A 72,089-nucleotide genomic window follows, 5' to 3' on the forward strand; every position below is an offset into this window, starting at 1 on the left:
TGTGTGCGTTGTGTGATTACTGAATATTTTGTACAGCACTACAGCCTAGCTGATGGCCGCTCCGATTCTTTTGTAAAAATGATGGCCGCTCTGATTCTTTTGTAAAGAGACAAGATTTTTTTGCTTTGTAGGCGTACTCACTCAATATTTTGTAATGTAATTTGTGAATGATGCTTACTGAATATTTTTTGTAGGCGTACTCACTGAATTTTTTTTTTAGGCGTACTCACTGAATATTTTTTGTAGGTGTACTCACTAAATATTTTGTTTGATTCTTTGTGTATTCATGTGATATATAGTTTGGATAGAATTATTTCCTTTGTAGCGATACTCACTGAATATTTTGTAAAAATGATGTTCACTGAATATGTAATTTGTGAATGATGCTTACTGAATATTTTTTGCTTTGTAGTGATACAACTAGCAACAGCGTAGCTAATAGCCGCTCTGATTCTGTTAATGATACAATGATGAATGAAGGGGGGAACCATTCTGAAGAAAATATTATCGATTTAGATGATGATAATGGAGAGGAGGCGGAGAAAGAGCTTAGTGCTGCTGCTAAACACAGGCTCACTTCTAAAGTTTGGAAGGAAATGGAGAAGTTGCTGGTTCGTGGAGAGTGGAAGGCAAAGTGTAACTATTGTCACACTTTACTTACTTCAGGGCCAAGGGTCGGAACTAATCATCTTGCCATACATCTTAAGTCATGTACACTTCGGAAGATAAAGACTAGGACTGGCAAAACATTGAACCAATCATCATTGATGTTGCGTGCTCAAGATAACGGAACAGTTGGAGTGGACAACTACACTTTTGATCAAGCTTATGCTAGAGAACAACTTGCTAACATGTTCGTGTTGCATGACTATCCATTGTCTATGGTGGACCATGTTGGTTTTACGAGATTTGTTCAAGCACTTCAGCCCCTATTCAAGCTCCATACGAGAAATACATATAGGTAAATATGCTATTTCTTTTATTCCATAAAGTTTTGTTTTATTCCCTATTTGCTAGTACTATGCAATTCGAAAATAACATATGTCCTCTTATTTTATTTGGTAGGAATGACATTAAGGAAAGATTCAATGAAGAAAGACAGAAGGCTATCGAGTACATGTTGATGTCCCAATCAAGAGTCGCGGTTACCACTGATATGTGGACTGCCGACAACCAAAAGAAGGGCTATATGCTGTTACAGCACATTTCATTGATGAATCTTGGAGACTTAGGAGCATTCTGATCAGGTGTATTGCTCACAAGTCCCTATATCATGTTTGAAGTTGTTTATTATGTTTTTATGCTCTCTAATTGTTTAACTTTGTGTAAATTGTAGGTTTATTTATGTCCCGCACCACATAATGCAGATGTTATAGCTGAACAACTATATGAGTCCTTGGTTGCTTGGAATCTTGATGAAAAGCTGATGACTATGACTGTTGACAACTGCACAACAAATGACAAGGCAATTGGGTTGGTTGTGGACAAGATAGGGAAGAAAAAGCTCCTCTGTGAAGGTAATAAAGTCCATATGCGTTGTTGTGCACATATCCTAAATCTTATAGTGAAGGATGGGTTGGATGTATTGAAGTCAGCTATTGATAACGTTCGTGAAAGTGTGGCATACTAGATTGCCACAGCTAAGAGGTGGGAGAAGTTTGAGGAGATGGCAAAATTTAAAAAAGTAAAAATAACAAGAAGGTCGAAACTTGATTGCAAGACTAGGTGTAACTCCACTTCCATAATGTTGGATATTGCTTTACCTTATAGAGTTGTGTTTGAACGTGCAAAATCAGTTGACAAGCAATATGTGCCTCTATCTAGTGATGAAGAATGGAAGTTTGCTATGGATGTTGTAGATAGACTTAGATTGTTCTATGAAATAAGAGAGCTATTCTCGGGAATTGATTATGTGACTGCCAATATTTACTTTCATAAGATATGTGAAATTAAAATGAAAATGAGGCAGTGGGAAACTTCTAGCAACCCAATTATCAAGAAAATGGCAGAACAAATGACCAAAAAAATTGACAAGTATTGGAAGGACATTCAAGGTCTAATGGGCATAGCTATACTTCTTGATCCTCGGTACAAGAAGCATATATTGGTAGCTTATTTTGCGATGCTTAATGGAGTTGAGCCATCTTCATATGAGTTTATAGAAAAGGTTGATGACATGGTTGCTAGTCTGCATGCATTGATAGAGGAGTATGAATTGGAAGATGATGCATATCACCCCGCTGAAGGTAATGCGGTTACTACGACGAAAACTCCTGAAATCATGAATGTCTTGCACAATATTGTAGCTCAACAAGCACCTACAACAGCTAGACTTCAAGGTGAAATTGAGAAGTACTTGAGCGATGCCTTATTGCCTTATGTTGAAAAGTTCAATGTGTTGGACTGGTGGAAGGTTGTTGGCACAAGATATCCAACTTTGAGGAAGGTAGCAAGAGATGTATTTGCTATTCCTGTCACAACTGTTGCTTCAGAATCAACTTATAGTACAAGTGTTCGAATAATTAATGAGCATAGGAGCCGTCTCACATCTCATATGTTGGAGGTATTAATGTGCTCACAGGATTGGCTTAGAAATAAGTTTAAAGGTAATCAAATAGTGCATTTTATTTACAACCCCTCTTTTTTTCTCGCTGCTCATATAGTCATACTCCTCCACTTTATTTATATATGCTCATAACGGAGAAGCTAGCTTCTGGACATGTCTTCAAAACATCCAAGAGGGGATGGAGGTTTGTACTTATGGTTTACCAACATATCATTGTGTAATTTAAATATTCGAACTGCTGTCATGTTCTCATGTTCCGCAATTTTGTTTTTTGAACTAGGATTTGGCACTTTGACTTGGAAAAACTTGGAGACTTGTGTTGGTTTGCTTGCTCGAGGCGTGGAGAATTGAAGCAATTTATTAATGTGTGATAAACTTAGTTATATCTTATATTCCCTGTGTGGACTTCTGAAGTTGATTCTGGCATGCCATGTGATTGTTTTTCACATGTATTTGCCAAAGTTAGAATTATATATTTTTGTTATGCTTCTATGCACCTTATGTTGGGTTGCAGCCTCTGCATTAATGTTATTTTCGAATTACATAGTGTTGTTATTTTCATATACATCATAGTATATCATGTTGAGTTGTTTTGCTGCGTTTACCCGTGGGTTTCTAATACCCACGTGGGTGCAGGTATGGTATAAAATTTATATCCAGACGCGGGTGCGGGTGTGGTTAAAATTTGACGACATGGGTGCGGGTTTGGTTGAGCTCTACTCTCACCCGTGCCATCGGGCCTTGCCGATAACAAGATTGAACTAGGTATAGAGATACCGACGATCGAATCTCGGGCAAGTAACATACCGAAGGACAAAGGGAACAACATACGGGATTAACTGAATCCTTGACATAGAGGTTCAACCGATAGAGATCTTCTTAGAATATGTAGGAGCCAATATGGACATCGAGGTCCTGCTATTGGTTATTGACCGGGGAGTGTCTCAGGTCATGTGTGCATAGTTCTCGAACCCGCAGGGTCTGCACACTTAAGGTTCGGGGACGTTTCGATATACTTGAGTTATAGGTGTTGGTAACCGAAAGTTGTTAGGAGTTCCGGATGATATCTGGACGTCACAAGGAGCTCCGGAATGGTCTGGAGGTATAGATTGATATATAGGAAGTCCTCTTTTGGTCACCGGAAAAGTTTCGGGCTCATCGTTAGTGTACCGGGAGTGCCGGAAGGGTACCGGGGACCATCGGGAGGGGTGTCACACCCCGAGCGGCCTTATGGGCTGTGGGAGGATACAAACCAGCCCCTAGTGGGCTGACATAAGCTCCCACTAAGGCCCATGAGGTTTGAGAGGCAAAAAAACCAAAGGTGGAAAAGGTGGAAAGGGTTTCCAAGTGGAAAGGAGGAATCCTACTCCTAGTAGGATAGGAGTAGGACTCCTCCACCTCCAATTCCGGCCAAACCTTGAGGGTTTGAGGCTGCCTCCTCCCCTCCCTCCCTCCTATATATACTATAGGTATTGAGGGGTTTTGAGACACAGAAAAACATCCATGTGCTCCCTCTACTTCTCTCTAGATTTGTTCTTCCTCTAGATCGGTTTTTCAGCAGCGCTTAGGCAAAGCCCTGCTGGAATAGATCCACCACCACCATCACCATGCCGCCGTGCTAGAGAACACATCTACCTCTCCGCCCCTCTTGCTGGATCAAGAAGGCGGGGATCGTCATCGAGCTGTACGTGTGCTGAACGCGGAGGTGTCGTTCGTTCGGCACTAGATCAGGATGAATCGTGATGGGATCGCGGGACGGATCGTGATGAGATCGCGGGACGGGCTGCGATTTGGATCGCGAAGATGTTCCACTACATGAACCGCGTTATATACGCTTCCGCTTAGCGATCTACAAGGGTATGTAGATTCACTCTCCCCTCACGTAGATGATCATCACCATGGATAGGTATTGTGTATGCGTAGGAAATTTTTTGTTTCCCATGCAACGTTCCCCTTCAATGGCATCATGAGCTAGGTTCATGCGTAGATGATATCTCGAGTAGAACACAAAAGAGTTTGTGGGCATTGATGTTCAATTTGCTGCCCTCCTTAGTCTTTTCTTGATTCGGCGGTATTGTTGGATTGAAACTGCCCGTACCAACTTTACTCGCACGCTTACGAGAGACCGGTTTCATCGACTGACATGCAACTTGTTGCATAAAGATAACTGGCGGGTGTCTGTTTCTTCAACTTTAGTTGAATCGGATTTGACCGAGGCGGTCGTTGGATAAGGTTAAATAGCAATTTGCATATCACCCTTGTGGCTTTGCATAAGTAAGATGCGATCATACTAGATACCCATAGCAACCACGTAAAACATGCAACAACAAATTAGAGGACGTCTAACTTGTTTTGGTAGGGTATGCATGTGATGTGGCCAAAGACATGATATGATATATTGGATGTATGAGATGATCATGTTGTAATAGTTAAATATCGACTTGCATGTCGATGCTACGGCAACCGGCAGGAGCCCTAGGGTTGTCTTTAAACTAAGTTTGTGCTTGCAGATGCTTTTACTATATCGCTAGGTGGTAGCTTTAGTAGTAATAGCATAGATAGCGTGACAACCTCGATGGCGGCACGATGATGGAGATCATGATGATGAAGATCATGGTGCGGCGCCGGTGACGATGGAGATCATGTCGGTGCTTTGGTGATGGAGATCAAGAAGCACAAGTTCATGGCCATATCATGTCACTTATGATTTGCATCTGATGTTAATCCTTTTATGCACCTTATTTTGCTTAGAACGATGGTAGCATTATAAGGTGGTCCCTCACTAAAATTTCAAGATAAAATTGTGTTCTCCCCGACTATGCACCGTTGCGACAATTCGTCGTTTGGAGACACCACGTGATGATCGGGTGTGATAGACTCAACGTTCACATACAACGGGTGCAAAATAGTTGCACACATGGAACACTCGGGTTAAACTTGATGAGCCTAGCATGTACAGACATGGCCTTGGAACACAAGAGACCGAAGGTCGAGCATGAATCATATAGTTGATATGATCAACATGGAGATGTTCACCATTCAAACTATACTCAACTCACGTGATGATCGGACTTGAGTTAGTGGATTTGGATCATGCGCTACTTGAATGAATAGAGGGGTGTATATTAGAGTGGGAGTTATTAATATGGTTAGCTAAACTCAATTATCATGAACATAGTCAAAAGGTCTTTGCAAATTATGTTGTATCTTGCGTTGTAGCTCTACTGTTTTTGATATGTTCCTAGAGAAAATTTAGTCGAAATGTGATAATAGCAATTATGCGGATTGGGTCCTAAACTGAGGATTGTCCTCATTTCTGCGTAGAAGGCTTATGTCCTTAATGCACCGCTCGGTATGTTGAACCTCGAGCGTCGTCTATGGATGTTGCGAACATCTGACATACATGTATTTGATGACTACGTGATAGTTCAATGTGTAATGCTTAACGGCTTAGACTTGAGGCGCCAAAGATGTTTTCAACGTCACGGAACATATGATATGTTCCAAGAGATGAAATTGGGATTTAATGTTTGTGCCCTTGTTGAGAGGTATGAGGCGTCCGACAAGATTCTTTGTCTGCAAAGTAAGGGAGAAAAGCTCAATCGTTGAGTATGTGCTCAGATTGTCTGAGTGCTACAATCGCTTGAATCGAATGGGAGTTAATCTTCCAGATGAGATGGTGATAGTTCTCCAAAGTCACTACCACCAAGCTACTAGAGCTTCATGATGAACTATAACAGATCAGGGATAGATATGATGATCCTTGAGCTATTCGCGATGTTTGACATCGTGAAAGTAGAGATTGAAAAGGAGCATCAATTGTTGATAGTTAGTAAAACCACTAGTTTCAAGAAGGGCAAGGGCAAGAAGGGATACTTCATGAAATGACAAACCAGTTGCTGCTCTACTGAAGAGACCCAAGGTTGAACCCAAACCCGAGACTAAGTGCTTCTATAATGAGGGGAACAATCACTGAAGAGGAACTACCCTAGATACTTGGTAGATGAGAAGGCTGGCAAAGTCGACGAAAGTATATTGGATATACATGATATTGATGTGTACTTTACTAGTACTCCTAGTAGCACGAGGGTATTAGATACCAGTTTGGTTGCTAAGTGTTAGTAACTCGACATAAAAGCTACGAAATAAACGGAGACTAGCTAAAAGCGAGGTGATGATATGTGTTGGAATTGTTTCCAAGGTTGATCTGATCAAACATCGCACGCTGCCTCTACCATCGGGATTAGTGTTAAACCTAAATAATTGTTATTTGGTGTTTGTGTTGAGCATGAACATGATTAGATTGTGTTAATTGCAATACGATTATTCATTTTAAGAGAATAATGGTTATTCTATTTGCTTGAATAAATACCTTCAATGGTTTATTGAATCTCAATCGTAGTGATACACATGTTCATAATATTGATGCCAAAAGATACAAAGTAGTAATGATAGTACCACTTACTTGTGGCACTGCCGCTTGAGTTATATTGGTATAAAATGCATGAAGGAGCTCCATGTTGATGGATCTTTGTACTCACTCATTTTTGAAACGTTTGAGACATGCAAACCATGCTTATTGGTACAAACCAATGAAGAAACTCCATGCAGATGGATCGTTTGGACTCGGTTTATTTTGAATAACTTGAGGCATGCAATCATACCACATGGGCAAGATGACTGAAGGCCTCGTTTTTCCAGTGAGATGGAACAAGAAAGTAACTTGTTGGAAGTAATACATTTTGATGTGTGCAGTACAATGAGTGCTGAGGCACGCAGTGGATATCGTTATGTTCTTACTTCACTGACGATTTGAGTAGATACATGAGTATTTGCTTGATGAATCACAAAGTCTGAATTATTGAAAAGTTCAAGCTATTTCAGAGTGAAGATCGTCGTGACAAGAGGATAAAATGTAGAGGATATGATCATAGAGATGAATATCTGAGTTGCAAGTTTGGTACACAGTTAAGACAATGTGGAAATTGTTTCGCAACTCATGCCACCTGGAGAACCATAGTGTGATGGTGTGTCTGAACATCATAGCCGCGCCCTATTGGATATGGTGCATACAATGATGTCTCTTATCGAATTATCACTATCATTTTTGGGCTAGGCATTAGAGACAACCGCATTCACTTTAAATAGGGAACCACGTAATTCCATTGAGATGACACCGTATGAACTATGGTTTGGAGAAACCTAAGCTGTCGTTTCTTAAAAGTTTGGGGCTATGACGCTTATGTGATAAAGTTTGAGTCTGATAGGATTGAACCCAAAGCGGATAAATACATCTTCATAGGATATCCAAAACAGTTGGGTACATCTCCTATCTCAGATCCGGAAGCAAAGTGTTTGTTTCTAGAAACGGGTCCTTTCTCGAGGAAAAGTTTCTCTCGAAAGAATTGAGTGGGAGGATGGTGGTAACTTGATGAGCTTAATGAACCGTCACTTCAACCAGTATGTAGCAGGGCGCAGGAAGTTGTTCCTGTGGCGCCTACACCAATTGAAGTGGAAGCTGATGATAGTGATCATGAAGCTTCGGATCAAGTTACTACAAACCTCGTAGGTCGACAAGGTCACGTACTGCTCCAGAGTGGTACGGTAACCCTGTCTTGGAGGTCATGTTGTTGAACAACAATGAACATACTGTTGGAAATATGCCCTAGAGGCAATAATAAAATAGTTATTATTATATTTCCTGTTTCAAGATAATCGTTTATTATCCATGCTATAATTGTATTGAATGAAAACATAAATGCATGAGTGGATATATAGACAAAACTATGTCCCTAGTAAGCCTCTAGTTGACTAGCCAGTTGATCAAGGATGGTTAAGGTTTTCTGACCATATACAAGTGTTGTCACTTGATGACTCGATCACATCATTGGGAGAAAGATGTGATGGACAAGACCCAAACTATAAACGTAGCATGTGATCGTGTCATTTTGTTGCTATTGCTTTCTGTGTGTCAAGTATTCATCCCTATGACCATGAGATCATGTAACTCACTGACACATGAGGAATACCTTGTGTGTATCAAACGTCGCAACGTTACTGGGTGACTATAAAGGTGCTCTACAGGTATCTCCGAAGGTGTCCATTGAGTTAGCATGGATCAAGACTGGGATTTATCACTCCGTGTGACAGAGAGGTATCTCGGGGCCCACTCGGTAATACAACATCACATATAAGACTTGCAAGCAATGTGACTAAAGTGTTAGTCACGGGATCTTGTATTATGGAACGACTAAAGAGACTTGCCGGTCACGAGATTGAAATAGGTATAGGGATACCGACGATCAAATCTCGGGCAAGTAACATACCCAAGTACAAAGGGAATGGTATACGGGATTATATGAATCCTTGGCACAGAGGTTCAACCGATAAGATCTTCATAGAATATGTAGGATCCAATATGGACATCCAGGATCCGCTATTGGATATTGACAGGGGAGTGTCTCAGGTCTTGTCTGCATAATTGTCGAACCTGCAGGCTCTGCACACTTAAGGTTCGGTGACGTTTCGGTATAGTTGAGTTATAGGTGCTCATGACCGAAGTTTTGTTCGGAGTCCCGGATGAGATCACAGACGTCACGAGGGTTTTCGGAATGGTCCGGAAACGAATATTGATATATAGGATTGTTTCATTTGGCTTCCGGAAAGATTTCGGGCATTACCGGGAGTGTACCGGGAGTGACGAATGGGTTCTGGATTTTTACCGGGAGGGGCCACCCACCCGGGAGAGAACCAAATAGGCCCATGGGTGGCGCACTAGTCCTTGGTGGGCTGGTGAGGCCATCCCAATAGGACTATTTCGTCCAAGAGGAAAAAATCAAAGGAGAAAAAAAAAGAGGAGGTGGGAAGGAAGGAAGGGACTCCTCCTTCCAAACCGAATTAGAGTAGGTGTCCCTCCTCCCTCTCTTGGTCGGCGCCCTCCTAGGAGGCAAGCCCCACCCCTTGGATCCTCCTATATGTACTAGAGGTTTAGGGCTTTTTGAGACACAACTTTGCCACGTGCAACCCAAAACCTCTACTTCGTAGTTCTTTCTCTAGATCGGATTTCTGCGGAGCTCGGGCGGAGCCCTGCAGGAATAAGATCATCACCATCATCGGCTTGTCTTCAAGCTACCGGAGAACCCATCTACTTCCCTGTCTCTCTTGCTGGATCAAGAAGGCGGAGATCGTCATCGAGTTGTACGTGTGCTGAACGCGGAGGTGTCGTCCGTTCGGTGCTAGATCGGGACGGATCGTGGGACGGCGGTGATTTGAATCACGAAGCAGTTCCACTACATCAACCGTGTTTCTTAACACTTCCCGCTTAGCGATCTACAAGGGTATGTGGATCCGATCTCCCTCTCGTAGATGAACATCACCATGATAGGTCTTCGTGTGCGTAGGAAAAAAAAATCCCATGCAACGTTCTCCAACACCTACGAGCTATGGAGAAGCGATGATGGGCCCGGATTCCGGCAAATGGCTGGAGGCCATGAAATCCGAGAGAGGATCCATTTATGAAAACAAAGTGTAGACTTTGGAAGAATTACTTGATGCTCGTAAGACTATTAAGTATAGATGGATCTTTAAAAGGAAGACAGACGATGATGGTGAAAAGTCACCATTAAGAAAGCTCGACTTGTCGCAAAGATGTTTCCGACAAGTTCAAAGAGTTGACTATGATGAGACTTTCTCACTCGTAGCGATGCTAAAAGTCTGTTGGAATTATGTTAGCAGTTACTTCATTATTTATGAAATATTGCACATAGGATGTCAAAACATTGTTTCATCGACGGTTTCCTTGAGGAAAGGTTGTATGTGATACAACCAGAAGGTTTAGTCGATCCTAAGGATGCTAACAAGTATGCAAGCTCCAGCGATCCTTCTATGGACTAGAGCAAGCATCTCGGAGTTGGAATATACGCTTTGATGAGATGATCAAAGTTTTTGGTTTTATAAAAGTTTATGAGAAACTTGTATTTCCAAAGAAGTGAGTGGGAGCACTATAGAATTTCTGATTAGTATATGTGGTTGACATATTGTTGATCGGGAATAATGTAGAATTTCTGGAAAGCATAAAGGGTGTTTGAAAGGAGTTTTTCAAAGGAACACCTGGATTGAGCTACTTGAACATTGAGCACCGAGATCTATGGAGATAGATCAAGACGCTTGATAAAACTTTCAATAAATACATACCTTGACAAGATTTTTCAAGGAGTTCAAAATGGATCGGTTAAAGAATGAGTTCTTGACTGTATTGTAAGGTTTGATTTTGAGTAAGCCTCAAAAAGCCTAACCACGACAGAAGAAAGAGAAAGGACGAAGGTCGTCCCCTATGCCTTAGCCGTAGGCTCTAAAGTATGCCATGCCGTGTAACGCACCTGATGTGTACCTTGCCATGTGTATGTAAAGGGGTACAAAGAGTGATCCAAGATTGAATCGCTGAACAGCGGTCAAAGTTATCCTTAGTAACTAGTGGACTAAGGAATTTTTCTCGATTATGGAGGTGATTAAAGAGTTCATCGTAAAGAGTTACGTCGATGCAAGCTTTGACACTAATCCGAATAACTATGAGTAGTAAACCGGATTCGTATAGTGGAGCAGTCATTTGGAATAGTTTCAAATGGCGCGTGGTAGCAGCATCTATAGGATGACATAGAGATTTGTAAATCACACACGGATCTAAAAGGTTCAGACCAGTTTACTAAAAACCTCTCTCACAAGCAAGACATGATCGAACCCCATAACTGTATGGGTGTTAGATTCATTGCAATCACATAGTGATGTTAACTAGATTATGACTCTAGTGCAAGTGGGAGACTGTTGGAAATATGCCCTAGAGGCAATAATAAATTGGTTAATATTATATTTCCTTGTTCATGATAATCGTTTATTATCCATGCTAGAATTGTATTGATTGGAAACTCAAATACATGTGTGGATACATAGACAACACACTGTCCCTAGTGAGCCTCTAGTTGACTAGCTCATTGATCAAAGATGGTCAAGGTTTCCTTGCCATAGACAAGTGTTGTCACTTGATGACGGGATCACATCATTAGGAGAATGATGTGATGGACAAGACCCAAACTATGAACATAGCATATGATCGTGTTAGTTTATTGCTATTGTTTTCTGCATGTCAATGTATCTGTTCCTATGACCATGAGATCATGCAACTCCCACACACCGGAGGAATACCTTGTGTGTAATCAAACGTCGCAACGTAACTGGATGACTATAAAGGTTCTCTACATGTATCTCCAAAGGTGTCTGTTGGGTTGGCATGGATCAAGACTTGGATTTGTCACTCCGTGTGACGGAGAGGTATCTAGGGACCCACTCGGTAATACAACATCACAATAAGCCTTGCAAGCAATGTGACTAAGGACTTAGTCACGGGATCTTGTATTACAGAACGAGTAAAGAGACTTGCCGGTAACGAGATTGAACTAGGTATAGAGATACCGACGATCGAATCTCGGGCAAGTAACATACCGAAGGATGAAGGGAACAGCGTACGGGATTAATTGAATCCTTGACATAGAGGTTAGACCGATAGAGATCTTCGTAGAATATGTAGGACCCAATATGGACATCCAGGTCCCGCTATTAGTTATTGACCAGGGAGTGTCTCAGGTCATGTCTGCATAGTTCTCGAACCCGCAGGGTCTGCACACTTAAGGTTTGGTGACGTTTCGGTATAGTTGAGTTATAGGTGTTGGTAACCGAAAGTTGTTCGGAGTCCCGAATGAGATCTCGGACGTCACGAGGAGCTCTGGAATGGTCCGGAGGCAAAGATTGATATATATAGGAAGTCCAGTTTTGAATACCGGAAAAGTTTCAAGCTCATCGGTAGTGTACCGGGAGTGCCGGGAGGGTACCAGGGACCATCGAGAGGGGTGTCACGCCCCGAGGGGCCTTATGGGATGTGGGAGGATACAAACCAGCCCCTAGTGGGCTGACATAGGCTCCCACTAAGCCCATGAGGTTTGAGAGGCAAAAAACCCAAAGGTGGAAAAGGTGGAAAGGGTTTCCAAGTGGAAAGGAGGAATCCTACTCCTAGTAGGATTGGAGTAGGACTCCTCCACCTCCAATTTCGGCCAAACCTTGAGGGTTTGAGCCTTCCTTCTCCCCTCCCTCCCTCCTATATATACTAGAGGTATTGAGGGTTTTTGAGACACAGAAAAACAGCCACGTGCTCCCTCTACTTCTCTCTAGATCTGTTCTTCCTCTAGATCGGTTTTTCAGCAGCGCTTAGGCGAAGCCCTGCTGAAATAGATCCACCACCACCACCACCATGTCGCTGTGCTGGAGAACATATCTACCTCTCTGCCCCTCTTGCTGGATCAAGAAGGCGGGGATCGTCATCGAGTTGTACGTGTGTCGAACGCGGAGGTGTCGTCCGTTCGACACTAGATCGAGATGGGTCATGATGGGATTGCGGGACGGATCGTGATGAGATCGCGGGACAGCTGCGATTTGGATCGCGAAGATGTTCCACTACATCAACCGCGTTATATACGCTTCCGCTTAGCGATCTACAAGGGTATGTAGATTCACTCTCCCCTCTCGTAGATGATCATCACCATGGATAGGTATTGCGTGTGCGTACGAAATGTTTTGTTTCCCATGCAACGTTCCCCTTTAGTAACTAAGTACATTTCCTCCCTACTCATGGTGCAGGTGAAAAAACAGAGTTTCAAAGGCCTGATAAGAGTCACAGGAATGTGGCCCATCAAATTGGAGTTAAAACACCACATATATAATAAGATTTGGAAGTGAATTTTATTCCCTCTGAAGAGGCGGCACTGTTGAATAGACGGAGGCCAGTAGTTCATTATACGCGAAGATTTGTTGTGCGGCGTACACAGGTTCATCATGCATCTTCTCCAAGTATGAAGTGCACATCACCGAGTAGACAGGTTAACTCAATTTTTGCTCGATTGTGCAGATTTAAAAAAATCGATTTGTAGATGATTTAGAATAACCTTGTGAATATTTTTTTTCCTTCCTTGGTGAATTTGTCGACAAAACCAAGTCTCCCCCTTACGGGCTTCTGTGTTTCCGTGTATAAAGCATTCTCCAAATCTTGCAGTTTGATATTATGAGGGTAGGACTCCCAAGATTGACCAGCGGTTTGCTTCAAACGAAGCTTTATGGCCATATGTGCTCCAGTACATATTCGACTTCTTGTGCTACCAGTGGAAACACCGTCATCTCATATGCTTGTCGGTTCATTTGGGAGGTTTCACAATTACTTGATTGAGCGTTGTAACCTGAGATTTCAATACTGGACGCTGCTCAAGGAGTCGAGCTCATATCAAATTCATCACAGCTTATGTCAGATGATGGGATAATCTGAGCTGCCAATCTTTATGTTATTACTTCCCTGCCTCCTGTGTAGCCATGACAGAGAGGGAGCCATGGATCTTGCCGGTCATCTAGCTTAATTAGCTTCAAGGAAACAATTGATACCACAAGATGGAAATAACACGTTGATTCAGAAATTACAACATTGTGGAGCAGAGTCGAAAGGGAAAACATGATTTACAGCCGATGAGACCATGGACACGAGTACACTCATCGGACCAGCTTTGGACGTGCGACGATGATGGGATGGAACAAGTGTCATCAGGGATGTAAATTTCAATCTTTGGCAATGAGCAGAGTTGGATACTTTCAAAATTCACAAAGGCAGTTTTCTGAAATGAGGCACAACAATTACTTTCGTATATATATTGAAATGTTGCTCCAACATGCGAGTCCTCACTTATAGTAGTGTGTATATAACTATATATTCAGTGAGGACCTGGGTCCACTTAACACAAAGGAGGTTTAGCTAATTCCGCATATCTCACTCTAGATAATACCATAAACTAGACTTGGTGGGATTTTAATATTTCCTACCTCTATCTCTTTCGTTTGATTTTCCATCGGGAAGTTTAAAGTCCAGCCCCATCTAGCTTCCCTTTCTATTTCTCTTGCTTTGTTAGCATAGCTGGAAAGAAACAAGTTAGCTAGCTGATGGAGCTTTATCATTAGCCATCCCAAATTATTCCAGAAAATTTACATCTATAGCCATAAGAAGTACACTTCTCACTAATCTGGTCTGAAAGATATATATTTGGGTGGATAGGTTTCAGAGATTGAAAATATTGCATTGCTATATTGGTGAATAAACTCTACATGATGAAGTTTTAAGTACTATCTCTTGAAGCAAGTATTAAGTGTTCTAGAGGCCATCCATACATCTGCAAAAAGAATTACATTTGGATGAACTTTTGGGTGAGGTACAGTTCATGGATAAATAAAACTGCAACACCGGGGAAAAATTGCTGTAAATTTTAGTTTTTTTACTATACGAGGTATTATGTTGTCGGTAAAATTAGTAGTGAAATGAGGTATGTAGCAAAGGTATTCAGTCAATATAGAATGATTTTTTGTTGAGGATGGTCATGAATTCTCTTGGGTTCATGTCCAGATATATTTAGCAGCTGCATAATATTATATCCAATATTTATTGAAAGATGTTATCTTCATTATTACTGTTGGAGCTGAAAATTATATTCCGCAACTACCAAAATAAATATGTTTTGTCATCTAAGCAATATATGCTCTAACTGCTTTCTATCCTCCGATGTTGCTGAAATGGAGCCAGGCAAGGCCCAGTTCAGGATGAACCGGCCCTTCCACTCGGCACCGTCGGATCACTAAGGCCGACTTTCGTCTCTGCTCGACGGGTGAGTCTTGCAGTCAAGCTCCCTTCTGCCTTTGATAGAATGCAATCGAAATAGAGACAACTAGGCGAAAAAAAGACCGAAAACAATAAGAAACTTCTACTCCCTAGGTGGTTATTTGCCGCATAAGACAGCGGTGGAAGCTGAAGGAAAGAGTGGGCTAAATAAAGAAATATCTCCTCGCGATGGTAGAATATCTTCTTTAAAAAGTAGTTTAGTCCCATCTGCTATAGCTTGAAGCAGGCCCAGGGGGCCAGAAAAAGAGAAGAAGTGGTACAAGGACAAGAGAAGAAGCAGCAGAAACAAGCAGGAAGGTTGTAGCTGCCGATGTATTTTAGAGCTAAGGATTGAGAGTTTTTTTTTAAATGTATGTAGACTCGCTTTGAATTAGAAACTATGTGGTTCAACTGTCTCAGGTATGAACTCACCTGAAGTCGTTTAACATTTGGATCTAGAACATTATGCCCATTGCTTCTTCTTTACTAATGTTGATGTACTGCTTTGATTATTTGGTAATTACGTTTTGACCTAGCCAAATTACCTTTTTGTAATCATATAAGGTTGTATAATGTTTCCTATACAAAAGGCTTACATATAGAAGGCACACACTTTTTGTTGTCTGTAAATAGAATCCAAACAATGCTCTCCAAAATACTTCTCCCTCCGTAAACTAATATAAAAGCGTTTACATCATTAAAGTACTTATCTAAATGTTTTTATATTAGTTTACAGAGGGGAGTACTACACAAGACTCCGGTTAGTACTTACACAACTACTTTTTCTCTTAATGCAACATTTTGTAAGTGCAAAATCAGTCTCCGGTCTTCTTCCCCCACCAATAACTAAAATCTGCAATAGCACGATGTGGGAATGTGAAGTTTCCTACAGCCTACTGGACCATTGTTTGCATTCAGCTATATTTCTAAAACATTGTACAAAGTCATATTTTTAGGATGCCAAGTTTCTTCTTTCCAGAAAGAAATTTTGGCCCTATATATTCTAACGTTTTAGTCATATTCAGTTTTATTGGTCGCAAAGAAACAAAGTTACTTTTTATTATCAAATTGGAGTCACGTTGCTAATCTGTAATTTACAAAGACGTAAGGAAGTGTTTTTTTATGAGGTTAGGTACTCGCCTTCTTTTACTGCATCCACTGTGACAGACATCGCAGCCTCCCTGTTCTCAGAGTAATAGCTTGTGCCTTCATGCATGCATCGTCTGCTTATCCTAATTGTGCTTGTTTACAGAGACGCACACATATAGTTGTTGGGTTGTGTAACGCGAAGAAGGATATTGTTTGTATTTACTAAGCATGCACGTGCAAATACACGTCTCAGACTAATATACAAATTCATGTTATAATTAACATGAAAAAATGACATCATGTAAGCATGGGTATTCGATATGCTCAAAAACCAAATAATCCGACCCACACTTAATCAGGTCTCACATTACAAAATTGTCACATAAATTTAAAGAAAGAGATTTGTAGTTTGATCTGCCCTCTCTTTCTTCTTAAACCAAATAATCCGACCCACACTTAACCCTAGTGCAAATAGAAGAAATTGTGTTTTTTATTTTAATTTATCTAACACATCCTATATATGAACCATTTTTTTTAGTTTTTCATCTATTTGTTATCACTCTTAACATTTAGATATGCTTCATCTTGCTCTTTCGAAACATCACAACAATACCCATCCGCAAGTTATAAAATGTTCATGATTTTTAAAAACCTGTTTGTGAAATAAAAAAAGGTTCACCATTTATAGAAAATGACCGTGTATTCAAAAACTATTCAGAATTTGAAATTAAATGACCATGAAATTTTGGAAAATGTTGGGCTTGATGACCACTGTTTTTTTTTCTTGTTGCTTTTTCTATTTTTCCTTTAAATTCATTATAGAATTCAAAAATTTCAAAAAGTTGTGAGTTTTGATCTTTTTTTGACAAGTTATAAAATGTTAATTATTTTGAAAAACTTTTTGTGAAACAAAAAATGTTCATCATTTATAAAAAAATGATCATGTATTAAAAATTATTCAGGAATTTGAAAATAAATGACCATGAAATTTTAGAAAATGTTCAAAAACATTGAAACATATATGTAAATAACAAACAAAGTGAACCGTTGCTTACATTGAGCTTTTCTTAGGGTATCCGCTGAGGTCGCTTTATGATTTTATTTAGCCCACCGCATGCGGGATAAAAAGGTTTTTATGCTCTCTACAGCAATGATCCCAAAAAAACTAAGACGGCTTTCCGTGGGTTAGCTTTTTAAGCTATATGAATTAACTAAATGTCTAATTTGCCTCCATACATAATCATGTTTATTCTTATTTTTAATACTATAGTTTTACTGGTTATGAAAAACACAGCAACGCTAGGTCGGGGTGAGACACATCATTCATCAGTGTGCCTGATGCAAGGTCATTCCATATAGTTTGCTCAGCCAAAATATATTTCATTGTGGCACCTTAGAAAATCAAGTCATGATGAGGCCATCCCATTTTTTGTTTCTGAAATCACTTTTTGAAAGTCTCTTATCTCATCATGACGTGACTCATACATAGTTTATGAAATAACATTTTAAAAATCCTTATCTCATCCTGATATAATATGCATAATATGATTGTTTGTTTTTTCATTGCAACGTATGAGCATATTATTAGAAAAGTAATCCAATTTTTATGTAAGCATTACCTTATATTTTAAAAACTAAAAAAACTCCTTCCGAACGAAAATAGATGGTCTTACATTTAACATTATAATTGACATTTATTAAAATTAATGTCGTATAATGGTAAAACAAGCTGAATTTTTTTCTCGTCCGATGCAACGCACGGGCATTTGTACTAGTCATACAAACAAAAGTGCGCTCTCTTAGATTCACGAAGACTAACTGGATACTTACAGATAACACATATCAGATCAAGTGACCGGATACTTACAGGATAACACATGTCTATAATGAGCCAAAGGAGGCAGCAAAGTACCAATACATTCAAAACAGTTTTTCCCTTTATTATATTTCCCATGGAGAACACTCGAGTAGTAGTGTAATAATACAGTAACACGATATGATGACGATATCAAGGGTTTCCAGCTGAACCAGACCCAAAACCACGGCCCTCTCCAAACCCGAAGCCCGATCCCCGACCATACCCTCCGCCCTCGCCATACCCAGACCCGGAACCAGAACCACCGCCACCTCCACCTCCACCGCCACCGCCACCGCCATAGCCCTGCCCGCCACCCGAGCCAGCCCCCGACCCGGCCGATGACCCTGCTCCAGACCCCGCCGATCCGGCACTGGACCCAGCGGACGAGCTGGCCCCTCCGACAGAAACCGAGCCGGATCTCGACGCAGAGGTCGAGCCCGCTCCAGCCACGGAGCCGGAGCCGGAGCCTGATCCGGACGCGGACACCCCTCCCGTGCCCGCCCCGATGCCGAGACCAAGCCCGAGGCCGAGCCCGGCGCCCTGCCCGCCGCCCAGGTCAATGCCGAGGCCCATCCTGGCCACGCGGCGGCTCTCCGCCACGCCGCACCCGAACGCCAGCAGCACCAAGGCGGCAGCGACGGACGCGCTCCGCCGGCAGCTTGCCATCCTCATCTTGCACGGCACCACAGAGATACACACCCAAGCTCGAACGCGTAGCCTGCTGCTAATGGCTGAACGCTGATCACCACCGTCACCCTGTGTCTCGGTTGGTTGGGTGCATGCCCTGGGAGATGAAGAAAAGTGGACGTGTGGCTGGCTGGTTATATAGGGCATGCCAAGTGCGCGATGCCGAGAGGAACATGACGCGATCGTGTCGTCTTGACACTGGCAGGGCATGCAGACGGTGGTGGTGGTGCTGCGGCAAAGGTAGGCACTCTGCGTGATCTGATAAGGGTTAGTGGGGGAAGTGGTTGCATCCATGCATGTGATGTGCCGCGGCGTGCGTGCGCGCATGCCGCCGGCGGGCCGGGATGCCCCGCGGTTTGGTTCGGCTGTCGCGTCGCGTCCGGCGTCTCTCCCCGTTGGGGATTTTTTCACTGTTTTAACCTTTTTTCTAAACATGAGCACAAAATGAACCAGATTTGAAAGCATTTCACGATCTGACCCTTTTAGAAACGCCACAAGCCGTGGCGTTGCTGCCCCACTATGCTACGCCTGTCTACCATGGCGTTGCTGCCCTACAGTGACACGCCTGTCTACCGTGGCGTTTTTCCTTTTTTGCAACGCCAGTCTAAAGTGGCGTTGTAGGCCCACCGTGAAACGCCAACAGTGCTGACGTTGCTGTCCAACAGTGACACGCCTGTCTACTGTGGCGTTTTTCCTTTCTTGCAACGTCAGTCTAATGTGGCGTTGCAGGTCCATTGTGAAACGCCAACAGTGCTGGCGTTGCAGACCCACTATGGAACGCAGCGACGACATCCAGCCAGCCCACGGCATGCTGGCAGCAACATGTGTACTGCTGAAACGCCATGGACCATGACGTTTCACGCGTGGCCTGCAACGCCACACTAGACTGGTGTTTGAGTGGGTCTGCAACGCCACATTAGACTGGCGTTTCTATGTGCGTCTGCAACGCCACGGGCTCTGGCGTTTCAAAAAAGTCAGATCGTGAAATGGTTTCAATCAGAGTTCATTACGTGCAATACTTTCATCCCATGGGTCAAAATCATGAAAAAATCCCCCGGTTGGTTTAGCAGATCGATCGGCCGGTAGGCCGGTCCATCGAATGCTCGAGATTCTTCGGCCGGTAGGCCGGTCCATCGAATGCTCGAGATTCTTCGGCCGCAAAGTCTCTTTTACCGATGCTGGTATGTACCGGCATAGCATCCATCATTCACATGCTTCATAATCTGTGTAAAAATTAGATCCATTTATATGTATAACCCGGTATAATAGCAGCCCATTTTTCATATTCTCTGCGAGAAGGTATAAGTAGGTCCCACGGAATTGCATGCATGACAGAATTAAATATATTGACTCTCTTCTCTTCCATACACAACAAACCTACTTTTATTCAATTTGTTTGTTTTAAGGAAATCGTTTATTCGGCTACATTGGAGCTTTTGCCGCACGGCTGGCGCTCCAATGGAGCTTCGTCGGGCTGCGTTGGAGCTTTTGCCGCACCGCCACGTCGCAATAGAGCTTTGCTAGGGCTGTGGTGTGATGCAATGAAGCTCCGACAAAGCTGCAATGGATCTTCGTCGGATGCTGGAGGTGCTGCATCGAAGTTGTCGTGCACTCGGTGCTGCGTGACGTTGTTACGCTGGAGCATCCTTGGACCGCCGGATGTTGCATTGAAACATTTGTCTGTGGTACGGTGGTGGGGCTAGTGCGACCTGAATCAACACTCCGGCAAACGGCGGCGTTGCAGTGCCAGCCGGGGAGGGGCTGGTGCTCCAACGAGTCACAATGAGCACTGCTTCACTCGTATCAGAAGGATGGGAAAGCGAGAAAAAGAATATGTATACTCGAAGCCTGCAATCAACGGCCCTGCATGCCTCAATCAGACGGCTGTGCAGGCGGATGATCTTTTTGTAAGATCATCCGGCTTACGCGTAGCAGACGCCATCTTTTAAACCATGATTTTATTTTTGAAATTTTATCTACCATAGGTGATAGTTACCACCACTTGTGTTTTGTATGTTGTATGTAGTATCTATCAAATCAAAAAGTATGTACGCGTAGTATGTAGTATATAATAATATTTAGGTAGTATATATATTTTTTGGTAGTATGTATCATATTTTGTGTATGCTCTTTTTTACATACAAAAATATACGTATTTCACAAATATAATAAAAACTATGGGCTAACTTGTAATTTTTTTCATGTAACTCACTTTGAATTTTTTTATATATAGTATATGAACATAATAAAAACGACAAATTAGTATATATACTACCGCGTGGTAGTATATCGAACATGTGGGGTAACTATCCCTGGATGGTAGGATGTATTTTTCCTATATATATAGCTATATATATATATATATATATATATATATATATATATATGAACTCCTAGCATCAAGACCTTTAGAATGAGATCCCTCTTGAATATATTTCAAACATGTTTAATTTCAAACATGTGGGATATATATGAACTCCTAGCGTCAAGACCTTTAGAATGAGATCCGTCTTGAATACATTTCAAACATGTTTAATTTCAAACGTTTGAAATGAGTGAAATCAGTTTTCTAAAAGGAGTGAAATAGGTTTTTTGAATTGAATAAACTAGTTTTTTGAAATGAGTGAAATAGGTTTTGCATACATTTTTTTAATTGAGTAAAATCGGTGTTTTGAAATAGTTGAAAGGAGTTATTTGAAATGAGTGAAAGTAACTTTTGAAAATTAATGAAACATGTTTTTGAAAAGTAACGAAACATGTTTTTCTTTCAATAGAAACGACTAAAATTGGTTGTATTAAATGAGTGAAATCAGTGTTTCATGAACTGAGTGAAATCATTTTTCTGAAATGTGTGAAATAAGTTTTTTGCCTTGAGTGAAATCAAATTTTAAATGAGTGAAATCAGTTTTCTGCACTTATTGGAATCAATTTCGAACTGAAATATGAAACTGAGTGAAAATTGTTTTCTCAACTTAGTGAAAATATTTTTCTGAAATGAGTGAAACTAGTATTCCAAAAAAGCTAGTTTTATGAAATCTGCAAAACAAGATCAGCTGAGTGAAATTATTATTTTGAAATCTCTAAAACAGGAGGGTACACTTTTATGAAATAGCAAAACAGTCTTATGTTTTATGGAAGTATCCCAAAGATAATTGAAATATGTAAAATAAAAAATTAGTTCAAATGTATCCAAAATTGATCTTGCTTTAAAGGTCTTCACACCGCGAATTCAAATATATATAAAAAATCAATAATAAACATTTGAATCAAAAGTTATGAACCATTAAAAATTAGAGAATCAAAATAAAATGCATGTTGAGTATATGGGGTGAGAGAATGCATGCATGCACCTTTCTCTGCAATCCCTTTCTCTCTTTGCATAGTAAAAGTTGAACCATCCTGACACACAAGTACATGTATTCATATGTATTTTCATTTATCTCTATTGTATATAAAACAAGAACACGAATCTCCAACTGAACACCAATGGTGGATGCTATGCCGGTACATACCGGTTCCGGTAAAAAAACCTTTTTAATTCTTCGACAACATTCGTGAGGAGGGTTCGTCCCATTGTCAGCTTGTCGTCTCGACCTCGTCGAACCTCGTTCACAAATTTCAATGTGGTCATTTTGTGATTACCTAACGGTATCGATAGATGCTCAATTGTCTCTTGATAATAGCAAGGCCGACACTTCAAAATCGATTTTTAGCTGACTGTCATATGCTATGCAACATTTTCCCTTGCCAGAAAAACATCCCGCAATCTATATTTATACCTACTTTTCCTTTACTGATAAAAGACGGTGCATTTGAAACTTTTGTCCGTCCCATACATATAATTTCTCGGCCGTCGCCAATAATTATATATTTTATAAAGTTTGTTAGCCGAAGTGGTACTAATGAAGATTTTCATCTGTCCGCTGATCGATTCATCATCGCTTGGGTGTGGAACTAAATTTGTGGAAAAAAAATATTTAAGGGATGGTATAGGCTGCGTACAAAGTATTTAAACAAGGTAACATACATGGTTGTTTGGCTCTAATTTTTTTCATTGCAACACACATGAGTTCTTTTCTGCATATAGTTCTATATAGCAGTAACAAAAAGTTGATGAAACATGACAAGTAATTGTTTAAATGCAATATGACAAATAAAACTGAAACAATTAGCTTATGACGTAACAACCACGACCAAGCAAAGAAGGTCCAGTGGTAGACTTCCAATCTGGACAACAAGAGTGAAATGAGCATGACATTTTGTGTGTCTATTTTCTGTCGGAGCACAAACGAAGGCCGGTAAACAAACCAATAGTCCAAGTCATAAAAAACTATTTCTAAACTATATTCAGACATCTTGGATGGGTATTCTTTAAATGCAATAACGACGAGGTATGTTATTCTTTTTCGTTCGGCTTTGTCAACTTATTTGATTAAATTTCGATAGCTTGTCGAGGTGTTCATCTGTGTAGGAAGGTGGATGCTCATTTTGATATTGGGAAAAAAAATACATCAATTTATTGTATAACTGAGGCTAATAATGCGGCTGCATGTACAATTAGAAGAAAAAAATTAAAGAGGAAGCATCGTCTAACTCTTTAGAATCAAAGCCGAAGAATAAAGAATGTAAGATCAAAGAATCCGCGGATCAACACTGAATGCATGGAGAAGATGACAAAAACTTACAATCAATAAAAAAACTAATGGAAACAGTTATGAAAGTTGGATATCTTCTAAAATGTCTAATTGTGATTCTTGTTTTCTTTAGTCTTGTTATTTTAGCAAAGATTTGATGAATTATTATGTATCCAATGTCTATGAAGAAAAAAAAAGAAAAAGAAAAATGTGTTTTCATGCTCAAAATTGAAATGCAAATAACTGATTTACGGATCGTCGGCGAACGACGACCGAGTAGACCCCGCAAAACAGATCCGTAAAAAGTGATATTCTGTGACGAATATCTTTTTTTATGGATCCATTTTACGGGGTTTGTCAATATCTTTTTTACGGATTCATTTTGCATCAAGATTGTCGCCCACGCCAACCCACAAAAATGTTTACGAAGTTTACGAATTGTTCTTCGTAAACGATTCTTACGAACCAATGATATACGAAGTTTGCTAAAAATGCTCTTAGTGAGTGTCGGAGTGGCACACTAGTGTGGATATGAAAGGAAAGCTAGCTATAGTGGGGTCGAATTAGCTTGGCCTCGACACGTTGCATGCACACGCGCGATAATGGTTGTGATGAAGCTTTTCCTTTACACACCGATCCAAAGGACAATAATCACGGAACTTATGAGCTCGGTCAGAAAGGCCTCCCGTGACACGCGAGCGCTCTAGGGTTCCACCCTCCCTCCTCCCGCTGCCGCCGGCTGTCGGCCAAGTCCCCTGTCCCCCTCATCCCCCCTCCAGGATCCGCCCCCCGTGTCGCCTCCAGTGCTCCCCTCTCCCTTCCCTCCTCCCGCCGCCGCCAGCTACCGTCGTCGGGCCTTGCTCGCGTGGTGCTGGCGGCGGCGAGTCTGCCCTTCCCCGCGCGTGATGCTCCTGCTCGGGCCGTGGCGGCTGGCGGCGGCGCACTTCGGCTAGCGACGGTGTGGCCCGTTGGCGACGGTGTCACGGTGGCCTTCGATGCGGCGACACGGTCGTTGGTCGTGGGGCGGCGCGGTGGCGCTGGCGGTTGGCGACGTCCGTCAGGCCCAGATCTAGGCCCGTTTGGGCGTCATCTAGGTTTGGGCGGGCCGGTGGCTCGACGCTCAGTAGTGTCGCTCCCTGGTGGTGGGGTGAGGCGGCGGCGGTCTGCGGCGGTGTTCACCTCGTCAGTCGGCGTGTTGCAGCGCGAGGACTAGGACTGTCCGGGTCCAAGTGGGCCCGGCCGGGCCGTAGCGCCTAGCAAGTCCTCGTTATCGTGTCCGGTCGGCTCCGCGTAGGCAGTGGAGGTTGTCCCTCCCTCCGATCGAGTTGTGGCCGCTCGCGTGGTCGTTGTCTCCTTTCCTCCTCCAGGCTTCGTGTTGGTAGCTCCAGAGAGACGGCGAGGGTGCCCGGTAATCGTGATGGCACAGGCTGGTGAGCGGATGAGTGGGTGGTGCACTACGAAGTGTCTGGGGTGGTGGTGGTGGTTGTGCATCGGGAGAAATCCCTGGTGGCTTGCCCGACACCGACGCGGTGACGCCTGCGGGCGTCACCGGACCTTCCTGAAGGGCGACGGGGATATCCCTCCTCCACTACCCCCCCCCCCTCCTGCGTACAGGGGGAAATCCTAGGACTTGTTCTGGCAACAGCGGTGGCATCGTCGTATTCCTTCTTGAAGGTGTTGTTTGATGCACGACGCTTCGGATTGTTGGGCTGCGGTGATTCTTCTCCGGTGGATGCATCGTTTGCCGGTCTTCTTCTTCTTGTCAATCCGTCGGTGTCGGCATTTATTTCTTTTTTCTTTCTTTTATTTTCCCTTTTGGGCTTGCTTGTGATGTGGCTCCAGCGAGCTGGATGTATCGGATGGTTGCTTTATAATATAAAACGGAAAAAACCCTTTATCGTCAAAGGACAATAATCATGCTCTAGGTTGCTCAAAATGTTGATAACCAGATGGTAGACCTAGCATATTCGTTTTTAAATTTAATTGCGCATGCATGGTTTTACTTACATTTCATGCGTGTTTTCTTATTTGTTTAATGAACCTTTTTTTTCCCTGACACAAATCAAATTGGAAAGGAAGATGTTTATATACTGCGCGCGGGCGCAACTTTTCGGCCGGCCGCGCTCTCTCGCGCGTAAAATACGCATATCATGTCAGTTTCCATGCCACGTTGGCCTTGCAGTTTCAGGCAAATTGCTCTACCACGTCTCACATTCGTACGTTATGGCTCCGTGTGACTGTTTTTTTTCTCCCTTAGTTACCTTTTGCTCTATCTGTTACCTTTCTTCTACCTCCAGTCATATTAAGATCTACTCTACTATAAAAATGTTGCATCCGGCCGAGAAAAATGATGCAACCGATGAAATAGAATGCTGGAACCGACGAATAAAAATGCTGGAAACCAAAGGTGACGGATTTTTGGGAAGTGAGATTTGCTGGAACCAGTAAAATCAATGCTACAACCGTATAGAAAATATGTTGCAATCACACAGGGCGACATACTAGAGTTTTTGTTGGAAGTACCTACGCGAGCTCAATTCGGGAATTGTTTTTTCTGCAACCGGCAACCACAAAAGCTACAACCGACAATCACAAATGCTACAACCGGCGTGCCGACGGAAGCAACACGTCGGTCGCTCGCTGTCCACGCATCTCGCACGCGACCCGCGTGTATGGCCATGCAACATTTTCCCCAGTGGTGATCGTTTAAATTTGCTATAACGAGTGTCCAAATTTGCTACATTTGTCTACTAAAAAAGCTGCATATACGTTTGATTGCAACCTCAGTTCGTCGGATTTTTTTGCTACAACCCTGTTAATTTTTGCTACAACCGGTATCAATTTTTGCTGCAATTGTTCACTAAAAAAGTTGCATACACGTTCGTCAGAGTTGCAACCCAAGTTCGCCGGATTGTTTTGCTAAAACTTTTTTTCGTTTTGCTACTACGTATCATCAGCTTCGTTTTTTTGTTACGACCACATTGAAATATATTTTTGCTACAACTATATTTTTGTTACAAACATAGACAAAAATTGTTGTATCATAAACAAAATTTGTTGCATCGAAAAAATAATGTTGCATGAAGATCTAACGGTGCAGCCCGCGTACAGCTGGCGGATCGGGTGGCCCGCGCGCGGCCGGTCGAACGATCCGGCCGGTGCGCCGGCGCAGAGCACTCGCCAAATCTGGAAATTTGGTCTGGTTACCACGCTATATATCATTTGCTGGTCTATTCGTTGCTTTGCTCGCCCAGCAAGCTGCCATGCGTGATTTTCTTAGATCCGCATGTCATGCATGAACGATGATCAATTGATCATGTGAAAAAAGGAATCGCGAACCAAGCATTCACGTCGACAGACAGCTACATCCGCTCTGCACGTATTACTGTAGTAGCATACAGTACTGTGCCCTCGCACATATGGTTGACATCGTACAGCCAGTCACCACTGAGCGAGAACTAATTTTCCCGCCGCTAAATAGGCGCTGACCACTTTCTTGGCGAGCGCATGCAGCATGCAGCTGCACGCCACGGCGCCAACTTTTCTGCGCACCCATCGGCATCGACGGCCTCACGATTTCCTCAACCCCGGGACGTGTCGCGCAGCCGCGGCTGCGGTACGCCGACGGTCGAATCGCTCACCGGCAGCAACTAAACCCGGCCGCCCACTACGCACGCCGTCCGGGAGCACGATCGCCTGCGCGCCGTACGTGCTGAGCGTTGAATCCTCACCGATTCTCATAGGAAAAAAGCACGGCTCCCTGGCCACACACGCGCGGAGGCTAATCTGGAGCATACACGCGGATGATCCAACCACACCACTTCTCGGCAATGCGCCTTATCGGTCGATCGGCAGCACAACACAAGCGCACAGCCTCTCGCTCTCGTCGACCTATAAATTCCCACGAGGTTTGTCGTCGTCGATCATCACTAGTTTAGTTCACCATCACGGCTACTCACTGTTGAGATAGAGACTAGAGAGAGCAGTGGGCACAATGGTTTGCATTAAGGCCATTGCTTTTGTGGTTGTAGTTGCCGCTGCTGCGTCGCTTGCTCCGGTTGGTGAGAGCCGCTTTGCTCGGAAGGACCTTGGTCTCAACCTGGGCCTTGGCGGGCTCGGAATCGGTATCGGATTGGGTGCTGGTGTTGGCGCAGGTGGTTCCGGCTCTGGGTCAGGTTCAGGTTCGGGATCTGGTTCCGGATCAGGGTCAGGATCAGGATCAGGATCAGGGTCAGGTGGCCTAGGTCTTGGACTTGGTGTTGGAGTCGGTATTGGTGCAGGTGGTGGTGGTGGTGGTTCTGGATCAGGCTCTGGATCGGGTTCGGCGCCTGTCTCTCGTTCTGGGTCGATTCCAGGCATAGGATCTGGTTCTGGATCGGCATCGGCTTCTGGGTCAGGCTCAGCCTCGGGAGGGGGTGGGCTTGGGCTTGGGGCTGGGCTCGGTATTGGATTAGGTGGTGGCACTGGTGGCTCTAGCTCGAGTGCAGGCTCGGGCTCAGCTTCGGCTTCGAGCTTTGGCTCGGGAAGCGGCTCAAGCGCTGGATCGGGAGCTAGCTCTAGTGCAGGATCCGGTGCAACATCGGGTGTTGGGCCAAGTGCGGGTTCAAATGCAGGGTCTAGCGCAGGCTCGAGTGCCGGATCAAATGCGGGGTCTAGTGATGGCTCTAGTGCCGGTTCAAGTGCAGGCTCTAGTGCGGGTTCAAGTGCGGGATCTAGTGCGAGATCAAGAGCGGGTTCCGAAGCCAAAAGAGTGCAAGGCCACAACTAATGTGATCTGGGATGAAGACATGATTCTCTAAATACTATGTTAATTCTAAAATAAGGACATACATATATAATTATTGTGACAATTGGTGAAGGCAATGATATTTGATGTATTTCATTTTGACAAGGATCAAAAGAGTATGGTTATATGAAAACTCGGGTATGCTTTGAATAAAGGACCTTAGATGAATCTCAAATGTCTTTCATTTTTTAAATTTCATTATCATGCTTTAACTCTTGAGTAATTATGTATGGTGCATGATCTAGTAACATTAACTTGAACACCAATGTTGTATCCTTATGTACCTAGCCAGGCATCAATATATACTGTTGAGACTTCTCTTTTTTGTGTGTGGAGAATACTTCTCTCTTTTTGTTAAACCAATACTCTACCATGGGCGCTCTCACCTAGTTGCAAATGCATCACGATTATTTTCCACCAAGTATTATGCAGTACTCACCTCTCTGTGTAGTGATGTAAAACGCCTTATATTACTTCACAAGGGGTGTATAAACCTACCTGGAATGCATATATATGTTTCTGGTGAATCATATTTAATTGTAGAATGTCCTATTAAATTATGTAGCACGGTAAGCTTACAATAACATAGAAGTTTCAAATTTTGGTAAATAGTACTCCCTCCGTCCCAAAATAAGTGTTGTTGTTTTAGTATAAAATTTGTATTAACTTAGTACTAAATTTGCGTCACTTATTTTGGAACAGAGGGAGTATTAGCTACCACACCAATAATTGTTGCTAGCTTGCATGCACTTCTTTTAGATAATGGGCAATATTTCCTTTATCTAAAGAAAATAAGGCCTACAAGTTTTATGTGAAGTCAAAGCCCTCCAAATTTAGCCAAGTTATAGGAAACCAACATCTACAATATATAATCAATATCAATAAATCAATCTTGAAATATATATTTATAGTGTATTTGTTGATATAATATAAATGGATGTAGAAGTTTTCCATATAAACTTGGACAACCTTGGGAAACTTTGACTTAGGACCAAACTTACTGGCTATATATTATGGAACCAATGGAGCATATTAATTCATCAAGCTAAAACAAATTATGTTTGAGTTCTACAATAGGCACAATGTCAATAGTGAGATGAGACATATCAAAGATGCACCCAACCACATTGTTACCATGCGATCTGAGATATTGAGTTTGCAGTGCATTTTCATGTCAATAAATTGTTGTTGCTAGCATATACTAACTTGGTAAAATTAATGGATTATAAAGTGTTTCGTTCAATGTCATAGTCACAAACACACATAATTTTTGTTTTTTGCCCTATTACAATATAAAACAAGTTGTTCGCATAAACATTGGTTGACTATGTGAATAAAAACACAACACTTGTTCCTTCAAAATTATCCTCACCTCCTATGAGACTAAGGCCACATGTTGTGGTGTTTACACAAATGAAACACATTTTTTTTGTTTAAAAAAAGACACCCCGGTCTCTCCATCACAGGATGCACACAACCAAATTATTAAACAGGAATCAAGTTTAAGTCATCGAGTACGAGAGAGTAATACAGATAAAAGGGAAACAAGACCGCTATCACTCGAACACAAAATTGCATAGCTCATCCACATAATCTGCGAGTGACTTGTCATCCAAACTGGTTGAATAAATCATGCGCAACCTTTGCTAACCAGCTGCACCCGGAGGTCATAATCGCATGCACATCATTATGCAGTGATGACTACATATAGATTGAAACAGTAACCTTGTAGATAACCTGTAAGAAATTAGGAGCGGATGACTAAAGAACACAATTGTTCAGGCAATTTCATATTGCCTAGAGAATAGCACAAATTCCCACATGAAACACTTAGTGGATTCAGCATTTCAGCGGCAGCGAGCTATAATTTGTGAAGGCTTTTTGTTAACAATAATGAGTAGACCACACCGAAATACTTAGTGTTACTTTTTTTTTTGTTCACTTAATCAAAGGTATTTATCTCACAAATTAAGCTCCCAAACAGAGAGAATTTTTTTGCGGGGACCCATGTAGAGACAGTTGATAGGAAGATTACATCGATAAATCAAGACCAATGCAACCAACCTGCCAATAGGTATTTCCACAAAGACAGGATTTATTCAGCAAATATATATATGACTTGGACGTACTTTTAAATCGTAAAATTAGAGGCATCCTTCCGTCCCAGCCAATGAGTGTGGCATATCTCATTGTGAAGCCGAACCATCAAGTCATTATCGCCAGCAGATGATTAGTGCTCAACCCACTGTAAACCTCTCACTACTCTGGCTATATGATAGTGTAATAATCGAAGGATCAAAATTCGAAGATTTAAGCCAACCACAAGGTCGACAGTATGTATGGATATCCAAAGATGAAAAGGACTGGCACCACTGGCAAGCTGGATGATAAGGCTCTCATCGCATCCACCACTAGCTACAACCATGCATATCATGCATCCAGCTAAAACGATAAAACGGCAGAGCTAGCTTCTGGAATCCCCCATTGATCAACGAAAAGGCCGCTCCATTACACCAAATCTCCGGAGGTCACGTCAGCCTCACACACGCAGTGCAGCAACCACATTCCTCCTCACACCGGCCATGCATGCAACGGCGCACTTGAAACGTGTCGCCCCGACGCGCTACGAGGCCTCACATCTCCGTTCCCTTTGCACCGCCGGCCACACCCACGCTAGGCGCCACTAGCTAGCCGGGCAAATCACCCACAGCCACAAGTTCTTCCCACCAAAGGAAGCCGCAAGCCAAAACCGTATTTGTGCAAGCCCACTTCTGGACCCTATAAATAGCACGGCATTGTTCCTAGTGTTTGCATACCAAGGACAAGGGGTTGCAGAGCCTTCTAAGCAAGAAAGCAAGCCAGCAGCCTAGACCTACACATATTTGAATCACATAGAAGCAAGGCCTGGTTCCGAGAGGTTCCGCAACAATGCGACGAATGACGACCATTTCGGTTGGCGTTGTTGTGCTTGCGACGCTTGTTTTGGCATCCGAGGGTCGCATTGCGCGAAAGGACTTGAGCCTAGACTTTGGTGGTGTAAGCATAGGGACCGGTACAGGTGCCGGTATAGGGATTGGCATAGGTGGTGGTGTTAGTGGTGGTGCCGGCTCCGGCTCCGGCTCCGGCTCCGCATCGGGGTCTGGTTCTGCGTCGGGATCAGCCTCCGGTTCGGGGTCTGGCTCGGGGTCTGGTTCAGGCGCTGCATCATCAGCGGGTTCAGGTGCGGTTTCTGGCGGGGGGTCTTATGCTGGGTCTGGTGCAGGCTCAGGCTCGGGTGGAGCCTCTGGCTCTGGTGCTGGTTCAGGCTCCGGTGGAGCCTATGGTGGAGCATCTGGCTCTGGTGCTGGTTCAGGTGCAGGCTCCGGTGGAGCCTCTGGCTCTGGTTATGGTCAGGGGCAGGGAAAAGGCGAAGGCCAGGGCCAGGGCCAAGGATCTGGGTATGGCCAGGGTTCCGGCTCGGGTCATGGACAGGGTTCAGGCTCTGGTTCAGGTTATGGTCAAGGACGTGGTGCGGGATCAGGATATGGCGAGGGCCATGGCGAAGGTTATGGTCAAGGAACTGGTGATGGGCAAGGATCCGGATATGGTGAGGGCCATGGCGAAGGCTATGGTCAAGGAACTGGTGCTGGGCAAGGATCCGGATATGGTGAGGGTCATGGCGAAGGCTATGGTCAAGGAAATGGGGCCGGGCAAGGATCTGGGTATGGCGAAGGTCATGGCCAAGGCTCAGGTTCAGGATCTGGCTATGGTGAAGGCTCTGGTAGTGGTTATGGAAATGGGGCCGGGTCGGGCTACGGCGAAGGTCATGGATATGGGTATGGATCTGGACATGGTAAATGATTAAGAAGTGGACTACTACGGTATTAATAAAGTATGGTTGTCTCGAGCTTCATATTTACACTTGGACATCATCTATGTGTGTGAGTGTGCCTTTGATCCTAACTAAATTGGTGGAGGGTCAAATGCATAACCCTGCCATCTAGCTAGGTTCAAGTCTTGCACTTGGACTTTAGAATGTATGTTCCAGTCCTATTAATAGTACATGTAGGTTCTCCTATATGTGCTTTAATATGCAATTACTCATAAATAAATTCCAATGTTGAGTAAATATTTTTAAATTTTATACATGAGTTGAACATCACATGCATGCATGAGATATTTGTACGATGCACTGATGCGAACAATAACCTCAAATATGATGCAAAATTTAAGTACATCAATGATGCAAACAAGGATCCTGGATGTCGCATCACACACGGCAAGTAGAAACCGTCGGGGTGTTTAAACAACCATAGATGGCGGTTCTACATGAGAATGACGTTTTGGCTCTCGGCCTTCATGAAGGACGGATTTTTGAAAATACAAAATTCAAAAATTTTTGTTTCAAAAAAATCAGAAAAAAATTGTACAACGAAACAAGGATGTGAGCCGTACGTGTGTAAAATTTCAGGCTGCAATACTTTGAAACGTGATCTGTACAAAAAAAAGACAAAATCATGATCTGAAATGATGAATGGTATCATGTGTTAAAAAGCCTCAAATTTGTCCTTTTTGCACAGCCCTCATTTCAACGTGTTAGTCCTGAAAATTTACACACTTATACGTTATACCTTAATCTATCTATGTATTATTTTTCAGAATTTTTAAAAATGTAAAAAATCTGAATTTTCATGAAACTTGAGTTTTGCATTTGAAGGCCTCCATGAAGCTCGGCCTCCAAAAGAAATTTCTGGTTCTACACATGTTATTGTAAAAAAAATAGGTATGCTGTAATCCGCATGTGCTCAAGATCATATGACGGTTGGTTTGTTTTGTAATTATTAAGAAAACAGATATTAGAGTCACCAATAGTTTTATGCGAACCGTCGGTGATATTAAGGACATTAAAATTGCAATACCATGCTTTCTGCGACAACCAAATTGGTTGAGACACTCGTAGTAAATCATGATTAACAGACAAGTATATGACACCATGGGATAAATCCTACAAGAGTGTGGTATGTCAGAGTTGTTAAAAACCACACATGCTATATCAAACTTATCTGTTGAAGAACTAATGCATGTTTTTAAGTGTGGCTACGAACCAAAGTTTTTTTCCAACGGTTTTGCATCATAGGATGTTCATGACCATTTATAGAATATATTTTATTGAAACATGTAGAATGCATGTTTGTAGGAAAAATTTGTATAGACGCCCTTTAGATCAAAGGCATGTGATGACCACAAAGACTATTATGGATTTTTTTTCTACATCACAATTTCAAATGTTTCTCGCGATAGGTTAACATAAAACTTTCCTTTATGACATTTTTGCACCTTCTCTATATTCAAATTTATTAAAAAATCGCGTGGAGCATCCAAATAGCATGTTTTATGATATTTGAAATCTTCCATTTTTTATATGGACCCTAATATATGGTGGGTTGTCGGCTGGGGCAGCTGCCTCTGGCGAATGATTGGTTCGCTAGGGACACCCCCCCCCCCCAAAGGGAACGTTTCACCTTGGTTTGCTGACTAAGTCTAACTTAACCCCGCGTTTTGGCCATAGGCCCGGTTAAACATTTTTTTAATGTCGTCAACAAAGATGACCGTGAAAATGCCATGAACTAACTTACAAAAAAATGTGGGGCTACTATATAAAAATGGCATCTATCTAATTTTATAAAGTATACAGATGATTATGATTAAAAAAGTTGTATGGACTACACAAATGAAAAATGACATGCTAAAACTTTAAAAATCGTCATTGCTCGAGATAAAAATGTCATCCCTTAATAATAAAAATGCTATATCTTAATAAATGAAAAATGCCATCTCTTATGAATGATAAAAAAATGTCACCCCTTATTAATGAAAAAAAAATGCCATCTCTTAATAACAAAAACGTCATCTCTTAATAATTAAAAGTTCCATATCTTAATAAATAAAAAGCCATCTTTCAGTAATTAAAATGTCATCTCTTAAATATATAAATGTCATCTCTCAAAACTAAAAAATGACATTTCTTAATAAAAATTGTTGTCCCTTAAATATAAAAATGACATCTCTAAAATATAAAAAAGTTCATTTCTTAATAAAAGAAATTCAATTTATTAATATCACTGTTCAAGAATTCATCCGATTTACGAGTTAACTTGTCAGTTAATCGCTACTCTTAGGGTGACCAAATCGAATAACACCTATTCATCGTGTTAACTTGCCATGCCGATTAATTGGCCAGTTAGACCGATTAATCACTTGTTATACCGATTATTCAGTTGCCAGACCGATTAATCACTACTGGCCCATTAACTAGTGGGCAAACGAATCCCAAAATTTTGGCACATAACTCCTGCCACCCCCTCTTGCTACTAAATACCTAGGGTTTGGCCCTCCTCCTGCTTCATCATGCTCCTTTCATCCACTCCTAACTTGGCTAGTGGCTAGTCGTGTCCTCGCGAGTGCCAGTCACCACACTACTCCTGCAAGATCTAGTTGATCCGCCATTCTGGTCGCGTGCGTGGGTCCCACCCCCCCATGGCCACTCCCCATCCTCTCTCATGGGATGCTTCCCATTCTCTTCCTCAATGGCTTCACCAGTAGGCAAGGCACTACTATGTTTCCCCCTATATTAGTGGAGAATTCAGATTCATATATTTGCAGATTATGAATTACAATTTTATAGATGGGTAGATGGAACTGTTGGTTTTGGTTTTTATCTGTAGTATATCGTGTGATGTATGTTAGCACGTATATGGATAACTTTAAATGTTTAATTGATAATTTTGAATTTTTAGATTTATATATTTGGATGTATAACGGTTATTAATTTTAACTCTTGTGAATTTTTATATGCCTACAATAGAATATTTTGGTATATTACATAAGTAGGCGTGTGGAATTATGGTATAATACATAAAAAGTCTAGATATAAGTTGACGAGTTTCTATTTAATCTACCGATTAATCTAGTTAATAGGCTGATTCACTGATTAATCGCTACTCCCAAGCCGACCGAGCAGTTACCAGTTACCGATTTCTTGAACATTGATTAATATTAGAATTCATGTTACTAATTAGTAAAATGCCATGCTATTATCAAAAAAATGACATGTAAAACATGGAAAATGACATACTGCATATAAAAATGCACATTTCTCATGAAAAAATCACCTCTGATTTTTGCTCTTTCAAAACAATGGAAAAATCGGGAAAAAAAATTCAACTGAAAACCGAAAAATTCGATAATAAAAATTAACTCAAATACATAAAAGATGTTTGAACGCCAAAGTATTCATAAAATTTACACTAGCCCAATTACCAAGAGCGCTCGGTATCTCACTAGGATGCTGCGAGTTTGATCCCCAAGTCTGTGTTTTTTTAGACAAAAATGAAAAGGACAAGAGATCACATAGAACGAACTCAACCAAAGAGCTCACGTGGTGTTAGATTCCCACCAAGATTCGTGTGGCCAGATCAAAAATGCTATACATACAAACATCTACATAAGCTTACGGATCCTTCCTAAACTACTCTTCACCGACCCCTGATTTTCATCCGGATGGAGCCCTTCACCCACCCTTAATCTAATTAAAATATGTCAACTAAGGAGACAATGTAAATGTCGATATGTGTAGCATTGTTGTAAGAAAGTCGTTCGCTGGAACATGGCTCATGGTTGACGTACGGTCATCTAACATTTCTGTTTTTATATTCCTTTATTTTCTAAACCTACACCCCACATATGTCATTCATATAAGTTACTAGAGGATTCGATTTTGTTTATGAAACCTGACAAAAGGTGGCCACTGGATCATATAATTGGAATTCGCAATTTCTCATGAAATGTATTCATGTACCCTAACTTTCACAAAATGTATTCACGTACTCTAAAAGGGTCCACTCGATCATGTCAATGAAGTCAATTTTGTTTCTTCATTAGTTCCAATGGCGTTCTCTCCATATATCTCCCTCACTCACTCTCTCCTTACTCACATAATATATACTCATAGAATGTATTATTCCCTCTGATCCATAATAAGTGTTGTGGTTTTAATTCAAATTTTGACCGAAAAGAGTATTCTATTGCATTTATTTGGTAATGTAGATGTTGCTATTTATGTACATTTGGACAAACTTTATGAATTTTGACTTAACAAAAAACTAATGTGTGAAAGACTTTGAATAGGACTACTCCCAAATTCATGTATATTTTCCAAGGAAAAAATATTACGCTACACAAAATATTGCTGATCCTTAAAATACGCTATTAGCACTCGATAGCGTTATAACATGCTAGTAGCGAGACACTGTATACTGATTTATTTAACGAGACAATTCTCTGCATGCTATAGGGTGAAGCGCACTGTTCTTTTCAGAGTGGTATTTTCTGTGCACCATATTCAAATGCATTACTGATGTGGGTGTAGGCGTGTGTGTATGTGTACCTGTACGTTGTATGTTTTCTTTGTACACAGACAGACCAAAGCCTGTTCAAATTCAGACCAAAGCCCATTGGCAGGCATCACCAGCACGTCCGCACCGGCGGTTGCCGCCTTGCGCATGCAGTTCCACGCCCCGCCGCATTCCTCTTCCCTCCACGGCCATCTCCAGCAAAGCAACCGAACAAACGCATGCAGGCATCCCTCCCACGTCGACCAAAGCGGAAGAACACCCATGGCGAGCCCCGCCGCGCTCTCGCCACGCCCGATCCTGGCGTCCTTCTCCCTCCTCCTACTCTGCCTCGCGCCGCTGCGGCCCACGACCGCGCAGCAGCAATTCCCCACCGTGCCGATACCGGCGTTCATGTTCACGTGGCTGGACGACAGGGGGTCCTTCCGCGCCGGCGACACCGCCGTGGTCATGATCAAGTCTTACTACGTCTCCGGCGCCAACGTCTCCGCGGTGCGGCGCTCGGGGGCCTTCAAGGTCACCCTGCTCGGCAAGGCCGGCAACAGCACCTACCTCGCCGACGTCGCCGCCCACCTCGAGGGCGACCTGCCGTCCTGGAACATCACCCTCGTCCCGCTGCGCGCCGGGGACTTCGTCGCGCTCTTCGAGGAGGAGCGGTTCGCCATCGGCGTCTCGACGCTCAACTTCGCCGTCGCCGCACGGGACGTGCACCCGTCCGCCTCCCTGGCCTCCTGGGTGTACTTCAGCGGCCACGTCGTCGCCGGGTCCAAGGCGTTCGTGTCGGTCGTCCCCAGGGACGCGTTCGGCAACGCCGTCCCGCCGGGAACCGCCATGCCCGGCGGCGACGGCTACTTCGCCGTGTCGTGGTCCTACGTGAACGGGACGCCCGTGGAGTTCTCGGGGTTTCAGTACAATGGCTGGACGGAGGACGGGTCCATCAGCCTCGAGTTCGCGCCAACTCTTGCCGGTGACTTCCTGGTGCACGTCCATGGCGACAGCAAGAAACTGCGGGGCTCGCCATTGCTGCTGACAGTGAAGCCAGGTCAGTCCTCCTAACAACCCGCGTGCAGGCACTTCAAAATCAAATGCATGACTGGATGCAAACCTCATCAAAATCAAATGCATAACTGGTTGGAAACCTAAGTAATAAACTGGCAATGTGGTTCACTTCTCTTGCAGGACCCATCGACATTGCGAAAAGCACGGCCGAATGGAAGCACGGAATAAACGTTGTGCAGATATTTTCTAGGCTGGAGATCTTCATAAACCAGAAGGACTCGTTCGGAAACCTTGTTCCGGAGATCCAACCATTTGATGCTGCAGTGGTGGACAGGGCCTCAAGGCTGTCGGTCCCGGTAGGAGGCCTTCGGATCGAAGCTGTCGCCGAGGGAATTCAGCGGCTCTCCTTCGACGTCGTCGAGCCTGGGGAGTTTCTGCTCACAATCTTCGATACCCGGCTGAAGCAGAGGCTCTACGACGTGTATCATGTCTTTGTAGGTATGTTTGCTTGAGTCTTCTTCTCAAACTATCCCGTTTACATTCATAATAACTAGTGCTGATAAGTTCAAGATTGTTAGGGTATTGCGATGGATCGAAAAGCATCGTTAATGGTTCTGGTTTGGTGCAATCTGTTGCTGGCTCACCATCATCCTTCATGGTTTACCTGGAGGATAAGTATCGAAGCCCTTCTCCGGTTGATACCGAAATGCTGCGAGTGCAGATTCTGAGCAGAAATGGCACGTCTGGTGTACACCCAGATATAACACCTGTAAGAGAACCAAATGGTAAATGCTATAAGACCATCTTTCCTAATTCCAGTTCAAAATTATTATACATTAACACTGAACCCATCTACAGAGACAACATCCATGGATGGACAAACCAGTAATTTCAATGTTTCCTATACTCCTGAAATTGCCGGCGATTATGAAACTTGGGTGCTGTGCGGGAACATAGCGCTGAATGATGGAAAGCCCTATACCATGACAGTCTCACCAGGTTGTATGTTTCTCCTATGTATCATCATTTTTAAGATAATGGAAGGATAATCCCTGGGCTCTGAATTTGGAGATCCTATGTATCATCCTAGTAAATATTTTTTGCCCCTGGCTATGTAAATAATTTTTTATCATACCAACGTTTCCTTTATTAAAATCACAACATAGGAGCTTCGCCTACGGTATTTTAGTCGAAACATATATTTACAATTTCAGCAGTAAAGTATTACCTGAAGTAACTCACATTGGACGAACTCCAGGGATGTTTCTGTCTTTCTGATGCTGATTGACCTCTGACTTTCAAGAACATTTTCATTTTGGCAGGTGCAGTTGACACATCTTTATCAAGTGCTCCAATGTTTGATCCAAGAGTCAAAAGATCAGTCAAGAATAATGTAACTGTTCGACTTGTTGACTCCTTCATGAACCCAGTGGTATCTCTGGAGCCAAAACTGAGGCTTCAACTAACATCGGCAAATATAACGGCCCCGATGAACACTTCGAGCTTCACCGCAGGGGAATTTGTCAACAACAAAGATGGATCATATACTGCTCATTATGTGGCAAAATTTCTTGGTTTATATGGCATGTGTATTGTGTTTGACAACAGGCAGCTGACTCCTTGTCCATTCCAGGTCCTTGTTCTTCCCGGTAAAGTTTCCATTGTGCGGATGATATTCATTAAAAACATATAAATGTTGAAGAGTGTTGACTAATTGAAAATGGCTCCCTGCAGATGAATACTTTTCTGAAGTTCAAGATGATAACATTTCAGTTTGGGAGGATGAATCCGTTTCCTTTGATATATTGTCAAATGACTACATTGCAGGAGGACTAGCTGACGTAGTTAATTTATCTTCAGTAAGTTTATTGCAAATTACCTTTTGTAATTTAATTACTTATTAACTGTTTCTTTTTACAAAAAAAAAAATATAACAGTTCTAATACGCATTTAAACAATTAAGAAAACTTGTTACAAACACAAGTACAGTGACACTACTTAGATTTGAAGTTTCATTGTTTAATTTTCCAACTAGATTAACATTTGCAGTAGTTTCATTGTGCCATTTCTTTCTTGTTTCATGATTCTAATCGCATAGTAAATTTGCCCCGTTCTATTGAAGCCGCTCCATGGAGCAGTCCTACAGTACAACCCAGGCTATCGGTACACACCTTTTGAACGGTTTTTTGGGAATGACTCGTTCTCATACACAGTATATGACAAGCATAGCAACGTTGTCAGTGGCACGGTGTTCATATCTGTCCTCTGCAGACCACCTCAGTTCATCTCTTTGCCCAAACAATTGCATGTTACTGAAGATATAATTGGCCCAAAGTTTGGGTAAGCTTCATTGCTTCAACTAGATCCTTCTAGTTTTTGGACTTTTTCTTAGCTTTTCGAACTGATCGCGCATTTCCATGTTCCGGCAGTGGGCTTCCGGGGATTCAAATAGCATATTCAGACACTGCAGAGAACATATCGGTTACAGTGAGAGCGCAGCACGGCAATGTTCTTCTTGCTCCAATGCCAATGAAACCTCAACATCTATTAGATGATTCGCTTTCAATCAGCAGGGTAGGCAGGTCTAGCCAAGCCTTGAAAATACAAGGGATGGTGGAGGAAATAAATGGCGCGCTAAAATATCTTCAGTATATTGGGTACTAGCCAAGAATCTGAATCTTCCTAGTATTATAGCAGGCCTGACGTTACAAGAATCTCAAATCCTGACATCATTTGCAGAAACGAAGACTTCTACGGAGATGATGCTATAATGCTACATGCCAGGAACAGAAATGGCAGGCAGCGCGATGAGTTACACGTCTCCGTGGATCCGGTCAATGATCCTCCGGTTATACTGGCTCCGAAATCGATTTTCTTGGGTGGAAAAGAATCAAGAGATGGATATCAAATCTTTGACAAGCAGAGAGATCCATTCGAGTTCTCGATCGTCGAACCAGATCTTCGTTGGTACCCAGGTGCTTTGTCTTACTCTTTTGGCCTGAAACCATGGATTTGAAGATGGATTTTATCCTGCTTAACTGTTTTGAGATGTAAAATGATGTTTCCTAGCCTGACAGGTTTGCATTGTTCTTAGGAAACATCGAAAGTAACTAAGAAATGATCTCATGTTGCAGGGAACAGGTCTGACCTTCTGCTAGTGCTCTCCTTGGAAGTCTTTGAAGGAACCTTGATGATGACATTGCCAGCCAGTCTCGTCGGCAGGGCGGAGCTGAAGACCCATGGCAGTAACCAGTGGCAGCCGCTTCAGACCTATGTGGCCATTGCGCATCACTTGGTCTTGAGAGGAATTGGCATCAGGCTCCGCATGGATGTCGCTGACTGCAACAGCGCAATGCACCGGCTGTTTTACCAAGTAAGCACCCTGTCTTCACGGACTCTTTTGGCGATTCATTCCTCATCCCATGATTTCATTTTCTTGGTTATCCAAGTAACCAATTGCCTGAAAGCTAGAAAAATATGAGATTTTCTCTTGCAGGATGGTCCAAGCCATGGCACAAGCTTAACCATCACCGTAAACGACCTGGGGAACTATGGGTGCTACCCAGATTGTTCAGAGATGATGTCAAGGCCATTGCAAGCAGAGAAGACTGTCCAGCTGAGCAAAAGGAAAGCTACGAACCCAACAAGAGCCATCTGTGAGTTTCTTTGTGCTTGGTTTTGGTGCTGTGGCTTGTGTAGCACACCATTCCTCCAGAATTTATGTGGAACTTACCCTTGCATTTTTATACTGTGAATACTTTCAGTGATGGGATCAGCAATCGCAGTCGAGATCCTGGCAATGCTATGCCTCGGCGGGGTTCTTCTGTATTTCCTCGTGAAATGCATGTTTGCGCTGCGAGTCAAACGAAGAGGCCGTGCCGGCGATGAAGTTCGCACATCAGAACGAACCATGTCCCATCAACTTGTGAGTATATTTCTCTTATCTTCTTTGAAACATCCACCACCATGCAAGTAGCATCTGCGCAATCATCACTCTTCGCTTCGTCGTCTGCAAAGTCTCTGAGAAAATTTCTGACGTTGTTCTTCTGCAACGTGAAAAAAGATGAGTTCGTCGCCCTTGGATGATGCTGGATATTGCTCTGCGCCTGCAGCGGTGCTCTCCTTAGGCGGAAACAGATCGGGTTTTAGGCAGCGGTAAGCAATGTTGATTTGCTCTGTATTCAGGAGTTTGCAATGCGCATTTTAAGAACAGATAGGGGTCTTAGACTCCAGATGTAGCAGTTCATAAAGGATGAAGAAAAGGATCTAATTGACACACTTTGGGACTTCAGGTCTTGTAGGTCATGCAAGCAGCAAGAACTGGAAATGCAGCAGTTATCTGGGATCAGAAACGATGGAAACCAAGATGCTCAGCCTGCGGTAGACAAGGACAAGTAGAACCCTTGCATGGAATCCAAATTTTCTTCTGTGAACTCCAAACATAATAAGTCTACCTGAATGTTGTTCGTTAAATCCTCAGTGCTTACTGCACAAAAATTTGATTGGTTTGGCAGGAGTTGTATATAGCGTAGTAGGCTCATGAAACTGTCAATAACCTGCAGCATATATATAATCATCAACGCGAAAGGTAGGTTTAAGATTGCCATCACCAGATGTTTTCTATTTCTGTCTGTCGTGACATTTCATTCTTGCCAGTTCAAAATAATATGGTAAGCACGGCACTGCATTGGAAGAGTATATTGCTCAGCATTGAGGTAGTATCTGTTACTTGCTACTCCCTCCGTTCCTAAATATAAGACCTTTTAGAGATTCTACTATGGACTATATACGGATGTATATAGACATATTTTAGAGTGTAGATTCACTCATTTTACTTCGTATGTAGTCTATAGTGAAATCTCTAAAAGGTCTTATATTTAGGAACAGAGGGAGTATTAGCAAAGATCACTGGATGGCACTATGTGAATATTTTACATATCTTGAAAAACAACAGAAGATTAACAAGATGGATATGCCAGCACTTTTATTGACAACCATTACAGATGATTGTTACGTTGCCTGGATGTATTTAGAAGACACGCATAGTTGAAACAAGCTGGAGCAGCCACTGAGAGTAAAGCTCATCATACAGCGATATTATACAAAAGAATCGCCTACTCACTTGGACGATGGTTCTTACATCAGTCAAGAATATGCACATCATGCCTGGCCTATTCAGTTGGATCCAGTCTGCTGGTTTCTTCATAACCTAGCCGAATGCAGTGACAGGGCTCCCATGGCCAGACAGAAAAAACACTGTGTCTTGCACTACTACCATGGTTCTCCCCAAGAAATGGATACCCTGAACTATTATGAGCCATTGAACAAACTCGCTGGCACCTACAACAGGAAATGTTCAAGAAATCATTCTAAGATCAGTAGCATATCAATTTATTAGTATTTCAAAATAACAAAAATGTAACAGCACTAAAAAATCAAGCCAGCTATCTCAATGGAGAAAAGAGTTGACAGATTATGCCTTTAATTTCATGGAAATTTCTAGAGTCCCCCCACCCCCACCCCCCAAAAAAATTCCAATTTTGTTTCTTAAGCAGTAGGAAGCCAAAAATAGAATGCTATCATCTTGGTGTTGCCTGTAAGAAACATATATCGAAATAAACTGAACAGGTGAATACCGCATAAGTGGGACAATTTAAGCTACCTTTGCATTATGTGGCATGATCTTTATATCGTGAGGTGGATGAAGCCATGATTCAGGGGCATATGACAAGAAGTTCTCGAGCTTGCTGGTGTAGATATCTGCATATTGATGAATGTGATAGGCAAATGATGATTCCTTTCCTGTGTCTGTAAGGAATGTTGCACCAAAAGAACTATTAAACAGATCTCGCATGCCAGATCGACATTGGCGCCTTTCTGCATTCAACTCATCAAGCAATGTTCTGTAAACTTGGCCTTTCTCAGTGCTAACCACAGTTGCATGAACTTTCCCAAGTAGATCGTGTATTATACCTAATTTTGCCTGCAGTGTAGGATAAATTCCAGGCAATTTGATAAAGCACCAATATGAAGTGGATGGAATAACATGGACTACGAAATTGTATATTTAATAGAATAATTAGCATACTAATGAATACAAATAGTACTGCCATATGTCTGATGGACCAATTTGTGGGTCTCTGTGCCATGTTTAGAGGATATGTACCAGTAGGAGTGTAGGATAGACCTTTAGGTTTTACCTCCACACTCCCCAGGTGCCATATGAAACTTCAGACAGCCGTTATAACTTCCACAAATAACTACTGCCTAAGCAAGTCTCCTAAACACTTACCTTAATAAAAACCTCCTAAACATAATTCCATAAGTTGATACAGTCAACCCTATTAGTTTTACTGATATATATTTATTAGTTTCCTTCTTAGTTCTGATGCCAAATTCACAATATTTTGTGTAAATTTGGAGGGAACAACCGTTATTTGCAACTGCAAATGATAGTAACAGTAGTGCTGAGTTCGAAGAACTGATGATAAATTATAGGTGATCACATACTAGAATGTAGGAGCCATTCCATACTAGGATGTAACTGCTAATCTATATGAAACAGAACTTGCATGTACCTGCTATTTTGCAGACCAGATAACAAATTTATTGAGATATGATATTTACTATCTTATCTAGATACTATGTGTAAAGAGATGATTATTGGGATCTGTATTACTTTATATTTTGGCTTAAAGTTTTCCTTTATTTAATCCAGCTAGGCATTGTATTGAATATTGGCCCTTCAAATACTATTTATATTATACAGCTGTGACGTGTCTTAGTTCTTTGGGTCAATTGCCGCATTGGGGAGGGCCAGAGGGCGTAGGAAAGGCTGAAGAGAAGAGATCTTAGGAGAAAGATGACACTATGCACTGGCTGACTAGGTGGAGATCTTCATGCCTAATGCCAACGATCACAATAGCCCTTCATAGATAGAGGCTCTCCTAATTATAGACAGGTCAGTCTATTAATAACAATCCTAACATATGAACTAGTGAGATAAGATACCAGCTAATACAAAGAGTTGATGAGCAAGTTGTTGTTGCCGCTAGCTCGAGCAGGTGAGGTGTTATGGTCGGACTCCAGTATGCACCGAAGAGGCCCAATAGTGGGACGCATTAGGGGCTTAGCCCAAGTTATCTAGGGTTTAGTGGAGGATGTCCTTCTATATAAACACATGTACCCCTTCGATATTAATCAGACAATAAACATTATTCTGTTGTCGTCTCCCTCAGGAGACGGGAGCCCAAACCCTAGCCGCCCTGCCTTAGCCGCCTCTCTCTCTCTCTTTCTCTCAGCGACGGCGCCCAACCGCCGGCGCCTGCGTCCCCAGCCACGCTGGCCGCACTTCCACCCCTACAACCTACGTTCGAGACCTGGTAGAACCCTAGCCTCTACCAATTTGGTATCAGATTGCTTGGGTTCGATGAGTTTGTCGGACCTTTCCACCACCACCACCACTGCCACCACCGCCTTCCCCGCCACCTCGCAGCAGCCGCACCAGTCGCCGCCGCCGGCCACCTCAGGCCCGGCCGCCTCCGGTACTGCGGCCCTGGCGGCCGAAGCCGCCCCCGTCCTCTCCCCGGCGGAGATGTCCTCGGCGATCCGCGACCTCACCCTGGCGGTCTCGAACCTTCCTCCAGGCTCCGTACGCGACCCCGCCACCACTGCCACCGCCCCCGGCCACCGTCGCGCCCCAGGGCCTGCCGATCAACCAGGTAAGGTGGCCGTCGTCGCCGTCCCCGCTGCCGACGTGGATCGACACGCCGACCTACACGACGGCGCCGCTACAGCCGACGGTGTTGCAGCCGCCCGCCACCACCTTCGGGCGCTTCAGCGGGTATACTGACCCGTACGCCGGGAGCTCCGTGGTGCCGCAGCAACCTCCTTCCGCCGCGCTGGATCGCCACGAGGGCGCCTACGCGGCCTCGCCGCACGTGCAGCAGCCGCCCCGCTTCACCAAGCTGGAGTTCTCCACCTACGACGGCACCGTCGACCCCCTGAACTGGCTCAATCAGTGCGACCAGTTTTTCAGGGGGCAACGGACCATGGCGTCCGACCGCACGTGGATCACCTCCTACCACCTCCGTGGCGCCGCACAGACGTGGTACTACGCCCTCGAGCAGGACGAGGGGGGGATGCCTCCGTGGAAGCGCTTTCGCGACCTGTGTCTCCTCCGGTTCGGCCCCCCTTACGTGGGAGCCGCCTGGCCGAGCCCGGTGCCTCCCCTTCACCATCTCGGTGCAGGACTTCACCGACCGCTTCCAGACGTTGGCCTGCCATGCGCCTGGCGTCACGGCTCGCCAACGCGCCGAGCTCTTTGTCGGCGGCCTTCCCGACAACATCCGCATCGACGTCGAGATGCGCGACCCCCAGGACCTGCAGACGGCCATGTACTACGTGCGCGCGTACGAGCAGCGCGCCAACGCCCTGCAACAGGCGTTCCCGGGCCGCGGCAGGCGTCCCCCGACCCGCCCCGCCCCGGCGGCCGCCACCCCGACACGCCCCGCCCTGCCGGCCACTACTGCGGCTGCCCCCGCGCCGACACGCACCTTCCGGCGCTTGACGTCGGCCGAGCAGCTCGAGCGGCGCCGCAAGGGCCTGTGCTTCAACTGCGACGAGCCGTATGCGCCGGGTCATACGTGCGCCCGCTTGTTCTACTTGGAGACCGTCGACGACGCGGAGGTGGAGGCCCTCACCGCGGAGCTCGACGCCACCACTCTCCGAGGCCGGCGTCACAACCTACGGGCCGGTCGATGGGACCGCCTTCATCGTCTCCCTTCATGCCCTGGCTGGCATCAAGCCGGCAAAGACGATGCTGCTTCCGGTGACGATCAACGGGGAGCGTCTCACCGCGCTCGTGGACACGGGCTCGACGCACAACTTCCTGTCCGGGGACGCCATGCGCCGCCTCGCACTCCAACCGGCGGGCTCGGAGAAGTTCAGCGTCACCGTCGCCAACGGGGACCGCCTTGCTTGCCAGGGCGTGGCGCGGCAGGTTCCCGTCCTCATCGGCGACGAGCCGTTCTCCATCGACTGCGTCGGCATCGACCTGGGCTGCTACGACTTCATCCTCGGCATCGACTTCCTATCCACTCTCAGCCCATCCTTTGGGACCTCGATGTATTGTCCCTCATTTTCTGGCGCGAGGGCGGACGTCGCGTTCAGTGGACGGGCATCGGCGGCTCCGACGCCACGACTCCGCAGCTCCAGTTGATGGTGGCCGCACTGGACGAGGCGCATCCCCTCCTGGCCGACCTCCTGCAGCAGCACAGCGACATCTTCGACGAGCCACAGGGCCTCCCTCCCGCGCGGCCCTGTGACCACCGCATCCACCTGTTGCCGGACACGGCGCCTGTCGCCGTGCGCCCGTACCGATACCCTCAGCTGCAGAAAGACGAGCTCGAGCGTCAGGTGGCGGTCATGCTCGCGCAGGGCATCATCCGGATTTCGACATCGCCGTTCTCCGCCCCGGTGCTCCTTGTGCGCAAGGCCGACGACACATGGCGCTTCTGCATCGACTACCGCGCCCTCAACGCCCTGACGTCCAAGGACAAGTTCCCCATCCCCGTCATGGATGAGCTCTTGGACGAGCTACACGAAGCGCGCTTCTTCACCAAGCTCGACCTTCGCTCGGGCTACCATCAGGTGCATCTGACGACATCGAGAAGACGGCGTTCCGCACTCACCATGGCCACTTCGAGTTCCTGGTGATGCCGTTCGGCCTCTCCAACGCGCTGGCGACCTTCTAGGCCCTGATGAACGACGTGCTCAGCCCATACTTGCGCTGCTTGTGCTTGTTTTCTTTGATGACATTCTTATCTACAGTGCATCTTGGGCGGAGCACCTACAGCACATGGCCATCATCTTCAACGAGCTTCGAGCGCATCGTCTTCACCTCAAGCGCTCGAAGTGCTCGTTCGGCACGACCTCCGTCGCGTACCTGGGGCACGCCATCTCGGCGGACGGGGTAGCGATGGATGCGGACAAGGTCGCCGCCGTCGCCGCGTGGCCGACCCCACGGTCACCGCGGGCGCTCCGCGGCTTCTTAGGCCTCGCCGGCTACTACCGGAAGTACATCCAGGACTTCGGCCTCATCGCCGCGCCACTGTCGCGTCTCCTTCAACGCGACGCCTTCTCCTAGGACGAGGAGGCGACTACGGCATTAGAGGCTCTCCAGCAGGCGCTCACGACGGGACCCGTCCTCCAGATGCCGGACTTCGATATGCCGTTCGTGGTGGACTGCGACGCCTCTGGCATCGGCTTCGGCGCCGTCCTCCACCAGGGCGAGGGATCGCTCGCCTTCTTCAACCGCCCCTTCGCCGCTCGCCATCACAAGCTCGCGGCCTACGAGCGCGAGCTTATTGGGCTGGTTCAGGCGGTGCGCCACTGGCGGCCTTATCTTTGGGGCCAGTCGTTCCGTGTGCGCACGGACCACTACAACCTCAAGTTCTTGCTGGACCTGCGCCTCTCCACCGTTCCGCAGCACCAGTGGATCAGCAAGCTCTTCGGCTTCGACTTCACCGTTGAGTACCGCCCCGGCCGTCTCAACACGGTCGCTGACGCCTTGTCCCGCCGCGACACTGAGGATGTCGCGGACGACGTCGCCATGGCTGGCACTATCATGTGCATCCGCTCCGGGCCATCTTTCGCCTTCATCGACGACATTCGTCGGGCAACTTCGACGGCCGCGGACGCGCAGGGCCTGCGCCAGCGCCTTGACGCCGGCGAGCTGGCAGCGCCCTGGCGCCTGGACGAGGGGCTGCTCCTCCATGGCCGTCGTATCTTCGTGCCCGACCATGGCGACCTGCACCACCAGGTCCTGACCTTGGCGCACTCTGCAGGGCACGAGGACGTGCAGAAGACTCTCCATCGTCTCCATGCTGATTTTTACATCCCCGGTGATGGCGCGATGGTCCGCGACTGGGTGCGGTCGTGCGTGACGTGCCAGTGGAACACGACGGCGACACTACGACCCGCGGGTCTACTGCAGCCGCTGGACGTACCCTCCCAGGTGTGGGCGGATATTTCCATGGACTTCATCGAGGGCCTTCCCAAGGTGGGCGGCAAGTCCGTCATCCTCACGGTGGTTGATCGCTTCTCCAAGTACGCGCACTTCATCGCCCTGGGTCATCCATATACAGCCGCCTCCGTGGCGCGGGCCTTCTTCGCCGGCATCGTCCGCCTCCACGGTTTTCCTTCGTCCATCGTCAGCGATCGTGATCCCGTGTTCACGGGACATGTCTGGCGGGATCTCTTTCGGTTGGGGGCGTGAAGCTCCGCATGAGCACGGCGTTCCACCCTCAGACGGACGGCCAATCCGAGGTGGTCAACAAGGTGATCGCCATGTACCTGCGTTGTGTTACTGGTGATCGTCCACGAGCTTGGGTGGACTGGTTGACGTGGGCGGAGTACTGCTACAACACCTCCTATCACTCCGCCCTGCGAACCACGCCTTTCGAGGTGGTCTACGGGCGCCCACCTCCGACGATGCTCCCTTCCGAGCCTGGGACGGCTCGGTCCGAGACGGCGGGCGACTTACTCCACACCCGCGACGACATTCTGGCTGAGGCACGCCAGCGTCTTCTCCAAGCACAACAGCTGGCCCGGAAGTACTACGACGCTCATCATCGCGAGGCGGAGTTCGCGGTGGGCAATTGGGTGTGGTTGCGCCTCCTCCACAGGACCACGCAGTCTCTGGACCCGTGCTCCAAGCACAAATTGGGACCTCGCTACGCCGGTCCCTTTCGTGTGCTGGAGCGTGTCGGCACACTCGCATACCGCTTGGAGCTGCCAGCTGGTTCTCGCCTCCACGACGTCTTCCATGTCGGCTTACTGAAGGCCTACCGCGGGGACCCTCCTGCAGCGACGTGGGCCCTTCCTCCTACTTCGGATGGCCGCCTCCTTCCAGCTCCCGCACAGGTGGCGAAGGTGCTGCACGCGCAGCAGCGTCGCGGCGTCTGGCATGTCTTGGTACAGTGGGCCGGCCTGCCAGAGGAGGAAGCGACTTGGGAGAAGCTCGACGATTTCCGCCAGCAGTTTCCAGATGCTCAGCTCGAGGATGAGCTGTTTGAGAAGGCAAGGAGAGATGTTATGGTCGGACTCCAGTATGCATGGAAGAGGCCCAATAGTGGGACGCATTAGGGGCTTAGCCCAAGTTATCTAGGGTTTAGTGGAGGTTGTCCTCCTATATAAACACATGTACCCCTTCGATATTAATCAGACAATAAACAGTATTTTGTTGTCGTCTCCCTCAGGAGACGGGAGCCCAAACCCTAGCCGCCCTGCCTTAGCCGCCTCTCTCTCTCTCTCTCAGCGACAGCGCCCAACCGCCGGCGCCTGCGTCCCCAGCCGGGCCGGCCGCACTTCCACCCCTACAACCTACGTCCGAGACCTGGTAGAACCCTAGCCTCTACCATGAGGCTGCTTTCCATGGTGCACGGTCCCTAATGGGCTAGACTAACATGCGCATGGCAGTAGCAATGCTGTTGAAAGAGAAAATCAGTTACAAATTCTACAGGCATATTATATACAAACCTGTTGGAACCGGTAGCTGTCACCATTCTGGATTCCTATTTCATCCTGAAGTCAAGCGTAAAATCTTAATATGTTAGATTGCTGGAAAAAGATAGTGCTGCTTATACGTCACAGACTACTGGCATATGTAATCTTGCACCTACCTCAAGTTCACGAATTACGGCAGCTGTTCGCCAACCAGCTTTGGAAGGCCCTCTCAAGTCGCTGAAGAGATGATCACCAAAGTATATCACCTAAAACATGTTCAAAAAAGACCGGAGATGACATACTTATGTGGAGAATGTCCAAAAGTCAGTATTGAATAAACATGTGTTAGTGAGTGTGAAAGGGATCAGGTTATCTATGGTGGCCTCTGCAATAACTTCACATATGATAAGGTTATGGAATTACCTAATTAGATTAAGCATGAAACATAGTAAAAAAGACTAAAAATGCAACAGATGAACATAACTCGTGTGACAGCTTCCACTATTCAGTAGGAAATCAACTACCATTAGACAGAAAAGTTTAAGCTGGGTGAACATATATAGAGGAAAATGATACTTCTTGAGATTCAAAACACCAACCTCTGGGCCTCTCCACTTTGTAATCTGCAGAAAGGATTTTAAACATCCATGGTAATAGACTTCATTTGGCAGAAACTTGTCAACTGCAGTAAATGCTAAGGTGTCCTTTTCAGTGTCATACACCCTATAGATAGCCAGGAAACTTAATTAGGAATCCAGAATGGGAGTGGAATGATTGTGCAGAACATTTGACAACTTGCATCAATACACAGCCTGCTAAGACCTAGTACTTTGCTAAGGATAAAATGAATACTTTATTTTTCTCGTCGTGTAGAAATATTTCACAGAACCTGAATGGGTGGTCTGAATTATAGAAACTTGGTTTATTTGCCTGCGCAATCACAACGTCAAAAAGCTCCCTCCAAGAATTCCCATCAAAATGCTGGTCCTGCTCAACCAACCAATGGACAGGTAAAGTTGACAATATGTGAATGGAGAAGAAGAATGGCCAGAGAAAGAAATCACACATGATACCCTTTATATTTGCAACAACCGTCTCATGAGGAAAATAACGAGAATGGCAGAACAATATAAGCTACAACTACGATGTAGTAGTAAAATAAGCTACTCCCTCCATCTACTAATACAAGGCTACTTCACATTTTTATGTCTAATTTTGACTATTAATTTTACCAGCAAAATGTGAATTATATGCCATAAAAAGTATGCCATCGGATGCACATTTGAAAGAACTTTTCAATAATATATTTCTTATGACATACAGCTCATCTTTTCTTCACCAAAATTATAAGTCAAAGTTTGACATGAAAAATGAAGTGGCCTTGTATATAAAAATGGAGGGAGTATCAAAGAAATATGGAAACAAATGAAGAATTTACATGCTGAAAATTTGCTTGATAGTTTCACAAATATGCTTCAATGGGTCAAGGCAGCATAAAAATCTCTTATACTGAACTGAAATATTGGATATCAAATTCTCAACTTCAACTAGAATTATTTTTCGTTTTAATGGTAAACTATGCATGGACAAAGCACAAAAACATATTTAAATATAGAAAGGACCTCTAGCAAATAACTCATCCCTCCATCCACAAAGTAGAAAGGTGAGTTGGTAAGAAGAAACAGTTTTTTCCCCTTCTCTCGTAGCGTCTTTAAGAAACGAAACACCTGGCTCTGCGAGTCAAAAAACGAAATAAGGCAATGGTTTAAGTTGCATTGATTAAAAAAACATGACCACATAAAAGAATGTCATAAGACGAGAAAAAGTATCAGGTTAAAGCGTTAGCGAACAAGATTTCAGCTCAAAAGAGGGGGGAGGGAGCAGTATTCGCCATAATCTGATGCAGTGATGCTTACATTTTTTAACAGAAATTTCTGAGGCTCTGACAGAACTTTTCTGTGAACTAAACCACTTCTGTGGACATGCTGAATCGCTTGGTTTACATCCTCGTATACATAAGGAGCATCAAACTCCAGCTTGGCATCTACGAAGTGCTGAACAATATCTGCAATGAGGCATGCCTGTAGAAATGAGTGTTTTATTGTCAGATACAGTTGGTGAAAAGTCAAGTTCAGTTGTCCTATATGGTATGAATATCATTACAGTCCATTAAGCTGTACATAGTATATGAAGCTATAACTGAGTGCAGGATAACTCTTAGTGTTTTATGAACGACCTAGGGCAGATGACTGTGGAATATATCTTTGCAAGGGAGGTGAGCACTCACAATGACATGCACAATTATCTTCCCAGCGAGAATTATCAGACACATATAAGATGTGTATGAATATCCTACAGATAAAACATCCATCATCTATACATCCAGCATTAACAACATGGGAGATATTGTGTGTGCACTACTTAGTCCAGATGTGTACTGAGTACTGACCAGTGATAGTGCTTTGCTAATTCAAAAGTATATTGTGTGTGCGCGCTACTTAACTCAACTATGTGTAACGACTACCGATAGTGCTTTACTACTTAAGAAAACTATGATATGAAAAGAAGTGAACAAAATGGATATGAGAGAAGGCTTGGATCAATTCAAAATTACCTCACTAAAACAGAAGACATCCATCAGCCCAACAAGCTGACGAGCTTGATCTCTTCCGATATGTCTTGTGCCATAGAGTTCTTTTATCTCAGTCGAACTTAGCTGGTCAACAAACACCCATGTAAGATTTTCCAACACCAGGACGAACATATATTGTCTGCATTTAACTTCCAAATCAGTAAAATGTTCTAGCAGCACCATTAAAGGTCCACTAGACCCAATGTCCAAGCTTGAATTCAACAGTCAAACCAGGGCAAGGCAACCAATCACATACGGAATGGTCACATTTGTAAGACCCTACATTTTACATGTGAATGCTGATAGAAAGTTTAGTGAACTCCTCACCTTTCGTCGTCCAAAGAAGCAGCCATCGGGTTCAATAGAACCGAAGAAATCAAGCTTCAGAAGGCAACCTTTTAGTTTGTCATAGTAAAGGCCCCTGACAGGAAAGCTACTGTCGTAGTCGTACTGCAAGCAGCTCTCTGGATACTTCAACTGCACAGAGAATCACCACCATTCAGGCACTCACAGCCCACATATATACCCCCAATTCAGCAAATGAGCAATGCAATAAAAAAACATCAAGAACGGAGAACAGCCAAACCTCATTGACCAAGTGCTTCTTGGCGAGATCATAGATCAAGCACTGCAGGTGGTCGGAGTAGTGCGACAGCGTGTAATCGTAGTCGAACCCATAGACTTGTAGGTCGTCCAGCTTGACGTTCTTGTTCACGTAGATGCCTGGCGCCCCCCGAACCCAACCAGCAAATTCAGTAACCATTTCCATATGGTACACTCTAAAGCGACAAGACGGGAGGAGCGAACGCCCAGACCTTGCGGGTTCATCTTGGGCATGTCCTTGATGGCGGCGGGGATGCTGAGGTAGTTGCGCTTGGCGTCCTCGAACTCGCGGCGGATGCGCTCGATCTCGTCCTCGCCGGCGCCCGACCCGAGAGTCGAGGAGAGCGTGCTCAGGCCTCGGAGACCTGGAACAAGAGGAGAACCCCGGTCATCCTGCGGAGCGGCATTACGTCGAACGGGCTGAAGGCAGGCGCGGTGTGACGGGCAGGCTGACCTCGCATGTGCCGCGGGGCCGTCGTGGAGGGCGCCGGCAAGAGGAGGCATGAGGCGAGGAGGCGGAGACGCGCGGCCGCTGCCGCCATCTCGGTCGGCCGACCGATCGCCGGCGAGGGGAGAAGAGCGGGGAGAAGGCGGGAGGAGGCTGGTTTTACTAGGGGCGGTGGAAAGTGACGCGGTGCGGTGCGGCCGCTGACGTGCGGGAGCGAGTTGGCTCGTGTCGGCCACGTGGGAAGGGGGCTTTTCTCGGTGTTGTGCAAAAGCCCGAACCGCCCCACACTTTCCCACGCCAAGGCCCCGTGACCGTGAAAGCTAAAAGAAGTTCAAAAGAGTGTGCGTCCTGTTTGACGCGTTAAAATTGACCCTGGTATGAAAGAACTCGCAAAGTAAACTCGAAAGAAAAAAAATCCATCCAACTGACCCTTTTGTATGGCGTCCGACACCTAGGCGTCACATTAGACTGTGTGACGTCTAAGACGTCGGCGCCACACGCCCGGCCACGATGGCCCCATCCCACGCGGTGCGACGCCTAAGCCTCAGGCGTTGCACACTCTGCACTGTGGCACCGAACGCTTAGGCGCCACGCTGTGACTTATCCAGCCACGGGCCAGCCCCCTCTCACACCCCCTCCTCATTCACCCCCTTAAATTCACTTCACAGTTCGTGTTCAAGTCGTTCCCTTCCTCAAATACCTCTCCAAATCAAGAGATCTTAAGGTTTGATCCGGGCATTTGTTGTCCAATCCCTTCCTTAAGGTAATCCCCCCCCCCCCCCGATCCCCTCCTTCTCGTCCCAAAAAAAAACTCATTTGGTCACTTTTTTGCAAATGTGAGGAAACCCTAGTTTTTCATGAAATGTGGGTTGTATATGATATTGTTGTATTTGTTTGTATGTTAGGACAAGGGGTATGATGGGGTTAGGATTAGGGTTGTTTGGATGTTTGCATTATGGTTGTGTTAGGGTTAGGCTAGGGTTAGGGTTAGGGGTAAGATGGGGTTAGGATTATGGATGTTTGGAAGTTAGGAATGGGGTTTATATTTATTAAGTAGATTTTATAGTATTTAGATGATTGCTTATAGAAAATAGTGTATGTTGTGTTGTTTAGGGATGGAAAGAACATGTGTTTATGTTCATCACGTGGACAAGGATGCCTTTTTAAAAGGCAATATTGATTCGGACCCGGATGAGCTTGACATGGTGTTCGATTTCTGTCCTAGCTATGCTGAATTGTTGAAACAAGTTCGAAAAGATTTGAATTGGATGGACCATAATGATGTTGTTGAGTTTGATGGTAGGCATAATGTGGGATTCGGAATGCACATTCGTTGAAAGTCCATGTCCATGCGTGTCAACTCCAAGCAACGTTGGCTTGCATACAAGGATACAGTGGCCGGATCACTAGGCAAGGCTCTAGAGTTGTTTGCCATCAAAATAAATGTTCCTAACTTGCACTTGGATTTGAACTGGGTTGCCTCTCCGATTGGTGAAGCAAGTCCTCCACGCATCAACGAAGAGGCCAACATTGAACCTCTTTCAACACAACAATTGAGTATCCAACATGAACCATTGCTAGAGGAGAATGATGAGCATGATGATGATGAGAATGATGATATTGTTCTCCATGACAACAGTCTTGGTGATTTGGACAAATATAATTTGCAAGAGACAATGGACCATTCTATCCCGTACTCACGTGGCTATGCATCCGAGTCGGGAGATGAGGGTCCCGATGAAAAAGTTGATGAGGAAGGGTTCACGGCAAAGGAGGTTGAAGCTTTCACAAAGGTATTAGGGCGGGATCACCGGACACCATTGTTCGAGGATCTTAGCCTTGCGGATGAAGCCGTGGTTGACGGAGGCGAAGGCATATTGTTTGGATTTAGGCCACCTTCTCACCGGGACAAACATGGGAAGAATATTATTTTGCCGGGGTCAAAGTTCGAAACATTCCTTGAACTGAAGATGTGGTTGGATGAATATTCTGTTACACATTATAGGCCGCACGTTCATTCAAACATGAAGCCGTGTTACATGGTTGCATGTGAGTATTCAGGGTGTCGATGGATTGTCCGTGCAAGACCATGGAAAGGAGGTCCAGGATGGAACATTGTCAGTTGTATGCCTCACACGTGTCGAGGCAAGAGGGTTGATGGCAAGCTTTCGTCGCAAAACCATAGACAACTCACCTCCGAGTTCATCGCTTATAGGCTTTCCAACTCCATCTCCTCTCTTCCTACAATGAGCATAAAAAACGTACAAGACCTTGTGAAAGCCCTCTTTCACTACAAGGTGAAATATGGGAAGGCATGGAAAGCGAAGCAAGCCGCATTCAAGATGTTGTATGGTGATTGGAAGCAAGCATACAACCGACTACCTAGGTTGTTGGGAGCTATTGCCGCCACTAACCCGGACATGGTTCATGTGGTCGAGCCGTACGGGGAGAAAACAAGGATTCACAATGGAAAGAGGGTCAGCGTATTTGGTCGTGCATTTTGGGCGTTTGAGCAATGTGTGAGGGCTTTTCAGCAGTGTGAGCCGATCATCTCCATCGATGGCACGTTTTTGACCGGACAATTCAAGGGCACTTTGTTGGTTGCAATAGCAAGTGATGTCAATAACCGGTTGATGCCTTTGGCTTTTGCTTTGGTTGATGCGGAGACCAATGTTAACTGGGAATGGTTCTTGCATATTTTGAGAACCAGAGTATTACTGTCTGAAAGGGAAATCTTTGTCATATCGGATCCTCATCAAGGCATACTTAACGCGGTTGTATATCCACTAATTTGGATTGTATATCCACTAAACTCCACTAGTTTAGTAGGTACCACTTAGGTTATATATCCAGGAAAAAATATTAGCAAGACATAACACACAAAAGTTTAACCAAGTGAGATGGCAGTAGGTTGAGCATGTGTGGCGCCTGAAGCTTGGGCGTTGCACATGTGTGGCGCAGAAGGCTTAGGTGTCACACATGTTAAACCTATTGTCATCTCTGGTTTTTCACAGCACTTCAGAGCTTAATTCACAGCATTTCAGTGTTGGGGAACGTCGGATGGGAAACAAAATTTTCCTACGCGCACGAAGACCTATCATGGTGATGTCCATCTACGAGAGGGGATGTGTGATCTACGTACCCTTGTAGACCGTACAGCAGAAGCGTTAGTGAACGTGGTTGATGTAGTGGAACGTCCTCACGTCCCTCGATCCGCCCCGCGAACCGTCCCGCGATCAGTCCCACGATCTAGCGTCGAACGGACGGCACCTCCGCGTTCAGCACACGTACAGCTCGACGATGATCTCGGCCTTCTTGATCCAGCAAGAGAGACGAAGAGGTAGAAGAGTTCTCCGGCAGCGTGCTGGCACTCCGGAGGTTGGTGATGATCTTGTCTCAGCAGGGCTCCGCCCGAGCTCCGCAGAAACGCGATCTAGAGGAAAAACCGTGGAGGTATGTGGTCGGGCTGCCGTGGAAAAGTCATCTCAAATCAGCCCTAAAACCTCCGTATATATAGGGGGAAGAGGGGGAGCCTTGCCTTGGGGCTCAAGGAGCCCCAAGGGGGTCGGTCGAGCCAAGGGGGGAAGGTCTCCCCCCCCAAACCGAGTCCAACTTGGTTTGGTGGGTGGAGTCCTTCTTCCCTTTCCCACCTCCTCCTTTTTTTTCTTTTCTCTTTGATTTTCTTCCTATGGCGCATAGGGCCTTCTTGGGCTGTCCCACCAGCCCACTAAGGGCTGGTGTGCCACCCCAAAGGCTTATGGGCTTCCCCGGGGTGGGTTGCCCCCCCGGTGAACTCCCGGAACCCAGTCGTCATTCCCGGTACATTCCCGGTAACTCCGAAAACCTTCCGGTAATCAAATGAGGTCATCCTATATATCAATCTTCGTTTCCGGACCATTCCGGAAACCGTCGTGACGTCCGTGATCTCATCCGGGACTACGAACAACATTCGGTAACCAACCATATAACTCAAATACGCATAAAACAACGTCGAACCTTAAGTGTGCAGACCCTGCGGGTTCGAGAACTATGCAGACATGACCCGAGAGACTCCTCGGTCAATATCCAATAGCGGGACCTGGATGCCCATATTGGATCCTACATATTCTACGAAGATCTTATCTTTTGAACCTCAGTGCCAAGGATTCATATAATCCCGTATGCCATTTCCTTTGTCCTTCGGTATGTTACTTGCCCGAGATTCGATCGTCAGTATCTGCATACCTATTTCAATCTCGTTTACCGGCAAGTCTCCTTACTCGTTCCATAATACAAGATCCCGCAACTTACACTAAGTCACATTGCTTGCAAGGCTTGTGTGTGATGTTGTATTACCGAGTGGGCCCCGAAATACCTCTCCGTCACACGGAGTGACAAATCCCAGTCTCGATCCATACTAACTCAACTAACACTTTCGGAGATACCTGTAGAGCATCTTTATAGTCACCCAGTTACGTTGCGACGTTTGATACACACAAAGCATTCCCTCCGGTGTTAGTGAGTTATATGATCTCATGGTCATAGGAACAAATACTTGACACGCAGAAAACAGTAGCAACAAAATGACACGATCAACATGCTACGTCTATTAGTTTGGGTCTAGTCCATCACATGATTCTCCTAATGATGTGATCCCGTTATCAAGTAACAACACTTGCCTATGGCCAGGAAACCCTGGCCATCTTTGATCAACGAGCTAGTCAACTAGAGGCTTACTAGGGACAGTGTTTTGTCTATGTATCCACACAAGTATTGTGTTTCCAATCAATACAATTATAGCATGGATAATAAACGATTATCATGAACAAAGAAATATAATAATAACTAATTTATTATTGCCTCTAGGGCATATTTCCAACAGTCTCCCACTTGCACTAGAGTCAATAATCTAGTTCACATCACCATGTGATTCCAACGAATCCAACACCCATATACTTATGGGGTCTAATCACGTCTTGCTCATGAGAGAGGTTTTCGTCAACGGTTCTGAAACTTTCAGATCCGCGCGTTCTTTACAAATCTTTATGTCATCTTATAGACGCTGCTACTACGTGCTATTCGGAAATACTCCAAATATCTACTCTACTATACGAATCCGTTTCACTACTCATAGTTATTCGGATTAGTGTCAAAGCTTGCATCGACGTGACCCTTTATGACGAACTCTTCAACCACCTCCATAATCGAGAAAAATTCCTTAGTCCATCAGTTACTAAGGATAAATTTTGACCGCTGCTAGTGATTCAATCATGGATCACTCTCTGTACCTCTCAACAGACTTGCTGCAAGGCACACATCAGGTGCGGTACTCAGCATGGCATACTTTAGAGTCTACGGCTAAGGCATAGAAGACGACCTTCGTCTATTCTCTTTATTCTGCCGTGGTCGGGTTTTGAGTCTTACTCAAATTCACACCTTACAACGCATCCAAGAACTCCTTCTTTGCTGATCTATTTTGAACTCCTTCAAAACTTGTCAAGGCATGCATCTTGTTGAAACTTCCATTAAGCGCTTTCGATCTATCTCCATAGATCTTTGATGCTCAACGTTCAAGTAGCTCAATCCAGGTATTCCTTTGAAAACTCCTTTCAAACAACCTTGTATGCTTTACAGAAATTCTACATTACTTCTGATCCACAATATGCCAGCCACATATACTTATCAGAAATTCTATAGTGCTCCCACTCACTTCTTTGGAAATACAAGTTTCTCATAAACCTTGTACAAACCCAAAATCCTTGATCATCTCATCAAAGTGTATATTCCAACTCCGAGATGCTTGCACCAGTCCATTTAAGGATCGCTGGAGCTTGCATACTTGCTAGTATCTTTAGGATCGACAAAACCTCATGGTTGTATCTCATACAATGTTTGCTCAAGGAAACCGTCGAGGAAACAATGTTTTGACATCCTACATGCAATATTTCATAAATAATGCAGCAACTACTAACATAATTCTAACAGACTTTTAGCATCGCTATGAGTGAGAAAGTCTCATCATAGTCAACTGTTTGATCTTGTCGGAAACATCTTTGCGACAAGTCGAGCTTTTCTTAATAGTGACTTATCACTATCATCGTCTGTCTTCCTTTTAAAGATCCATCTTTACTCAATAGTCCTATGACCATAAAGTAGTTCTTCCAAAGTCTACACTCTGTTTTCATATATGGATCCTCTCTCGGATTTCATGGCTTCCAGCCATTTGTCAGAATCTGGGCCCACCATTGCTTTCTCCATAACTCGTAGGTTCACTTTTGCTCAACAACATGACCTCCAAGACAGGGTTACCGTACCACTCTGTAGTAGTACGCGACCTTGTCAACCTACGAGGCTTGTAGTAACTTGATCCGATGCTCGATGATCACCATCATCAGCTTTCACTTCAATTGGTGTAGGCGCCACAGGAACAACTTCCTGCGCCCTGCTACACACTGGTCGAAGTGATGGTTCAATAACCTCATCAAGTTCTACCACCCTCCCACTCAATTCTTTCGAGAGAAACCTTTCCTCGAGAAAGGATCCGTTTCCAGAAACAAACACTTTGCTTTCGGATCTGAGATGGGAGATGTACCCAACTGTTTTGGATATCCTATGAAGATGCATTTATCCGTTTTGGGTTCGAGCTTATCAGACTGAAACCTTTTCACATAAGTGTCGAAACCCCAAACTTTCAAGAAACGACAGTTTAGATTTCTCTAAACCTCAGTCTATATTGTGTCATCTCAACGGAAATACGTGGTGCCCTGTTTAAAGTGAATGCGGTTGTCTCTAATGCTTAACCCATAAACGATAGTGGTAATTCAATAAGAGACATCATAGCATGCACCATACCAAATAGTGTGTGGCTATGACGTTCAGACACATCATCACACTATGATGTTCTAGGTGGCATGAACCGCGAAACAATTTCCACATTGTCTTAACTGCGTACCAAAACTCCTTACTCAGATATTCATTTATATGATCATATCGTAGACAGTTTATCCTCTTGTTACGACGAACTTCACTCTGAAACAGAATTGAACTTTTCAATATTTCAGACTTGTGATTCATTAAGCAAATACTCTAGTATCTACTCAAATCGTCATTGAAGTAAGAACATAATGATATCCACTGCGTGCCTCAGCACCCATTGGACTGCATACATCAAAATGTATCACTCCCAACAAGTTACTATTTTATTTCATCTCAATGAAAACAAGGCCTTGCTCATGTGGTATTATTTGCATGTCACTAGTGATTCAAAATCAAGTGAGTATAAAGATCCATCAGCATGGAGCCTCTTCATGCAATTTATACCAACATGACTCAAGCGGCAGTGCCACAAGTAAGTGGTACTATCATCATTACCTCGTATCTTTTGGCACCAATATCATGAATATGTGTAACACTACGATCGAGATTCAATAAACCATTGAAGGTGATTATTCAAGAAAATAGAGTAACCATTATTCTCTTTAAATGAATAATCGTATTGCAATAAACACGATCCAATCATGTTCATGCTTAACGCAAGCACCAAATAACAATTATTTAGGTTTAACACCAATCCCGATGGTAGAGGGAGCGTGCGACGTTTGATCATATCAACCTTGGAAACACTTCCAACACGTATCGTCACCTCGCCTTTAGCTAGTCTCCGTTTATGCCGTAGCTTTCATTTCGTGTTACTAATCACTTAGCAACCGAACCGGTATCCAATACCCTCATGCTACTAGGAGTACTAGTAAAGTATACATCAACATCATGTATATCAAATATACTTCTTTCGACTTTTGCCAGCCTTCTTATCTACCAAGTATCTAGAGTTGCTCCGCCTCAGTGACCGTTCTCCTCATAACAGAAGCACTTAGTTCCGGGCTTGGGTTTAATCTGGGGTCTCTTCATTAGTGCAGCAACTGTTTTGCCGTTTCACGAAGTATCCCTTCTAGCCCTTGCCTTTCTTGAAACTTAGTGGTTTTACTAACCATCAACTATTGATGCTCCTTCTTGATTTCTACTTTCGCAGTGTCAAACATCGCGAATTGCTCACGGATCATTGTATCTATCCTTGATATGTTATAGTTCATCACGAAGCTCTCCCAGCTTGGTGGCAGTGACTTTGGAGAACCATCACTATCTCATCTGGAAGATTAACTCCCACTTGATTCAAGCGATTCTTGTACTCAGACAATCTGAGCACACGCTCAACGATTGAGCTTTTCTCCTTTACTTTGTGGACAAAGAATCTTGTCAGAGATCTCGTACCTCTTAACAAGGGCACAAGCATGAAATCACAATTTCATCTCTTTAGAACATCACTTATGTTCCGTGACGTTTCAAAACGTCTTCGGCGCCTTGCTTCTAAGCCATTAAGTATTTTGCACTGAACTATCGCGTAGTCATCACAAACGTGTATGTCGGATGTTCACAGCATCCACAGACGACGCTCGAGGTGCAGCACACTGAGTGGTGCATTAAGGACATAAGCCTTCTGCGCAGCAACGAGGACAATCCTCGATTTTACAGACTTAGTCTGCAAAGTTTGCTACTATCAACTTTCAACTAAATTTTCTCTAGGAACATATAAAAACCAGTAGAGGTATAGCGCAAGCTACATCGTAATTCGCAAAGACCATTAGACTATGTTCATGACAATTAGTTCAATTAATCATATTACTTAAGAACTCCCACTCAAAAAGTACATCTCTCTAGTCATTTGAGTGGTACATGATCCAAATCCACTATCTCAAGTCCGATCATCACGTGAGTCGAGAATAGTTTCAGTGGTAAGCATCTCTATGCTAATCATATCAACTATACGATTCATGCTCGACCTTTCGGTCTCATGTGTTCCGAGGCCATGTCTGCACATGCTAGGCTCGTCAAGCTTAACCCGAGTGTTCTGCGTGTGCAACTGTTTTGCACCCGTTGTATGTGAACGTTGAGTCTATCACACCCGATCATCACGTGGTGTCTCGAAATGAAGAACTGTCGCAACGGTGCACAGTCGGGGAGAACACAATTTCGTCTTGAAATTTTAGTGAGAGATCACCTCATAATGCTACCGTCGTTCTAAGCAAGATAAGGTGCATAAAGGATTAACATCACATGCAATTCATAAGTGACATGATATGGCCATCATCATGTGCTTCTTGATCTCCATCACCAAAGCACCGGCACGATCTTCTTGTTACCGGCGTCACACCATGATCTCCATCATCATGATCTCCATCAACGTGTCGCCATCGGGGTTGTCGTGCTACTCATGCTATTAGTACTAAAGCTACGTCCTAGCAATATAGTAAACGCATTTGCAAGCACAAACGTTAGTTTAAAGACAACCCTATGGCTCCTGCCGGTTGCCGTACCATCGACGTGCAAGTCGATATTTAACTATTACAACATGATCATCTCATACATCCAATATATCACATCACATCGTTGGCCATATCACATCACAAGCATACCCTGCAAAAACAAGTTAGACGTCCTCTAATTGTTGTTGCATGTTTTACGTGGTGACCATGTGTATCTAGTAGGATCGCATCTTACTTACGCAAACACCACAACGGAGATATATGAATTGCTATTTAACCTCATCCAAGGACCTCCTCGGTCAAATCCGATTCAACTAAAGTTGGAGAAACTGACACTTGTCGGTCATCTTTGAGCAACAGGGTTACTCGTAGCGATGAAACCAGTCTCTCGTAAGCGTACGAGTAATGTCGGTCCAAGCCGCTTCAATCCAACAATACCGCGGAATCAAGAAAAGACTAAGGAGGGCAGCAAAACGCACATCACCGCCCACAAAAACTTTTGTGTTCTACTCGAGAAGACATCTACGCATGAACCTAGCTCTCATACCACTGTTGGGGAACGTTGCATGGGAAACAAAATTTTCCTACGCGCACGAAGACCTATCATGGTGATGTCCATCTACGAGAGGGGATGTGTGATCTACGTACCCTTGTAGACCGTACAGCAGAAGCGTTAGTGAACACGGTTGATGTAGTGGAACGTACTCACGTCCCTCGATCCGCCCCGCAAACCTTCCCGCGATCAGTCCCACGATCAGTCCCACGATCTAGTGTCGAACGGACGGCACCTCCGCGTTCAGCACACGTACAACTTGACGATGATCTCAGCCTTCTTGATCCAGCTAGAGAGACGGAGAGGTAGAAGAGTTCTCCGGCAGCGTGACGGCGCTCCGGAGGTTGGTGATGATCTTGTCTCAGCAGGGCTCCGCCCGAGCTCCGTAGAAACGCGATCTAGAGGAAAAACCGTGGAGGTATGTGGTCGGGCTGCCGTGGAAAAGTCGTCTCAAATCAGCCCTAAAACCTCCGTATATATACGGGGAAGAGGGAGAGCCTTGCCTTGGGGCTCAAGGAGCCCCAAGGGGGTCGGTCGAGCCAAGGGGGGAAGGTCTCCCCACCCAAACCGAGTCCAACTTGGTTTGGTGGGTGGAGTCCTTCTTCCCTTTCCCACCTCCTCCTTTTTTTTCTTTTCTCTTTGCTTTTCTTCCTATGGCACATAGGGCCTTCTTGGGCTGTCCCACCAGCCCACTAAGGGCTGGTGTGCCACCCCAAAGGCCTATGGGCTTCCCCGGGGTGGGTTGCCCCCCCGGTGAACTCCCGGAACCCATTCGTCATTCCCGGTACATTTCCGGTAACTCCGAAAACCTTCCGGTAATCAAATGAGGTCATCCTATATATCAATCTTCGTTTCCGGACCATTTCGAAAACCCTCGTGACGTCCGTGATCTCATCCGGGACTCCGAACAACATTCGGTAACCAACCATATAACTCAAATACGCATAAAACAACGTCGAACCTTCAGTGTGCAGACCCTGCGGGTTCGAGAACTATGCAGACATGACCCGAGAGACTCCTCGGTCAATATCCAATAGCGGGACCTGGATGCCCATGTTGGATCCTACATATTCTACGAAGATCTTATCGTTTGAACCTCAGTGTCAAGGATTCATATAATCCCGTATGTAATTCCCTTTGTCCTTCGGTATGTTACTTGCCCGAGATTCGATCGTCAGTATCCGCATACCTATTTCAATCTCGTTTACCGGCAAGTCTCTTTACTCGTTCCGTAATACAAGATACCGCAACTTACACTAAGTCACATTGCTTGCAAGGCTTGTGTGTGATGTTGTATTACCGAGTGGGCCCCGAGATACCTCTCCGTCACACGGAGTGACAAATCCTAGTCTCGATCCATACTAACTCAACTAACACTTTCGGACATACATGTAGAGCATCTTTATAGTCACCCAGTTACGTTGCGACGTTTGATACACACAAAGCATTCCTCCGGTGTCAGTGAGTTATATGATCTCATGGTCATAGGAACAAATACTTGACACGCAGAAAACAGTAGCAACAAAATGACACGATCAACATGCTACGTCTATTAGTTTGGGTCTAGTCCATCACATGATTCTCCTAATGATGTGATCCCGTTATCAAGTAACAACACTTGCCTATGGCCAGGAAACCTTGGCCATCTTTGATCAACGAGCTAGTCAACTAGAGGCTTACTAGGGACAGTGTTTTGTCTATGTATCCACACAAGTATTGTGTTTCCAATCAATACAATTATAGCATGGATAATAAACGATTATCATGAACAAAGAAATATAATAATAACTAATTTATTATTGCCTCTAGGGCATATTTCCAACATTCAGAGCATATTAATTCACAAAACTTAAAACACCCGGATAGACACAATTTATAGCATTAAAACACCCACAAATGCAAATGGTTCACAACTTAAAACACAAATAGTGCAAATGGTACAAATGGTTCACACACCAACACCACCACTAGCCAAATAAGACAAATGGTTCACACACCAATGCCACATCTACTAGTACGACATGTTCACACACCAACGACACTACTAGCCAAATAAGTTCACATAGCCACAACTACTTGTGGCCTCGTCCCCTCTTAGAAGCTAGCTTCTTTCTTCTCACAACAGGCTCCGGTTCATCCAACTCATCGTCATCGTCATCGTCATCCTCATTGTCATGTGTCCTGTCTAGAACAGCTTCGGTTGCATCAGCTTGTTTCTTGATCTCTTTGCGCTATGATCACAAGAAAATGACATGTAAGGCAAGTGCATATGTGCACTAGCGTTCATACATAACATAGGGGAGCACACTTACCACAAAGTTCAGGACTGGGGCGAAAGAAGTTTGGTACCCTTGGCGAATTAGCCTGTTGTATTCGCCATGGGCAAGTGCATCGTACTCAGTGGGTTCTTTGAATATGTCCTCCTCGTAAGCTGAGGGACAAATCTCGACGTGAGTACTCTCGTGAAACCATCTTACATAGTTGTTGAACGCAAGCGGACAATGCTCGCGGGGCTGGGTTCCTTGCGTACTCGTAGCTGCCTCCACACTTTGCTCGAACATCATGACATACTTCTTATGATGCTTGTGCCAATCCTTGATCTTTTGCTGCCTCCTCCTATCCAACCTGCTTTTTACAAAACTCGTTATTAGCTCGCTCAACACTAAACTCAAACATAGTTCTTTATTGTGCATGCTTTGTTACCTATGAAGCCGTGCGTCGGTGTCCACCCACTCCGGCGGGTGTAGCTGAAACAACCCAAATTGATGCATCACACGATGCGGGAGATGAAACTCAACCGCCCAATTGCATATAAGTGGACAACACATTAGCCAAAGATGTTTTTCCTGCATGCATATTGGATTGAGCTGGAACATGTGTGCATCACCAAAGCTTGACCCGGCACCATATGGCTGCCATTCCACCTACAACACGACCTAAAAGGCACAATTCATTTTCCTCACACCAAAAGCTGGGAATCAACTCTGAGATGTTTACCTGCTCGGCGGTAAGCGAATCCATCTCGTTCGTGCATTGCTTGTACAATAGATTCACATCGCTCGCCACCTCCAATACCACGGCCCACTTGTAAGCCCAGGTAGGAAGCCGTACAGGGTTGTCGTGGTCATCCCAGGGCTTCCACGTTGCGCCTTTAGGGCGTCTAACAGGAAGGCGTTCCCAGCTCCATACCGAAAGTAGGAGCATACAACCACCAATTCCACCGTCCTTTGTGGACCTGCGACAAGCTTCGTCCAAATACAAGTAACAACAAACATGGATCAGTTAAGCGCAAAAGTATAAAACTGAACTTACTATTAACAATTTATTACCTGCTCGTACAAGTAGGCCAGTGCGGCCGACCCCCAGCTGAACTTGTTGTCGAAAACACTCAATGCCTTCAGCCACATCCATGGAGCATTCTTGCCAGTGCGGTCAGCGGATATAGTCCTAGAGATCACATACCACATGTACACACGAGCATAAGTCTGGATCACCTCGTCATTTGCGGCCTCAGGACAATGAGCAAAGTTGGCGGTAATCCAAGTGAAAGAAGCGCCAGCCGGGACTCTATCTTTCTTCCCTCCATCTTCTACCTCCGGCTCTGGAGGTGACATACCAATAAGGGCCTCCATTGGGTGCCGCCATCCCTCAGAATCAATGCTCATACAAAGAGGCTTCCCCTCGATCGGAAGTGCGGTGATCATGGAAACATCTTGAAGAGTCATTATCATCTCTCCGGTCCGGAGGTGAAAACTACGGGTCTCTGGCCTCCACCGATCAGTAAGTGCACTGATTGCCGCAACGTTTAGGTTGGCGTTGACCGACTCACAAGCTGAATGAATGGAAGGAGTCCTGTCATCTCGATATATGGTGTGTACCGCTCATCGTACGTCATGACAGCCGATGCCCCGTGAGACCGAATCTTCAAGGACATAAGCTTCTGCAAACATAGAGGAGTGATATGATTACAATTTCATCTTATTAAATAAATACATGATTTTTGAACATATGATCTACTTACCATTTGCTTCTCCGACATCAAATAGGCCCGATGTTCAACGTCATAGGCATCATTCAAAAGCCACACCATCCTACATATCACAAAAAATACACTTACGAATCTACTCATCTTCAAAAAAATACTACGTACAACTAACTCCTAATCTACACAGGACTAACTCCTCGTCTACTTATGAATCTACATAGAACTAACTCCTCATCTACATAGGACTAACTCCTCATCTACTTACGAATATACATAGGACTAACTCCTTATCTACATAGGACTAACTCCTCATGAATCTACATAGGACTAACTCCTCATGAATCTACATAGGACTAACTCCTCATCTACATTCAAATCCAATCAAAATATGTCTCTCAACCTAACTAACCCAAATCTGAAAATACCCAATACTATTTGGATAGATAGATGGGAAACGGAAGAGATTACCTCGTACACAAATTTGGGGGATAAATCCACGAAAGAAATCACCAGATCTGAAGCATTTAGAAGAGGGGATTTAGATGAGGAGAAGAGCGAGCCGCCGATTTGAAAAACGAATGGGAGGGGAATGAGGAGGGGGTGGGGGAGGGGGCTGGCCCGTGGCTGGATAAGTCACAGTGTGGCGCCTAAGCGCTCGGCGCCACACTGCAGAGTGTGCAACGCCTAAGGCTTAGGCGTTGCACTGCCTGAGGGTGGGGCCAGCTGTGCCAGCGTGGCCGAGCGTGTGACGGCGATGTCTTAGGCGTCACACAGTGTAGTATGGCGCCTAGGTGTCGGACGCCACACGAAAGGGTCAGCTGGGTGAATTTTTTCCCTCGGGTTCACTTTGCGAGTTCTTTCACCCCCAGGGGCCAATTTTGTCAATTTTGCCGTTTGACGCGCATCCAGCCCAACCGTGTACTTGAATGCAAAATTTTCGTTCATCCCACAAAAAAAACTTGGATGCAATTTTAGAAGGGGCTAAATATCACCTAGTGACGACTACGAGTATTAAAATGAGCCGAAGGGGCGTCACCGCCATTGCCCCTCTCTCGCTGGAGTCAGACAAAATTTATTATAGTAGACAATCAGAAATTGTCATGCTAAGGTCCCATAGGACCAGCACATCAGAACAACAACATTTACTGATGAAGAGTAGCGCAGATCAGAAGAATTCAATCTAAAGACACAGGAACATAGGCGAACGACGATCAAATCCAAACAGATACATCAAAGACAAATGGAAGACACACCTACACACGCCCATTAAGGATGTTAGACGCACCATCGGGCAACGGTTTGGCGGGAAAAACCTTACTCCATATTCATGGAGCCGTCATCATTTCGTCTTTTTGAACATGACATAAATCCTAACAAACTCAAAAAAAAAATCTAGAAAATATGCCTTCTCACCGATAAGGATTGGAATCCATCACGTCCCCATGGCCCTAAGGCTAATAGAGACGAATTAGACGTCGGCAGGAGGCAAAAAAACCTAGGCATTATTTGAAAAGGAGGCGTCACGAGGCAACACAAAAATAGTAGCGAACACATGCACACACTCAATTTCATGGACACACATGCATCTTCAGAATCCTAAGCCATCTGGTCTCCATATCAACAAAGTTACCATAAATGCATCTTTATCGATGAAAAAGACGCCTTTCACTAAATTACATTTTGTCGTGATGACAAACCAAAATGTTAAACTTATGATTTGGTCCTGCTAAACTGGATACTCTGTCCTCCTAACCATTTAATCATAAATTAATTCTCAGTCTAAAACATAGTCAAGGAACCTAGCTTAAAGTATTATATAAATATAGGATTTTAAACGTTAAATAGTAACCAGTCCTTACCTAGGGCTCATAAGGCGTGACTATGTCTCACTTGTAGTGAAAACAGTAGCTCACATCGGGTCGGACCAGTAGAGATGTTGGTCGTCACACTTACGTCGAGCTAATGCCGCTTGAATTTATTTATTTCTTCTTTTTATTTTTATTTTTAATGCATATATTCTATAACGTTAAATTTAAAATTATTAGCATCTCTATACTACTTAAAAAGGTTCATATCCCTGTCATGCAGAATTCTTCATCAGACATTTCCTTTCCCAACATGATCCTCCACAACTTTTCTCGTCCAACCTTATTTTTGTCCCAGCCATGTCATATTTGGCAGCACCTTCCTAGCTATACGCCCCTTAATCACATTAATTAATATTTTCTGCATGTCAATAACATTAATTAACTTAATTAAGTTACTTTTGTATAAATTTCATCTATTACGTGATTTACTAACCCTAAGCATCAATTCCATTTATCATGCACTATGCATCCTACATTTTTATTACTTTGGCAAGTTTAGGTTATTTCTTGTACACACTGATTGTGTATGGGCTCACATTTTGGGTTAGCAGATCATGCATGAATCGATTGGAATGTCGGTTCTGAAATCTTTGGACTTAGTCGTAGAAGACAAGCGGCAGACACCGACGATTCAACAATAGTCGTGATGTGCTCATAGTGTAATTTTCATCTACTATTATTATGTTGAAAATTGTTTGGACCCCGTAGCAACGCACGGGCAATTATCTAATAGTATAAAAATTAGTTAGCATGGTTTCTAAGAATTTGTTAACTTTAGAAAATGTTTGTGACAACTAAAAATGTTCTTGTGTTCCAAAAACATACATGCAATATTAGAAATGTGTATATCATGTAAAAGAATGTTGTGCAGAATAATGTTTCGTAGCATTGAAAAATGGTACGTTAAATTTTGTAGAATCATTACAGTGGTTCATAAAAAGGTTTGTGACATTTAAAAAAATGGTATATAAAATGTAAAAAAAATCACATAGGTTTGGAAAAATGTTTACTTCCATTTAAAAAGGGTATAAGATGATTTAAAGTAATATTATCACATTTCCATAAAATGTCTGCGAAAATTTCAAAACTAATATATAATATAAAAATAATGTTCACGTATTTCAGAAAACTGTTTATTTGAGTTAAAAACACATACAATGTGTATTTATAAAATGTTACCCTGCATTCCAAAAAGTGTTCGGAACATGTATTTTTTTAAACATGCATCATATATTTTGAGAGAATTGACCTATATCAAAAAATATTTTACGTATGCTCTAAAAATGTACATTATTTACTGAGATAAAAGTAGACAATTGTTGAAGTAAACCCCACAGTGCTAACAAAGAAACAAAAATAAGAGAAAAGAAACGAAGAAAAGAAAGAGAAGCAAAGTAGAGCAAGCAAGCAAGAAATAAATAAATAAATAAAATCTAGAAAAAACAAAAAAGGGAAAATCTAATTAGCGACCCCGCATATTGTCTCTCCTGTGCGGCTGCCTGCGACACGCAATCGCGTGGCCAGGAAGAGGCAGCGCAAGCATAGGCTGGGCCCGCGGGCTGTAGCATGCATTTTTCTACATGAATCTAGCGTGCAGGACGACACGACACTGCAACGCAGTACCCGCGGTAGATTATATATATGATTTGTGCTCAGTTAGCATGTATCTTCAGACTATGCATAGCTAGTACGGTACATATAAATTTTTTGCAACGCTCACATCTGATTTTTCCTACCCTAGTTATTGAAACTCAACCTGAGATCATTAGTAGCTAGCCCAAAAGACCTAATATTTACTCCCTCTGTATCAAAATATATGTCGCTGGAGTAGCTGAACTCTAGCTACTCCAGCAACATATATTTCAGTACAGAGGAGTAGTTTGTAACCAATTTTATGCCTCCTAGATTAAAGCTTAACAGCTACACTTTTTTTATTAAATTCAGTAACTATACTTATTTTTTATTAAAGACCGGCAAACACATCTAGTTAAACTCACGACTATATCAATTTAAACTCGACAACCATGTGTATGCATTTCGATAACTATGCCCATTTTAACTTGACAATAACACTTGCTAAAACTTGGCAACCGTGTGTAAAGATGTTTGGCAACTATGGTTGCTTAAACCCCACGACCATGTTTGATAAATGATTATTGCCTCGTAGTAATTCTCATTATACGTGCTAGAAAAGCATGTCATAGGTTGTGTTTGCTAATTTAAATATGTCAAACTTGTTATATTTACATACAACTTTGCCAGAAAATTATTTTGTGTGCTTGCTAGGTTAACTATGCCGAGTTGTCATATTTACAAACGATTACAAAAAATGATTTGTTGTGGTCGTCGGTTTTAAATATGCCGATTTGTCATATTTTTGCACATAATCGCCCAAAAAAATTGTTTGTGCTTGTCAGCTTGATTATGTCGAGATGTCATATTTATACGCAAT

General features: G+C 44.3%; 4 protein-coding genes across 4 annotated transcripts; 3 read left to right on the top strand and 1 right to left on the bottom strand.

The window, feature by feature from the left end:
• The first annotated feature begins 27,505 nt into the window (after window positions 1-27,505).
• On the top strand, window positions 27,506-28,642 carry LOC123398428 (fibroin heavy chain-like). The gene has a single exon (XM_045092900.1). The coding sequence runs from the start codon at window positions 27,562-27,564 to the stop codon at window positions 28,333-28,335; it is 774 nt and encodes a 257-aa protein (XP_044948835.1). The 5' UTR covers window positions 27,506-27,561; the 3' UTR covers window positions 28,336-28,642.
• A 2,512-nt stretch (window positions 28,643-31,154) lies between these two features.
• On the top strand, window positions 31,155-32,461 carry LOC123398429 (glycine-rich cell wall structural protein 2-like). Its single transcript, XM_045092901.1, has one exon. It carries the CDS (start codon window positions 31,282-31,284, stop codon window positions 32,191-32,193), a length of 912 nt encoding a protein of 303 aa, XP_044948836.1. The 5' UTR covers window positions 31,155-31,281; the 3' UTR covers window positions 32,194-32,461.
• A 4,478-nt stretch (window positions 32,462-36,939) lies between these two features.
• On the top strand, window positions 36,940-42,351 carry LOC123397573 (protein GAMETE EXPRESSED 2). The gene is made up of 14 exons (XM_045092108.1): window positions 36,940-37,785; window positions 37,923-38,240; window positions 38,321-38,567; window positions 38,599-38,741; window positions 39,065-39,391; window positions 39,477-39,601; window positions 39,865-40,082; window positions 40,172-40,399; window positions 40,482-40,717; window positions 40,877-41,115; window positions 41,239-41,398; window positions 41,507-41,667; window positions 41,806-41,897; window positions 42,035-42,351. The coding sequence occupies exons 1-14, from the start codon at window positions 37,008-37,010 to the stop codon at window positions 42,138-42,140; spliced, it is 3,378 nt and encodes a 1,125-aa protein (XP_044948043.1). The 5' UTR covers window positions 36,940-37,007; the 3' UTR covers window positions 42,141-42,351.
• Window positions 42,352-42,700: 349 nt separating this feature from the next.
• On the bottom strand, window positions 42,701-54,152 carry LOC123397940 (5'-nucleotidase domain-containing protein DDB_G0275467). The gene is made up of 13 exons (XM_045092452.1): window positions 53,939-54,152; window positions 53,697-53,849; window positions 53,468-53,604; window positions 53,209-53,358; window positions 52,864-52,965; window positions 52,166-52,330; window positions 51,872-51,982; window positions 51,139-51,236; window positions 50,849-50,972; window positions 50,426-50,515; window positions 50,283-50,327; window positions 43,405-43,725; window positions 42,701-43,082 (listed from the first exon to the last, which is right to left on the bottom strand). The coding sequence occupies exons 1-13, from the start codon at window positions 54,024-54,026 to the stop codon at window positions 43,053-43,055; spliced, it is 1,614 nt and encodes a 537-aa protein (XP_044948387.1). The 5' UTR covers window positions 54,027-54,152; the 3' UTR covers window positions 42,701-43,052.
• Window positions 54,153-72,089: the final 17,937 nt, after the last annotated feature.

The sequence above is a fragment of the Hordeum vulgare genome, chromosome 5H (genome assembly GCF_904849725.1).
Source record: "Hordeum vulgare subsp. vulgare chromosome 5H, MorexV3_pseudomolecules_assembly, whole genome shotgun sequence".
Taxonomy (NCBI): Eukaryota; Viridiplantae; Streptophyta; class Magnoliopsida; order Poales; family Poaceae; genus Hordeum; species Hordeum vulgare.

Excerpts from the sequence above, each read along its gene's own strand:
- LOC123398428 (XM_045092900.1), top strand. The coding sequence starts at position 27,562 with ATGGTTTGCATTAAGGCCATTGCTTTTGTGGTTGTAGTTGCCGCTGCT.
- LOC123398429 (XM_045092901.1), top strand. The coding sequence starts at position 31,282 with ATGCGACGAATGACGACCATTTCGGTTGGCGTTGTTGTGCTTGCGACG.
- LOC123397573 (XM_045092108.1), top strand. The coding sequence starts at position 37,008 with ATGGCGAGCCCCGCCGCGCTCTCGCCACGCCCGATCCTGGCGTCCTTC. Across the intron at positions 41,116-41,238 it reads TGCACCGGCTGTTTTACCAA|GATGGTCCAAGCCATGGCAC; the intron begins GTAAGCACCCTG and ends TTTCTCTTGCAG. Across the intron at positions 41,898-42,034 it reads AGATCGGGTTTTAGGCAGCG|GTCTTGTAGGTCATGCAAGC; the intron begins GTAAGCAATGTT and ends TTGGGACTTCAG.
- LOC123397940 (XM_045092452.1), bottom strand. The coding sequence starts at position 54,026 with ATGGCGGCAGCGGCCGCGCGTCTCCGCCTCCTCGCCTCATGCCTCCTC. Across the intron at positions 51,983-52,165 it reads AGAAATTTCTGTTAAAAAAT|AGCCAGGTGTTTCGTTTCTT; the intron begins GTAAGCATCACT and ends TTTGACTCGCAG. Across the intron at positions 50,328-50,425 it reads CCGTAATTCGTGAACTTGAG|GATGAAATAGGAATCCAGAA; the intron begins GTAGGTGCAAGA and ends GCTTGACTTCAG.